Here is a 71,254-nt window from a genome sequence, read left to right on the forward strand (position 1 = left end):
TACCCCCCCCCCCGCCCACACTTGGGCACACACCTAAACCTATCATCGTTTGTTCGAATCCCGGTTCGCCCCGATTGTGTTTCTAGGTTTGTCAGAACCATACCCATGCTCGTAGGCTTCACACCAAATTGGGAAGTCAAAGACCTGCATCACTTCGAACTTTCCTCCATCATTAAGTTGACACGCTGCAACATAATTGGAATACTGTTCGAAGCGGATTTAAACCCAACTCACTCACTCACTGTACAGTACTGTACACATAACCATTAATATAGGTTAAGTGTTGTGGCCAATATTGTTCAGACATATGAACATGCACACAGAAGTGAATAAATAAAAAAGATCCAAATTAGTTTTGTTTGTTTGTTGTTTATTTGAGCTGGATTCCATCTGTATGACAACAGTCGTGGATGTTTACAAGGGACAATATAAACGCGTTGCAAGTACCAACACACTGACAGGCCACTGACCGAATTCCACACATGACGATATCGACCGAATGTCATTACGTACAACACGATTGCAAGACTAAAATTGATATATGTGCTCTTAAAGATCCCGCGCCCGACACATCCACACCCATCAACCACATCCACACCATACACCCGTCGTGGCGGTCGGGTAGCCTAGTGGTTAAAGCGTTCGCTCGTCACGCCGAAAACCCGGGTTCGATTCCCGACATGGGTACAATGTGTGAAGCCCATTTCTGGTGCCCCCCCCCCCCCCCCCCCCCCCCCGGTCGCTATGATCCACAGTTAAACTACATTTTTAGGTGTGTATAGGATTGATGACTCCCTTGCAACATACGGAGTGACCCGGATGTATTTTGCTAAAATGCTCTAGAACAGTACAAGGCATGGCCCGTTCTGACGTGACCTGTCATGGGATGTCCTCCAGATCTATTGTTCAGCTGTAGCGAGAACTAATATATGATTTTAATGAGATTGAGTAATAATAGTGTTAATTTCTCTTACAACCATGGACGGGGTTACGGGTGGCCCAGTCGTCTAAGGCGCCGCGATTCGCTGTGCAGAGTTGCGTCCCTTGGGCACGCCAGAAACCTATGATTGTGGGTTCGAATCCCGGTTCGCCCCGATTATGTTTCTAGGTTTGTCAGCACCATACCCGTGCTCGTGGGTTTCACCGAAGTGGTAAACGTCTGAGACCTGCATCACTTCGGGCTTTCCTCCCACATTAAGCTGACGCGCCGTGATATAACTGGCATTACTGTTCAAAGCTGCGTAAAACCCAACTCACTCGCTCACTCACTGAAATACTGTTCCAAGAGGCGGTAAACCACACTCACTCACTCACTCCAGCGTCAGTGCAGTGAGTGAGGCTCGGCTGCCTTGTTCACCATTTTGTGTTGCCGCTCGGCTCCACTGAATAAACTTGAATAAACGATTTATTCCCCGTACAATTTTTTTACCGTTTTTACTGTTATAAAACGCTGAATGGACAGTTAACACTCGATTATCGAGTGAAGTTAACGTTTATGGGAAAGAGAAATAGAGAAAATGCCGGTTTAAGTTCCTGAAACTTTATTTAAGAGTCTCGGGTATGTCTCATAGAGAGGACATCATGTGTTATGAGATTTGGTTTATTGTATGTTGTTTAACGCCGCACTCAGCAATATTCCAGCTATATGACGGCGGTCTGTAATTAATCAAGTCTGGACCAGACAATCCAGTGATTGACCTCATGAGCATCGATTCACGTGATTGGGGTCAATGATTGCATCAACCAAGTCAGCGAGCCTGACCACCCGATGAGTCGGGGGATGAGGGTAGGGGTTTGGTTGGTTGGGGGGTGGGGGGGGTGGGGGGGGTGGGGGGGGGGGGGGGGGGGGGGGGTGGAGGGGGGGTAGCCTTATGATTTTAAGTCGTCACGTTGGCCCGAGTTTGAATCCCCAGATCGATACAATATGTGAAGCCCATTCCTTGTTTTTTCCTCCGTGCTATTGCTGGAATTCTGGTACAAGCAGCGTAAAACCTCACTTACTCGCTCACTCAATACAAGTGTGAAAACCGACGTTCTTCAGCAGTGACAACGTTGCCTTTTTCAGTCATTTTTCATTTCTCATTTTCCGACTATCAGTGACGTTACTTCTTTTGTTTAAGAAATAAACGGCGAGTGGGAGTTGTTTATCGAACAATATAACACTGCATGGAGAATAAACCATGAGGGGCCTCGAATTTACGACGTCATCAAGTTGCGAGGTCATGTTCGAATCTTCAGAAATGACGTCATGATAGAACAATGTTTTATCGTGAAATAAACCACGCTCTTCGTTGTTCTATGCAATTTATCGCGTAGTTATCTTATATTTCATGATAGTGTAGGCTTTACAATGGCGTTGGAACTGATGAGACGGCAAAAGCACCAGGTTTTGAAGCAGGGTCACTTCAAGGTCAAGTTGGCCGTGACTCATGGCGTTATTGACTGTGGAATACATACAGGCAGTGTGATTCTGTACTGACCGAACCAAAATGGGCTGTTGAAAGAAATGTTCGATCACTTTACGTGCTGAAAGAAACCTATCCTTAACTTTAACTTTGAAATATTGCAATGTTGCGCGTGTGTGACTGAAGTCAAATGAGTCCAACTCCGTGCATGACCCTGAGCGAACCCTAAACCCTGACAGTGTAGCAGAGCAGATGCCTCAAAGCACATTTTGCACACGATACCAGGTGATAGCATGCCGCGTGAACGCTGTAACCCGAGCTCTCATTGGTCTAAGCACTCGCCAGCTTCCCTCGCTAGTACCAGGCCGTCGCTTGGTTGGTTGATTAGAATCACGACTCCATCGTAAAGCGGCCATCTGTATTCACGGGTGACAGAACATGGTGAAAACAAGAGCAACTCATGAAGTATTGACGATGTGTATAAATTACGTTTCTGTATATTTCGGAGGCTTCATGTAAACTTTTCAGCACCAATCAAACATGCTTCAACCATTATACTGCCAAATCAGGAGATACAATGGCTCTTAACTAAGTACAGTGAGCTACTTTTATAACAAACACGCTTATAACCAGTTAACGGATATAACGAACACTTTTTGTCCCTACCATTTGCTGCTTATATGCTGTATATGTGCTTATAACGAACTACAGTTATATCGAACTAATATCAGTCCCTTTGAGTTCGTTATTACCGTAGTTTACTGTATATAAACTCCAACAAAAAAGGCCTTAAAACATTTGAAAATATAGGGCATGCTATTTGTGTGGAACAGTTGATACAAAGGTGGAACAAGTGGAGAGATGAGAGAGTGAGTGAGTGAGTGAGTGAGTTGGGTTTAACGCCGCTTTGAACAGTATTCCAGTTATATCGTGTCAGCTTTGTGTGGGAGGAAAGCCCGAAGTGATGCAGGTCTCAGACGTTTACCACTCCGGTGAAACCCACAAACCTATAGATAGAAACATAATCACCGAGAATTTGGGTTTCAAATCCACGACCATAGTATTCGGGTATAGCGACAATGTAATGTTCATGGCTATGCAAGCGAAATGGAACGACAACCACGCCGATTAACTGCAGGGTCATTCGTGACCAACTCGTGTTATTCCGGGACAAGCCGAATAGCGACTCGTGCCCCTCTCGTGGCCATTTTTGCAACCGGGTTCCGTCTTAGCGCAAACGGGCATACCTAAAACAATTGTCAACTCGTTGCGCAATGGTTCACATATATTTCCCTATATTTCAGATGCAATTTAAAGCACGTCAGGACATGCGAAATTATACAGTATGATTGAACACATTTAACTGTGTCTTGGTTATATTTTTAGATGCAAGACATATGTAAAAACAGAAAGTATTTCTGAGGGATTCTTTGCCGAAGAACTTGAAATCATACGCGCATTCTGATTGGTTTGTCGTATTTTCGCACATAACATTCATCGATAGGGGGACGAGTCTTCTTGCAGGTTACGGAAAAGGGCGAGTGGTGACGAATGCTGCAGGGTGAGTGAAAGCGTGACCAAGTGCTAAAAGGAAGGTTGGGCGCGTTTATGAAAAGAATTACGGCATTGTGCCAGTTCGGTGTTGGAAAGTAGGCCCGAGAACCCGGTGACCCTGCATCCTGATACACCGTCAGTCAGGGTCAGCGTTGGGGTTTGACCTGTGCCCTCCACATCGACAGTATGTCATCAAACGAAGGCGGGCGTGTTTGATTTTGTTCTAGCTACGTGATAAATCGCAGTGAACAATGAAGAACGAAGCGTGGTTTATTTCACGATAAAACTTTGTTCTACCATGACGTCATTTATGGAGATTCGAACATGCGCTCGCAACTTGATGACGTCGTAGATTGGTCGACGTTATTTTTGAGAGGGAAGTGTCTGTCGAGTTTTTGCCCAATTGATGGTTGTTCTCAGGGATTTCTTCAATTTACAACACAAGTCCATCTGTGAGTAGGGTGTGTCTAGTGAGTTGATCCCCATAGATGTAGTTGGGCACGATGGCGTAACGATTGCATCCAAAGCGAGAGATATAAAGAATTTCACCTGAGTGTCTTTTGATATCAAATATATCAATCACATGTTGATAAAAGTGGAAAAACTACGAGGCTTGCCTGTGTTGATATATTTGATATCAAAAGACACGAGGGTGAGATTTTATTTATCATCCAACATCATTCTTCCAACTTTTTCAGTCTGTAGACAGTAACTAGCAGTGTCTTAGTGTTAAAAGTACTGCTAACAGCTTCAGTAGCAGAGCCATTAGTGATGTCATTTGATTGTGACGTCATGGTAACAATGACGTCACAATGGTCTACAAAGCATTGTGATGCAATTTCATTGCAGCAATATCTACAATTTAGACATCGCTTGATCTCACTCAAGCGATATCTACCGTGGGAGCCAGTTTTGGATGATAGTGACAATCGTTATTGGGAGAAAAGATACAGGAAGTTCACGTGAGGATTTTGCGAACCTGTGGGAAATACCCACCTGTGCATAAAATGGGCTTGTCCGACATTGCGAGGTCGGATTCTATTGAAGGAGTCATCATTATTTAATGAGGGGAAAATATTTTTATAGCTTGTACATTTGATCATCACCCTCAAAGAGGCTGTACATGATATTGACATCTCGACCGACTGCGCCCCTGATGGCATATTGTCCCTGCAGTGTTTTATTATAAGGGTAACGCTATTTTTCAGGGCATTATCATTTGCAGAAGCCCGAGGTCTTTTGTTAACTGCCTGACGAAATTATATAACCAGGCACAGTGAAAAACAATCTGCAGCGATCAGTTACTCCAGCACCTGTTCACAATATCTGTATAATCACCTGAAAGTGATCAAACAATCAAACAACACATTGATCGTGTCGGCCTTTTGACGTCTTGAAATAACTGCATCATCCCAGTTAAAGAACTATATACAACATGGCCCATACTACATATATAACGTCATGCTGTAGAGCACAAAACAAGAGGAACGCGAGAATTACATTTCTAAGTTGTCAACGAGTCAAAACACAGAGATGTCAAGAGATGCACTACTCACCTGGTATCTCGATCCACAGTTGATAGACGATTCTCCCTGCAGTGTTTTATTATAAGGGTAACGCTATTTTTCAGGGCATTATCATTTGCAGAAGCCTTCGGTCTTTTGTTAGCTGCCAGACGAAGGAGGGCTTCTGCAAATATTATTGCCCTGAAAAATAGCGTTACCGTTATCATAGCTAAAATTGATAGAATTATCAAATAAAAAATAAAAAAAGAATATCGGTTTTGAAACATTCACTGCAATCAAGACACTACGAATGTCACAGACTCACGTTTACAAATATGGAAACGTCATAGAACTAACCAAATGACGTCACTATTAAACGTCATTTGACGTCACCTAACAACCGGCGTGATAGTGGCCCGTCGTCAAGCAATATAAGGGCATTATCAAGTTACAGTTGCCGGCTCAAATCTGATAACATGCGGGCGGTTTAATCATTATTCTATCAATTTTAGCTATAATGTTTAATATCATCCAAAATTGGCTCCCATGGGAGATATGGCTTGTGGGAGATATAGAGAATACTGCATTCATTCTCGTTAGATACCATTTTACGTAACGAGTGGGCTTTCTATCGTACCGCAGAACGTTCACGAGTTTCGTAAACATGGTATTTAACGAGAATGAGTGTGGTATGTATTTGTTAGAGTGTTTGTTACCCACGTTAAATATATATTTCTGTGTTAATATATAACAACTTTCGTTCGTTGACCGACGAAACTGAAACCGGTTTCAAAATCTGGTTGTGCGTGAATATTGATATATGCCCAAATATGGACATTGTTGACATTTCTATGCATACGCATTTACAACATGCGCCTGCAGTTATATTTGCAAACATAACAGCACCGCAGAAATTAGAAGAATTTCGTAAACTTATGGTTATTCAAGCGCCATGCTGTTCGTACGCAGGACACCAATAAGAACATTTGAAAAGTCACCTTAGCGCCGCGCTTTGAATATCGGACCAACCCTCGGTCAATCGCACTACCGGTATCCCGGCTGTGCAATCAAAATGGTTCGGTTTCCTTGATCTATCAGCTGAATTTATATCATGTCCGTACCATCTTGGAAGAGGGAAATTAGAGTGTTTGCCAAGGACATTCATGTTAACTGTACACCCTATATACTGAAGACGTGAAAATCAACAAACTCAAATCTGTTTGCATGAGAGCTTCGAACGATCGAAGGGCAAGGTCACCACCGGAATAAGAAAAGACAACCGTGATCTACTCAGCGCTTTACGCTAGAGATGGGGAATGTTAATGTTCACATTTGGGATATTTTGGGCCACACAATCAGAAATCAGGCACACTTCTACGGAGTTTTCGAATGATTTGTTTCGGAATTGTTCACTTTGAGTGATCTGGTAATGCAGGAGAGTGTAGGAGAATGATGTTGGATGATAAATAGAATCTCACCCTTGTGTCTTTTGATATCAAATATATCAACACTCGTGGAAGAAAATTTTAAACTCATCGGCGTGAGTGAGTGAGTGAATGAGTGAGCTAAAATCGTATTAGTTCCGGTTGCAAGGCATAACAAAATATGTACCCCACCATTGACAATCAAATTATGATATTATTTGTTGTTGATTAGTTTCAGACCTAAATATGAATGCGGATCTGTGCAGTGATGGACGGTGGTCACGTGATACCGGATACAAAATGGTTTCCTATCATGCCGCCATCGCCATGATTGACAGCTGACAGGACGCATATTATAGTTATTATCATCATGATGTATAAATGCCAGGCAGATACAAACACAGAGACATTAATTGTTTGACATTAAGTTTCCGCCATTATCGCAGTATGACAGGACCGAGGACGTCCGTATTTAGCCAATAGCATAAATCAGTGCTGGGATTAAATTCAATTGCAAAGTCGAACTTGCAGTTACAAATGAGTTCAGCAGCTTCGGATATTTTGCCGATCCAGTGCCGTGCTGTGACGTCACTGATGGGCGTTGTTTCGCCGGTTCCGCGTTCTCGCACCATGTGCAGTATATATATATACTAGTTTCCACACGAGGCGCCCCCTCTCCTGTTCACACTGCATGCGAGGCGACAGCTGACGGCGCCGAGTCTCAACACTGGTAGGTGGACGCTTTGAAACTTCAGTGCATGTTTTAGGTAGCAGTGTTAACAGCTGAGTTTTTTTAATTTTGTTAAAAACAACTTCAGTTGAAATTTGCAATTGTTTTTCAAAACATGACATATGACATCAGTCAACGAATGTTAGAATGACGCCGAGGCCATCTGAGTGTTTTGTGTGTTTCTCATCTTCCATCGGTGCTAAATCACAATTTCGCTTAAAAAATGTTTAACAAAAATCAAAAACAAATGTTTTTTTTATTGGAACCCATTCGTCCATCTGAATATATTACAATATCATTCTGCTCTGGATGAAATGAACAATATTCCATATTCTAATCAAACAATATTATAAACTGAAAGCGATTGTCCTTTAAGCTTTGAATAACGATACAACAACCGCTGCCCCAGGCATATAACGCGATAACGATGGCACGCGATAATGAGCACTCCCTCTGATAGTAGAAAAAATACAATACAACATGTAGCGTTCAACACGATATAACTGCCGTCATATAGCTGGAATATTGGTGAGTGCGGCGTTAAACAACAATTATAAAACAATACAAAAAAGACTTGAGGCGACACGAGGTGGGTGTCATGCATCACTTGCGGTCACTCTGGATTGACCATTGGTCGTGCATCAACTGTAGAGATGCTAGGTGAGAAGTGCATCTCTTGTGGCCTTCTCCATCTTTTGACTCGTTGACAACTTAAAAATGTAATTCACGCGTTCCTTTTGTGCACAACAGCAAAATGACATTTTATATGTTGATTGGTTGGTTGGTTGGTTGGTTGGTTGGTTAGTTGGTTGTTTAACGCCGCACTCAGCAATATTCCAGCTATATGACGGCGGTCTGTAAATAACCGAGTCTGGACCAGACAATTCAGTGATTGACATCATGAGCAACTGTCGATGGATATTAGGCGCTTTACAAATCAATTATTATTATTATTATTATTATTATTATTATTATTATGAGCATCGATATATGTAGTATGGGCCATGTTGTATATAGTTCTTTAACCGGGATGATGCATTTATTTCAAGTCGTCAAATGGCCGACACGATCAATGTGTTGATTGATTGATTGATCACTTAAAGGTGATTATAAAGATATTTTGAACAGGTGCTTGAGTAAATAGATCACTGCTGATTGTTTTTTAATGTCCCTGTCAGTCAGTCGACAGTTTCAGTTCCACAAAGATTAGTCGATCACAAACTTGCAGTCAAACAATTTTCGTTTCCATTGTGTGCAAAATTTTATGATTACTTTCTCTGAATGATCAGAAACAACTGTTCTGTATTTAGTCATGCTAGAGACTTTCCAGGGGTTTCCCTAGGAATATGGAAGTCCTCCGTCAGTGTTTAGCTCAATGTAAAATACAATCTCGTGAAAAACGTATGGACGTACAAATGTGTCCTTCATGAACGTCGCTTTCGAGTTTACGACTTCTCTTCCGAAAAAGGGGAGGTCGGGTAGCCTAGTGGTTAAAGCTTTCGCTCGTCACGCCGAAGACCCGGGTTCGATTCCCGACATGGGTACAATGTGTGAAGCCCATTTCTGGTGTCCCCCGCCGTGATATTGCTGGACTTGCTTAAAGCGGCGTAAAACCGTACTCACTCACTCACTCACTCTTCCGAAAAAAACACCGTAAATCGTTCAGCAACATTTTTTAACTAATTAGCTTGCAGAACACACCTACATTCATTTATGTATTAAATCACTATGTATTTCCAGATTTTGAAAAACAGCAACGATGCCGATGTACACAATCCTTGCACATCTCGCCGTGACGCTGCTGTTGACGCAACTCCTTACAGCGACCCCGACCTCACGTGAGCTGGTCGCAGGTACGTTGGTGTCGGATGGGGAAGGGAAAAAAATGCATCGTCATATATTACACCAACTGCAATGGTTGGTTGGTTGGTTTGTTGTTTAACGCCGCACTCAGCAATATTCCAGCTACATGACGGCGGTCTGTAAATAATCGAGTCTGGACCAGATAACCCAGTGATTGATATCATGAGCATCGATCCACGCAACTGGGATACGATGACATGCATCAACCAAGTCAGCAAGTTTGACCACCCGTTAGTCGCCTCTTACGACATGGTATTCCAACCCGTATCACGATCGGTGTTACAGATAACCAACATCAGACATTGTAGACAGCCGATCCCATTCAGTATTCTACCCAGGATTCATCACGGGGAAGTACCGCTCAGAACATCTCTGACCTCGTGACCTCTGCGGTTACGGAAAGGGGCGAGGTTTACCGATTGGGAGACGTACTTCCTGTGTGTCCTCCCCGTGTTGGTAGGATCAAATGCATTATTCAATAAGAACTATTTCATTAACGATACACAACTAATTTCATATAATTAATTTTCAGACAATGGACAGCTTGATCCGGCTCAAAACATTCCAAAGTTAAAGTTGTTTCAAAATGGCGGCGCATGGATCCGGAAACGACGTTCATATCGGCATCACAACAACTACCGCCATTACTACTGCAGAAAATGCAAGTGTTGTGGATTAAAAGAAGTCATTTCTCGGTTCTAGACTTGGAGGTTATGGAACTATGCACCGGCACTATCCATTTCTTCAGTCTGGTGCCATCAGCACACCTGGAGCGGATGACTATGCTTATATCTACTTTTTGGAAGAATCTATCCCGTGGAATGTATATGAACCCCACGTCAATAAGTATATAAAATCAAATATTTGTTTAATTTCGGATAGGTACACGCGCGTGAGTGTTCGTTTGTCACCACCAGGGACAGTTTGACTTGACACCGTCGTTGTTTGTCGTGCATGATGTCGTCACGATTACGTCGACCATGATGGCGTCGTACTTGGTCAGGTCTTAGACACACAGTGGCTTTATCGATGTCGTTGTAGACTTGGTTTTCGAAATATATTTAAAATGTTTGTTTTTTATTGTTTGTTTAATGAGGGACTTACAATATTATTTCCATGAACCCATGGGACTTCCGGTGAGAATAAAGGTCCTCAACCCTTGATTCTCGTAAGAGGTGACTAAATGGATAATTGATCAGCTTCTGGAACTTGGCTGATGCATGTCATCGTATCCCAACTGCGGGGATTGACGCAATCACTGGACTGTCTGGTCCCGACTTAATTATTTACAGAGTGTCCTTATGTAGATGGAATATTGGTGAGTGCGACGTTTCAAAACAAACATATATAATTATGCAGCCATGGAGCAGGGTACCCGGTAGTACTGGAACAGCCACATCAAAATTCAGCTGGTTTAAAAAGCATTGATATCATGGTCAATTGTTGGGAATGAATGGCCGTGTCGTGTCAGGCGCCGCGATTCGCTGTGCAGAGTTGCGTCCCATGGGCACACCAGAAACCTATGATTGTGGGTTCGAACCGCGGTTCGCCCCTATTATGTTTCTAGGTTTGTCAGCACCATACCCGTGCTCGTGGGTTTCAACGAAGAAGTAAACGTCTGAGACTTGCATCACTTCGGGCTTTCCTCCCACATGAAGCTGACACGCCGTGATATAACTGGAATACTGTTAAAAGCGTTCAAAACAACTCACAAACACATGGTCAGTTTAGCACGGTAATGCATATACGTCCAAAGTCCCTTTGGTGGCGGGGAAATCCTGTGGACCAACTGGTTGCCGAGTGTTAAGACGTGACATCGACTCATATTGCTGCCGAGGATCAGGGTACCCGGTAGTATTGGAACATGTACATCAGAATTCAGCTGGTGTGAAAGGCATTCATATTTGCCACGGTTGACATCAAGTTGGGTTGGGGTGTGTGTGTGTGTGTGTGTGTGTGTGTGTGTGTGTGTGTGTGTGTGTGTGGTCCAAGGATCCACAATTCGCTGTGCAGAGTTGCGTCCCTTGGGAGTTCTAGAATCCTATGTTCATGAGTCTTGATTTGTGAGCACCATATCCATGCTCATAGTTTAATCGAAATGGTAAGCGTCTGCGGGCTGGAATTTATCTTAACGTGACGTAATACCATTGTCACCAAATGTTAAAATTCGAACAATAGCAACATGACTTAACCAGCTGGGTCGAATTCGGTCAGCATTAAAGGAAAGTTCACTGAAGTACTCGAAACTATTCATAACATGCACCCACTTCGTGCAGGAAGCTGAGGTGATGACCCTAGCTAGTCATCCTGTCAGTCACACCAGCGCCATGTGTGAAACTCACGGTCACGTGAGAGCTTCAGTATTGATTAATCTTGACAATTATACCCCGGCAGAGGGATGTAAAGGGATATATTTAGGTTGAAATTATCAGCATGTCGGGCCGTGAAGATCCGGGTTAGAATAGATCTTGAGCAACCCATGCTTGTCGAAAAAGGCAACTAACGGGATCAGGTGGTCAGGCTCGCTGACTTGGTTGATGCATGTCATCGATCCCAATTCCGTAGATCGATGATGTGATGTTTATCACTGAATTGTCTGGTCCAGACTCGATTATTTACAGACCGCCGTCCTATAGTTGGAATATTGCTGAGTGCAGCGTTAAACAACAAACAAAGATATCTGTACATGTTTCATCTATCCTTCCGTTTCTATTCCGGAGCTGAAATATAAAAGTCTTCACCGTCCTTTCGTGAAACTTTGCACATATACTCAGCGTCATAATTGAAGGGTCACTCAGATATGTAGAGTGTCAATAGGTCTCAGTGTGTTGACAATATGATTTAAAATTTAACATTTGAAGAACATGTTAACAACTAAGGTGAAGCTACCCAAAACACACGCCTGAACGCAACCAGTGGTTCAGTCCCAAGCACGGGCAATACATGACAATTAATACTCGGTGGGGTTCGTTCCAAATGCACTTGACCGCCTCCGTGGTCTAATAGTAGAGCGTCCGCCCCGAGAGCGGAAGGTCCGGGGTTCGATCCCCTGCCGCGTCATACCAAAAGACGTTTAAAGATGGTACTTGTTGTTACCCTGTCTGGCGCTCGGCATTAAGGGGCTAAAACAAGGACTGGTCGGCTCGGAGTCAGTATACTGTGTCTGAGTGGGGTATTCATGTTAAACTGCGGCATGGTATCTCAGTGTGCTAGCACTATAAATCGGCATCAGTCCGGACTAGTACAAGCAGCCACACACACACACACACACACACATACACGTGCATGCACGTCGCTATATAAGTGCAATAATCTTGGACGCGACGTTAAACCCCATTTCACCTCACCTCCAAATGCACCTGAGCTGCACTCTTGGAAGTTGAAAATGCCACGGTTTCCTAAATAATTTTTTATCGTGTTATCTGCACGACCCTCAATAATGGCGATGAGAATATATCAATCAGGTGCACTTTGTTACTGGTGCAGAATTATTTGTTTTAAATTTTGATATTTCATGAAGAAAATTGGTATCCAACATTCAAGAATATGGCCACTGACACATTGTACTATAATCCACAAGTGTTGAAATGCAGCCTTTCGCTAGGTCATGGTATAGAATGTGCCGTTCCACCCCATAAGGGGAAATTGCGTCGAAACATTTCTTATCGAATGATTCATACTTTTATAAAATCTATTGAGGATGTAACACATATTGTAAACTTTATTCTTCAAAACTATTCGGCCTTCAGCTTTATTGTAACTGGCTAAACCTCACCTACAGTGTTATTAAAGATAAGTCATGTGCTGAAAAAGAATCATTTTGAGAAAAAAAAACACTAGATAATGGTTCAGTGTAGCCACACGTCGCAATTATTAATTACTAATTGCACATGAGTTCATTTAGTGAGTGAGTAAGTTTGGTTTTACGCCGCTTTTCGCAATGTTCAAACAATATCACGACGGGGGACGCCAGAAATGGATTCCCACATTGTACGCTTTGAGGGAATCGAACCAGGGCTTTCGGCGTGACGAACGCTTTATCCACTTGGCTAACCCAACCGCCTTTCACGTAGCTACTGGTAGTTATGTAACCACATATTGCAATAATGTCATCGACAATACTGTAACCACAAATGTCATCGTATCCCAAATGCGTAGATCCATGCTCATGATGTCAATCACTGGATTGTGTGGTCAAGACTCGATTGCCGTCATTTGGCTTGAATATTACCGCGTGACACACGCACACACACACGCACACACACACAGAAACACACACACACACACACACGCACGCACACGCACATGCGTGCGCGCGCACACACACACCATTATCGTAACCAGATAAAAGGCGACTGTGCTTGTCGTAAGAGGCGACTAACTGGATCGGGTGGTCAGGCTTGCTGACTTGGTTTATGCATGTTATCGTATCCCAGTTGCGTGGATCGATGCTCATGATGTCAATCACTGGATTGTCTGGTCCAGACTCGATTGTTTACAGACCGCCGTCATAAAGCTGGAACATTGCTGGGTGCGGCGTTAAACAACATTCATTCACTCGTAACCAGATACAAACTAAAGAGTAATTTTGTCAAGGTTTATTTCTGATGTATAGCTAGCTCTGTAGCAAGCCTGCACAGACACAGTCTGCATCACACAGTGATGAGTCAGCATCACACCACCGCCATAAGTTAATTTGAATATCACGTGACCTGATTCTTTCTTGTTTGTAAATAAACGTGCGTATTCCGAAATCATAGCAGTCCGTGGCATTCGTCACCACTCGCCCCTTTCCGTAACCTGCAAGAACACGCGTCCCCTTATCGATGAATGTTATGTGCGAAAATACGACAGACCAATCAGAATGCGCGTATGATTTCAAGTTCTTCGTCAAAGAATCCCTCAGAAATACTTTCTGTTTTTACATATGTCTTGCATCTAAAAATACACCCAAGACACAGATAAATGTGTCCAATCATACTGTATAATTCTGCATGTCCTGACGTGCTTTAAATTGCATCTGAAATATAAATAATATATAGGGAAATATATGTGAACCATTGCGCAACGAGTTGACAATTGTTTTAGGTATGCCCGTTTGCGCTAAGACGGAACCCGGTTGCAAAAATGGCCACGAGAGGGGCACGAGTCGCTATTCGTCTTGTCCCGGAATAACACGAGTTGGTCACGAATGAGTCCGTGGAAGCCTTTCAATGCCATTTACAACTTGTTTTGCATAAATACGCGACTACAACTGCGACAGTGGGGTGGATGACAACATATCAATACACAGTGACCCTATCGCTAGCTCTCCTTAGGGCTTCAATGTCTGCACGTGGAATCGTACAAATATTGTAAACAAAGGATAAATACGCAAATTGAAATAGTTTTTCACATTTTAGGAACTTTTCTCAGCGAAATTGACGATTTCATGACATATCTACATTCAAATGTGTCGAATATTCAAAAATGGAATAGATGAACATCACATGTATTTTTTTGAATGGACTGTGTAAAATGTAACGATTCGTCACATATCTCTGGTCTGTAGCAGAGGTACTAGGTTGACCGCAAGGAAGTCTGGGTTTGAGGGCGACCCTGTGCACAGAATAGCTCTAAGTATTGCCCCCTCACATGCTAAGCTTGAGCTCCGTGACGTCACTAGTCGCGCGGACAACGCTCTTGCGACCCTCTGGAGAGAACGAGTTGTTGTTTAACATAAGACCCCTCAAAGATTTCACAGTTTTGATGACGTCAATCACATCTTTCGTGACGTCATCTGTTATGAGGTTCCCGCTGAGGTCAACCACCTTCAGACACACGCTCTGCAACACTGCTCCTATAATAACACCAGCTTTGACGTCATCAAGTCCCGCGTGGCAGACCGTGACTTCTTCGAGAAGTGGGCTTGAGACTATCAGCTCATGCAGGAGGGAGCACGCCCTAGCGTCGATGGCGGGGAGGAAGGTTCCCCTATGGGTATCCATAACAGAAAAGCTTTTTTTAGCGGACAGGAGATTGAGGCTCACTACTTGCAATTTCTTGCACATTTGTGCGCACTTCAGGACATCGTGTAACTTTGCGCTCGGAATGTAACAGTTTTCTAATCGGAGATGATAAAAATCACCTTGACCTTTTAATTTGATGATAACCTCTGACCCAGCCGCTTCAAGGTTACACCTCCTGACCTCGAGTCTGTGGAAGATGTTGGGCCAGCAGCCAATCACATAGGCGATCCGGTGCATGTGGCTGCAATTTTCTATTGTCAGCGTTTTAAGCGCTATGGCTGTTGTGAACGTCGACGCTACCCGTCTGTGTAACGCGTGGGAGAGATTCTCGGCCGAGTTGAAAGGTCCTCCTAAAGTGAAGTTTTTCACATGGGTGTTACCTTGGAATGTCTCACAGAGGAAATGTACCAAAAACGTTGTGTCGGCGACAAACGTCGCCCGCAGCATCAACGTTGTTAAAGACGTCATACAATTCAGAGCACGTGCCAAACTGATACCGAGGCTGGACTGTGTGAACATTTTGTCCATGTGAATGACGATTCCATGTGTTGAGAGCTCGTAACGCGCCATCATGTGGATCATGTCTTGAAGAACCGAACAGACGCTGTCCTCCAAAGAAAATTCTAATATCGTTGGAAAATTTTGGGCTGCGAGTTTGCACACATCCTCTTGAAAATCTGTTTGTCTGAGACACACTAGAACCCTGCTGACGTCACAGAGGGTACCGCGTGTCACGAGCTGATCGTGACCTAGCATCGTCACGTACTGCAGCTTGGACCTCTCCATCATTGTTTCAACAAGCGTCTTGAGGACCGCGATGTGACCCGACACGCTGAGCTGTCTGCAGCAGTACCCGCACAGACTCTCGAACACTCTGTCCTGGAGGAGATTTGGTAGGAGACTTTCCGAGATGGTTGGATTTACCAACAGATGGCAGACATGCGCAGAGGCCAGGAAGTCGCGGAAACCTCTGGAGCTGTAAGCAAACATATCACTGGTTGAAGCCGACTCGTTCTGATCTCCAGTTTCGTGAATGTCTCGGATTATTCTCAAGTCACAGAGGTGGAGAGGTTGGACGGACTCCGCGAGCACTGACTTGTTGAAATAGTGTGTCCCTCTGTACAAGCCTTCGTATGCTTGTTGACGCAAGCACACGATAATCCGTTCTAAATCACCCCCTGTTCCCTTCTCTTGTAAAACGCCATCTAGTGACCGGAAGCTGTGGTGAAGGAGACACTGGATCAAGTCCGTCTTGTTGTTAGGGATGACGTCATATCCGGTTTTACAAAAGTCAGCAAGTAGCGAACTTATTAGGGGGTTTCGGAAGAATTCCCCTTGAAGATCCACCATCTTGATTTGGTCAACACTGGACACCTTGTGCTCGGGAAAGTCACACATCTTCTGCAAACGCCTCGTGAGAATTCGTGAGCCATAATCCGGGTTTATTCCGTAACAGTAGAACAGGTTATCGAACCGATGTTTGTGAATCACGCTCGGGCCAGTGAACACCATAACGCGGGCGAACGCCGTCTTGTGGGAATCTAGAGTGGCCTCAATGACCTTGATCAGCCCTGAACACACGGTCACGTTGTCAAAGTATATCTCAACGTCTCCCGAGCAACTTGTCAACCAGTCACTCATGTCATTGGTCTGAAACTCACCACCTTGATCCCCCAGCATGGCTTTCACGGTCTTGACAATGAATCTGATGTGGCTCTTGCTGTCCATCACGGATGAAAACGAACCCTCCGTGACGTTGGAACAGTCAAGGTACAGCGGGGTCTTTAAGTTCGGCAGATGGACGTCCTTGACAGTGGAACTGCTCGTGGCCTTCATACACTGCGTCTGTTGACACGCGACCTTGACCTCCCAAAGCTGCAGAAGACGTTGACAGATGGTTGTCTTGCCAACACCGATATCCCCCTCCACCAGAATACTGACGCTCCGGGAAGGACGAGGATACACCAGGTCATCAATCGACGCTGTTTCAAGTCTGTGGGAAAAAGAGAGAGAAAAAAATGATATATTCCTATTGCTCTTAGAGTGAGTGAGTGAGTGAGTGAGTGACTATGGTTTTACGCCGCTTTTTGCAATATTCCAGCAATATCACGGTGGAGGACATCAGAAATGGGTTTCACACATTGTACCCATGTCGGGAATCGAACCCGGGTCTTCGGCGTGACGAGTGAACGCTTTAACCACTAGGCTACCCGACCGCCCTATTGCTCTTAGAGACTGGTCTAGTCAAGGTAGACAGCCATTAGCGATTGGTCACATAATGGAGGACATACAGAGATATTTAATTCGGTGTTGGAGACCCCTGGCCCAGATTACAATCTTACACACATTGCCAATGCTGTGTTGCATAAACATTTAAAATGTACATTAATCATGCATTCTTTGAAGTCACTTTACATTAATCATGCATTCTTTGAAGTCACTTTACATTAACCATGCATTCTTTGAAGTCACCTTACATTAATCATGCATTCTTTGAAGTCACCTTACATTAATCATGCATTCTTTGAAGTCACCTTACATTAATCATGCATTCTTTGAAGTCACTTTACATTAATCATGCATTCTTTGAAGTCACTTTACATTAATCATGAAATTTTCAACCGAATCGCCTTGGTGACACTGGTGGATATCGCTAAGAATTTATCATAAGTGGACATCAAGCTGCAAATCCACGTGATTCTGCCCTGATGAAAATCTATGATAAAGGCGGAAAGCCCTTAGAGACTGGTGGTGTAAAACAATAACCCTCTTTACGATCGTGGTTACAGAGGCTGTTTACGTTAATTATCTAAGTCTTCCTAAAACAGATGATCCTCCTCTATTTTAAGTATGTACTTTGTTTTTCGATTCAAGTGGTGGTGGTGGTGGTGGTGTGGGGGGGGGGGGGGAAGTCGGGCAACCAACAAACACTTACATTTCATGCTGTTTTCCTTTGTTTGTTGTTAAACGCCTCACTCGGCAATATTCCAACTATATGACGGCGGACTGTAAATAATCGAGTCCAAGTGATTGACACCATGAGCATCGATCCACGAAATCGGGATACGATGACATGCATCAACCAAGTCAGCGAGCCTGACCACCCGATCCCGTTAGTCGCCTCTTACGACAAGCATGGGTTGCTGTAGACCATTTATGCCAAAAAATCTAAATGACACTTAAAGACATTGTTGAAGTACATGTCAGTCAACTCATTCACAACCATGCTCAGATCTTCGACTGTAAATTGTTATCTCTTCAGGCAAAGCTGACATTATTTTCTGATCGGTAACTACCGAGTTCGAGCCCCCTAATGCCAGGCTTGTGTTAATTCTTGAAAGGCAGACACTGTGTATACAGATTGTATATCGTATCTCGCGCCACCCACACTCTGTTTTCCTGTGTATTATATTTCCATTCTATATTGATAAAAACCTTCGACCGATCCTCTACCAGGCTTGAAGGGAGGTATAGGTACAAAGAAACAGTTTATATTGATGTAGTGTCGTGTTGAGTATTAATGCCCTCTACAAAGTAAGTCAAAGAATGTTATGTTGGTATGTGGGTGTGTTTGACACATTGCAATCCCGTGCTCGTGGGTTTTACCAAAGTTTTAAACGTCTAAGACCTGCATCACTTCTGGCTTACCTCTCACGTCAAGCTGATATATAAATGAATACTGTTCCACGCGCCGTTAAACCAAACTCACTCTCTTTCGCCGACTAATCTAGGGGTTTCTTTGAGGAGAACATGACAATGAACTCGTTCTCTTTTTTCTTTCCCTCAGTATAGCCCGGCATGGGCTGACGCGCACCTGGCTTGTGTCTGACCACGGCTTGTCATAACACTGTCAGGGAAATGTACACTGGGACGTGGTGGAGGGCATTGCGTGCTGGTCAGACACCGGGTTCGTTTCAACGGTTACGTACCCACTCCCCGACCAATCTATAGCCGAATAAAGTACCTCTTGACACACGTGAAACAAATTGTGAAATACATGTGAAACACACTGGGAAATACAAAGTGAAACACATGGTGATACACACTGGGAAATACATGTGAAACACATGGTGAAATACATGTGAAACATGGTGAAATACATGTAAAACACATGGTGCAATACATGAGAAACACACAGTGAAATACATGTGAAACATGGTGAAATACATGTAAAACACACAGTGAAATACATGTGAAACACACAGTGAAATACATGTGAAACATGGTGAAATACATGTGAAACACACAGTGAAATACATGTGAAACATGGTGAAATACATGTAAAACACACAGTGAAATACATGTGAAACATGGTGAAATACATGTAAAACACACAGTGAAATACATGTGAAACACACTGGAAAATACATGTGAAACACACAGTGAAATACATTTAAAACACACAGTGAAATACATGTAAAACACACAGTGAAATACATGTGAAACACACTGGAAAATGCATGTGAAACATGGTGAAATACATGTAAAACACATGGTGAAATACATGTGAAACACACTGGAAAATACATGTGAAACACACATTGAAATACATGTAAAACACACAGCGAAATACATGTGAAACACACTGGAAAATACATGTGAAACAGATGGTGAAATACATGTAAAACACATGGTGAAATACATGTGAAACACAGTGAAATACATGTGAAACATGGTGAAATAAATGTGAAACATGGTGAAATACATGTGAAACTTGATGAAATACATGTAAAACACACAGTGAAATACAAGGTGAAACACACTGGGAAATACATGTGAAACACTGGGAAATAGAGGGTGAAACACGTTGTGAAACATAGTGAAACATGCAGTAAAACACATAGTAAAACACGTTGTAAAAGACGTAGTGAAACCAGTGAAACAGTAAAACACGCAGGAAAACGCGCAGAAAAAGGCAGTGAAACACGTTGTAAAACACGTAGTGAAACACGCTGTAAAACGTAGTGAAACAGTGGAAAATAGTGAAACACGTAGTGAAACACATACAAAAAGGCGGGATAAGGTGGTACGATCTTGTTACCCAGCCTGGCGTTCAGCATTAATCAGAACAAGGACTGATCTACTCTAAGTTGCGTTTGAGTGGGGTATTCATGTTAAACTGCAGCAGGCATCTCAGTGGGCTAGCACTGTAAAATTAGTCCGGACAAGAACAAGCAGCCACGCACGTGCTTGCATGTCGCAATAAAAGCGCAATAATCTTGATCGCGACGTGAAACTCATGGCCAATGTGGCCAGGTTTTATCGAGGCAGGCTTTCAAACAAGTATCGCTGTGTGTATCACAGGATAGTGTTTTCGGGAATCAACTAACGTAAAGCCTTGAATAAACATATGTTTAAATAAGCTCTTGGACATGGCGTATATTTGAGGCAGGCTTTATTTCCATTTTCATCAAATGTCTCTTTTTCCATCAAGCACTTGGCCAGGCACCCTTCAAGGCAGGTTTAGTCATTGCCCGGGCGTTAATAATGAGTGAGTGAGTGAGTATGCTTTTACGACGCTTTTAGCAATATTCCAGCAATATCATGGCGGGGGACACCAGAAATGAGCTTCACGCATTCTATCCATTTTGGGAATAGAACCCGGATCTTCGACGTGACGAGCGAACGCTTTAACCACTAGGCTACCCGGCCGCCCCTCCTGGCGTTAACAATAGATGCAGGCGATTATTCATAGAATAAATAAATGATATAAAATTCGAGGATTTACGGTAATGTAAACATAAAGGCACACACCTCTATGATAAAGTCAGAGTTGGCACCGAGTCCAAGGTTCGAGATAACAATATGTGTTTGTATCCCGAATTCGCGGTAAGAAGCCAAGTCTACATGCATTTATATAGCGGCGGTCGGGACCAGAGAATAGGTTCTATATAGCGGTACATTCGAGATGTCCGGATTCGACTGTACATATGAATTAATAAAACGTACAATCCAAACCAAATGTATCGCCTTCTTCATGCCAAGTTCTAATACTACCAAAGTATGGCATGGTTTCCTTGCTTAACAGTGCCTAGATTGACACAAGAAAAGGGATATATGATGATGGTCGTCATGGATACGTTCCTAGCTGTATGGTCGCGTCGTTTTCTGCAAATGGCTGAAGTTTTAAAATGAGACGTTAACTGATAGTTTTACACAGTTTGATGAAGCGCAGGATGTACATGAGCAACTTGGCAACTTATCAATGGAGCTACACTTAAAATTGCTGGCATTTCGTGTACTGAGATATTCTGCAGATATGATGTTATCTGATAACCAACAGTTTCAAGCTTGTTGATTTCGGTGTGCACACGTGGCGGATTTACGTGACGTGTGCACACACCAAGAGCCAGCTGAAGGTAATGAGTGACATCGACCGGAGCAATTGCAAGCCCCGCCTACTTTTATCAGCCAATCAGAAAACAGTATTCCGCTAGAGGGCGTGGCCTTTGTTTTTACATGAACGAAAGAAGCATGCTTTGTAAGTCAATCAAATGCCATGGACTCACTTGCAAATTATTTGCAGTATTATTACGCGATTTTTTAAATTATTATTATTTTGTAGATTACACACGGTAATATAGTAAATTATTTGTGTCGCCAGTGCCACATAGAATAACCCTACACCTGTGTATTTGTCGTAAATCGCCTGAATTTCAGTTGCGTGAGGTTGGCCCATAATCGGTGTCAATCGAGTGTCAAGTGGAAAAACGGACTTATATCACACCCAATCACAGGTAATAACTACAATGATGTTCAACGAAACTCCGCCCACTTATTGACCTGACGTCATGGGGCAAGGTCGGGGTGATTCGAATACACTCAGTTAATCCTACCCCGCACTTGATAATGGGCAGAATAGGTCGTGGTAGTCCGTCATGAAGACCCTGATACAAATATATCCAATACAGCCCATGCAAGCCTATAATGTTTGGTAAGTCTAGAAAATGAAGAAAGTCTCTTGTCTCTTTTTTATTATATAACTATAATATAACAAGTGTTTTTTTTCTGTAAAATCTGTTCATTTCTGACACTAGATGTCAGTCTACATAACTGGTAACAGTGGGTTTTGGGGGTTCTTCCAATGCCAATTCAAAGTTTCAAAATCAATGACGTAGGCGGTAAAATGACGTAAAATGATACCTTTTCGCGTATTATCTTGCCCAATCACGTCAAGTCAATAAGTGGGCGGAGTTTCATTATACATCATTGGAGTTATTACCAGTGATTGGGTGTCGTACAAGTTCATAATACCACTTGACACTCGACCGATTATGGGCCAACTCGGCTATGGCCCATACTCGGCCACGTGACATGGCATAACTATTACTTAATACTCAAAGAATACTTCTACTTATTTATTTAAAAAAAAAAATTAATAATTTAAAACTTTTACAAATTTATTCAAGATTTAAATGCTGATGGGTATCTTAGACATCTTATATTTGAAAATCAAAATCTGCATAAATTTACAATTTAAACATGGTAGGGGTCACGTGGTTGCAAATTCATTTCTTACCCTGTCTACATTTGACCAATTTATTTTACACAAAATTACTCAGCCACAGACTACCTTATATAAACTGTTGCAGGAATGAGTGATGGTTAAATAGACAAAATGAAATCTAACAACAGTTCTTTCAGTTACATAAATAACAAACGCGGCATACTTTCTTTTTTAGTTTATGTCGTAATATAAAAGCATATTGACGGATACATTCACCGAACAAGGCCTTTGCTTTGTGTTATACACATAACATTTATCGGTTGTAATTACGACATTTGACATTTGTATTTTGTTTCCATGCTCTTGTTATAGCGTTCAACAGAATCCTTTGGGAATGTTGTTTGTTTGTTTGTTTGTTTGTTGCTTCACGCCGCGATCAGCGATTTTCCACCTATATGATGGCGGTCTGTATATAATCGAGTCTGGACCAGACAATCCAATGATTGACATCACGAACATAGATCTACGCAATTGGGATATGATGACATGCATCAACAAAGTCAGCGAGCCTGACCACCCGATCCCGTTAGACGCCGTTAGTTACAAGCATGTGTTACTGAAGACCAATTCTACACTGGGTCTTCTATTCGAGACATACAACACTGTCATTGTTTCAGAAGCCTTTTCGCTTGTCGGTGTGAACACGATTAGCAAAGCTTAGGAAATCATTAGTTTGTGTTTCAAGTCAAAACAGTGTAAACGAAAATGGCAGAATGCCCAGGAAATGGCTTATCAATTGTTTATCGATAGGACCCCGCGAAGATGTCTACATGTCGTAATTAATTCCAAGACAGAGTTTATAGCACTTTTGTTGATAAATGCTCCCAAATTACTTCGCCAATAATTGCTCGCCCCGGCATGGCGTGAAAATAAACATAGGCAGTCGCGAGCGGTCATGCTGTATCGTGTTATAACACTGCGCTCCGCACATAGAACATGTAGCCAACGTACTGCTGAAGTCCTCATCAAAAGTAAACAAACGGAACAGCCAGTCCACCCTGAAGGTTTGAGTCTAGTGATTCTCTACCACTACAGACGTAGGAGGCGCCAGAGTGAGTGAGTGAGTTGGGTTTAATGCCGCTTTTAACAGTATTCCAGTTATATCACGGCGTGTCAGCTTAATGTGGGAGGAAAGCCCGAAGTGATGCGGGTCTCAGACGTTTACCACTTCGGTGAAATCCACGAGCACGGGTATGGTGCTGACAAACCTAGAAACATAATCGGGGCGAACCAGGATTCGAACCCACAATCTTAGGTTTCTGGCGTGCCCAAGGGACGCAACTCTACACAGCGAATCGCGTCGCCTTAGACGACTGGGCCACCCGTGCCCCCGCGCCAGAAGCATTCAGAAGACTTGCCCTCCTCAACACGTATCCGTTGTGTTTCAGTGTGCTCCACCTTTCTCAATGCGGTCTTTAGACACCCGTGAGGGTGACAACCCCCTTCCCTTTAATCTCGAAAAGCATCTTATTTTTCAAACATTTGCTCACCATGATTCCCGATTACAGTAACCTGCTTATAACGAACTACGGTTATAACGAACTCAACGGGACCACTAATTTTAGTTCGTTATAACCGTAGTTCGTTATAAACATATGTACAGCATATATACAGCAAATTGACGGATCAAAACACATTTCGTTATATCCGTCAGTTCGTTTTAAGCGTGTTCGTTATAAACGTAGTTTTCTGTACTTCTTACTCAAAAGCACGTCAGAATTCCCTCTATATGGCAGAATGTCGATCACAGACGAAAACCTAAAGAACATGTTCCCAGGTTATAAAGGGGTGCAATTTGAAGTCAAACAAGTAAAGAATCGATGGTAAAAAATTTAACGAGAAGGTGTCACAAGTTTGATAACTTGTTCCTTATCCTTTTCCATTTGTGAATATAATATGTTTAAACTAAACCGAACAAGTAAATAATTATCGAAAAATATATGTTTTTTTCGATATTTCTTTACTTTAGTTTAGTTTAACCATGTTTTATTCACAAATATTATAAGCATACATACATACGACTTCATTTACGTCATTCGCGTACAACACTACAGTCAACTACGTTTATAACGAACACGCTTACAACGAACTGACGGATATAACGGACTTACCTTTTTGTCCCTAACATTTGCTGTAGTTATGCTGTATACATGCTTGTAACGAACAACGGTTACAACGAGCTAAAATTAGTGGTCCCTTAGAGTTCGTTATAACCGTAGTTTACTGTACATAGTCCAAAATACCCCCTAAACAGACCCCCGAATCCCGCGCACAAAAAGGGGATTGGCAGGCTCAACCGTGGGTATCCTTAATCAGTTTTAGTTCCAGGCTCGGGATGGAGATTGTTAGAGATCAGGGGATACCTATCTTTGTTTGCATGCTATTTTACGCCGCACGTATTATTCCAGCGAGTGAGGACCTGACAATCCAGTGATTTATAATATGAGCCACGATCTCATTCGTGACCAACTCGTGTTATTCCGGGACAAGCCGAATAACAGGTTACGGAAAGGGGCGAGTGGTGACGAATGCCACGATCTACGCCATCGGGTTACGAAAACACGCAATCAACCAAGTCACCAAGTCACCAAGTCACCCAGTCACCGAGTCTGACACGGTAGAAGACCGCCTCCGTGGTCTAGTGGTAGAGCGTCCGCCCGGAGAGCGGAAGGTCCGGGGTTCGATCTCCGCCCGCGTCATACCAAGAGACGTTAAAAGATGGTACTTGTTGTTACCCTGTATGGCGCTCGGCATTAAGGGGTTAAAGCAAGGACTGGCCGGCTCGGAGCCAGTATACTGTGTCTGAGTGGGGTATTCATGTTAAACTGCGGCATGGTATCTCAATGGGCTAGCACTATAAATCGGCATGATTCCGGTCTAGTACAAGAAGCATCACACACACACACGTGCATGCACGTCGCTATATAAGTGCAATAATCTTGGACGCGACGTTAAACCCCATTTCACCTCACCTCACCTGACACGGTGGAGATTCTGCGATTCAAACCCAGGAATAGCTGATCCTGGCACAGAGAAGGGAAACAACTTTGCACAACGTGTTGCTGCATCTCAATGTAACAAGCTTCAAAGACATGTGTTAGGACAAAAGCAGTGTGCACACACATGGCGATGCGGAGTTATACACCATGCAACTACCTGGCAAACTACAGCACTAGACGAGCACTCCGCTACACGAAAACAGTTCTGTGGGTGATATCACCTTGTCAGCGGATAGTACGCAGGCCAGAGTGACGTGTGCAGATCATTCCGCACTTTAAACCTGGGAACTCTTTTTATTTGGAAAAAGGGTTCCCGAAGTGGCAATTGTCTTTCCAGGTCACATGACCTCCCATCACGTGACTCCCGATGGCGCTTGTAGGTTGCCAGGAGACATGACCTCAGTCGGTCACCAAACTGAGATGCTGAAAGATAATTGAGAAACTTAAAAACAATACATTAGAATAAGACATTAGTTTGATTGTTTGTTTGTTGTTTAACGCCGCACTCAGCAATATGATTTTAGTAAAAGGCGACTAACGCGATCGGGTGGTCAGACTCGCTGACGTGCTTGATGCATGTCATCGATCCAAATTGCGTGGATCGATGCTCATGTTGTAAATCACTGGATTATCTAGTCCAGACTCGATTACTTACAGACCGCGGTCATATACCTGGAATATTGCTGAGTGCGGCGTTAAACATCAAACAAACAAACAAAACAAAACTTCGTCTCATACAGAGACTCCTTTCGCTGAGATGTCAGGGACCTTAATCAAATCAAGGTCGTATCAAAAATCAACTGATCTTAATTCAGCAATGCTTTAAAATAAGTGTACTCTATTTTACTCGGACCGAAGGCCGAAAGAACAAAATAAACATGATTTGATTTCGCGCTTGATATTTCAACAACCATCAACAGTGGGGAGGGGGCAGGGGTTCATCGCGAAGTTTCACGCGGCAATGGAGAACGAACAATCTGGAATGGTGACTGCAACGAGCATGAATTGAGGAATACCCATGGATGTTATCACAGTTATTTAAGTGAAAATATGTATAATGTCCTGTAACATCAGCGAGACTTGATTCTCGATTGACGATGTCCGTCGGAGCTCACCAGGACGTTTTCAAACTTGAAAACACCGTGGGTGAGTTAGTGAGTTTGGTTTTACGCCGCTTTTAGCAATATTCCAGCAATATCAAGGCGGGGGGACACCAGAAAAGGGCTTCACACATTGTACCCATGTGGGGAATCGAACCCGGGTCTTCGGCGTGACGAGCGAACGCTTTAACCACTAGGCTATCCCACCGACCCTGTAAACACAGTAAATTTCTCTGTTCCATGAACAGTAGAGTTAAATTAGTCATTCGTTCTATTTTGACGCTTGTTGCTCCAAATGCTAATTATCATCAAAGGCGAATGTATTTAGAAATTATATTACCGTAATGTCGATGATAAAACTTTACCGACTTAAAAGCAAACGAAAATGGCGGACAACATTTTTTGGCAGCTAGTGTGTTCAACACGAAAAAAAGTCGAGTTCGTCTACTAAGCCTACGCATGTACCTGCTATTTCAAAGAAACATTTCTTTTCCTGTAAATCTATATCGTAGACCGCGCTCTAACCGTCATTCTCCCACATTTACACGAACGAGCTGATCGAGTTTAGACCGAGCAACGAAACAGACATTCTCATTAAAGTCAGATCTTAGTTCTTGCTTACACTAAACAAACGCTATGTTTAGCGGTAGCGAGAACATGGGAGTTGATTTTAATGAGATTGCAAAACAGAACGGAAGATATCATAACTGAAAAGAAAACATGTACTGTATGGTTCTATGAGCTCTTTCCGCAATAAACTGTTCTCCTTTAAATGTATTCATTGATAGTCCATTACAAGGGCCCTAGCGAGTAATTTTTTTTAATGCGTCCGCCCGGAGAGCGGAAGGTCCGGGGTTCGATCCCAAAAGACGTTAAAAGATGGTACTTGTTGTTACCCTGCCTGGCGCTCGGCAAAAAGGGGCTAAAACAAGGACTGGTCGGCTCGGAGTCAGTACACTGTATCTGAGTGGGGTATTCATGTTAAACTGCGGCATGGTATCTCAGTGGGCTAGCGCTATAAATCGGCATCAGCCACACGCACACGTACATGGACGTCGCTATGTAAGTGCAATAATCTTAGACGCGACGTTTAACCCCATTTCACCTCACCTCGTAATTCTTTACATTGGAGTTCCCGATACTATTTTTAGACATTGTTTCAAAAGTTGGTGCACTGACGGGAGGTCACGGGGATTCCCTTTTGAGAAAGTAGTTCCCGATCGCAGTACCGATAATTACACTTAATCTTAAGTCAGCCAATCCGAAAAGAGGATTACACACACACTCCGTCGCAGTGGTGACTCAGCATAACACCACTGCCACAGGCTAATTTGCATATCACGTGACCGGACTTTTCTCTTGTTTGTAAACAAACGCGCTTTTTCAGAAATCAGTATAGAACAGACTAATGCAAGTATTTGGGGGCGCTTCACATATTGTTTTGCATAACTATATAGATATGCTACAACAACTGCGACAGTGAGTTGCATGACAATATATATTTATGCATCAAAGTGACCGTGTCGCTAGCTCTCCGTTGGGCTTCGATGACAGCACGTGGAGCCGTACAACCAATGTAAACATAGGATAACTACGCAAAAACAAGTAGATTTTTACGTATTTGCATACTTTCTCAATGAAAGTTAACCATTCTTTGACATTTGTTTATGAAAATGTGTAGACTTGTCAAACATGAAACGGATGAAAAGCATATGCAATATCTTGAATGGACTGTGAAAGATGTGACGAATCGTCACATGGCGCTGGCCTGTGGCAGAGGTACTATGCTAGCTGGCTGCCGGCCGCAAGGAACACTGGGTAGGAGAGTGGATAACATCCTCACTTAGTTGAGAATAACCTGCAACCAACCGGAATAACGGATGCCCCGAATGAATTAATTTTGGTAAGCATTGGCTGATTATGTTACGAGGGACACGGATGCTCCGTACCTCAGGGTTGTGGGAGGTTCTTGTGATATATCCTTCATCTTACTAATCAGTACGTGACGTTGCACCAACAGGGTGTCTGAGCTCATGCGATCAGGAAGCCGACATTTTTCTATAATTTCTCAAATATCTTTGTTTGTTTGTTTGTTGTTTAACGCAGCACTCACCAATATTCCAGCTATATGACGGCGGTCTTTAAACTAACCAAGTCTGGACCAGACGATCTAGTGATTGACATCATGAGCATCGATCCTTTTTAATTGAGATCGATGACATGCATCAACCAAGTCAGCGAGCCTGACCACCCGATCACGTTAGTCGTCTCTTAAGACAAGCATAGTCGCATTTTACGGCAAGCATGGGTTGTTGAAGACCCGGATCTTCACGGGTCTAGATATCTACAATCGAGTTGAAGTTCAGCTCACGAGACCAATGTTACACATAGAACTCACATTTTGCAAGTTTACACGTTACTAATAACAGAGCTCCAGATAACGTGTTTTTACTCGAAGGTTTCTATTTTAATTTGGTTATTACATTTTTCATTGGGTAACCAATATCTTTTCACTCATCAGTTTATCACTCTATTGGGTTTTCCCCAAAATTAGTAAATATTTTGAGATTTAAAAAAAGAAAAAATGTTTTAGATGTATATAACAGTTCTAAATATAGGCTTGACTCGTAAAGTAAATTAGCTTGTAATTGTGTTTCAGAAATTAGCTCCGTTGTACGCATGCTGAAAAAGCTTCATTGGGTATTTACGCATGCTATTTTCAAACAATTGAGTTATTCATTTCATGCATGTGTTTCTGTACGCAAGTTAATTGAAAGTAATTGGGTTTTGAATAGTTGCGTGGGGTATTTTACGCATATGCAGCTTATCTGTAGCTCTGACTAACAGCTTTACGTTAACAGCGAGAATGGCCCGTTATAACCCGAAGGGGGAAGAATGCACCGAGTTTGCTTTTTATGTAATTGAAAATTGAAAGAACCCTTGTTAAATTAATTTTTAAAAAATCGAGGTTGCCTGATTGGAAAACACATTCCGACTGTAGTTTTCGAAATCTGGTAAGCGACGCTCTGATTGGTCGGATCAAAGGTCGATCTGACGTGACCCCTAACTGGATGTCCTCAGATTCCCCTTTAGCCGTAGCGAGAACTAAGATCTGATTTCAGTGAGATTGGTTGTTAAATTTGATTATGTGTTCTAAACCATCCCTCATTCCTGCAACAGTTTGTAAAAAGTACCTGCGTATGGGTAATTTTGTGTTAAATTAAATTGGTTTAATGAAGACTGGGGTAAGGAATGAATATGCAACCAATTACACCCCACACCCCACCCCCAATAAAAAAAAATAAAAATAAAAAAATAAATAAAAAAATAAAAAATAAACAAAAAAAGAACACACACCATGTTTGAAATGTTGTAACTTCGCGCCGAAAAAAGCAAATTTAGTGATTTTCAAAGATAAGATAATTAAGATACCCATCAGTAGTTTTGTATCGTGCGATTTTGTTTAATCTTTAAAAAATATAAATCAAATGATATTTAAAAAAATAAAAACATGTAGAGGTATTCTTTGAGTTCTAAGCGCCGGTACAGTTCATTTTTTAAACATAATATCACTAATTTAAAGATTTTATCAATTGAAAATCAAACATTAGATATAAGCTACTAAGAGGTATAGTTTCTTTTGCTGCTCAAAATGTCTTTTATTAAGGTTGAAAAACGACAAGGATGGTAATGATTATTTTTTGGTAAACGCACTGGGATTCTGGTTATCGCGAATTGAGTTGAAATGGGGTTTAACGTCGCGTCCAAGATTATTGCACTTATATAGCGACGTGCATGCACGTGTGTGTGTGGCTGCTCGTACAAGTCCGGACAGATGCCGATTTATAGTCCTAGCTCACTGAGATAGCATGCCGCAGTTTAACATGAATACCCCACTCAGACACAGTATACTGACTCCGAGCCGACCAGTCCTTGTTTTAGCCCCTTCATGCCGAGCGCCAGACAGGGTAACAACAAGTTCCATCTTTTAACGTCTTTTGGTATGACGCTGGCAGGCATCGAACCTTCCGCTCTCCGGCGGACGCTCTACCACTTGACCACGGAGACGGTCTCTGGTGATCGTAAGGCCAAAATGGCCACTGCGTGTGGTCCCAATTTAAGCTGTTCTTGATGTAGGAACACTGTATCTTCTACGCAGTCACTTTCTCATGTTGTTTGTCATTGATGAGGCAACCATCTTGCTTAACATCTGTATCTCGTTCAAAGAATAACATGTTTTTTTCGAGTTGGTAACAAAGATTATATTGCCATACTTTCGTTATTTGGATCTACCAATAAAAGCAGAGTGTCCCCTTTCCAAACACACTCGTTATAACGAAACCTAATACCTTCATGTACCTTGAAGTGCGCGTGTTTAACCCAGGTTTACTGTTATGATGTGTTTACCTTGAACCGCGTCCATTCCGTGTGAAATGAGAGTTTCAGTGCTTCATACCGCTCTTGGTAGCTGCTACCGCCGGCAAGCCAAATATATCACAAGAGTGTCTGAAAATACAACAAAGGTTGAAGGTAAGTGAGGTGGTAACGGGAACACTGGCATGCTAGGGTACTTATGTAGATGTACGTACGACGTCAGAGAGACGCAAATATACATTGTACGACACGGTACGGTAATTAACAAGGTATCATGTAAAGAGAGAGTGAGAGAGAGAGAGAGAGAGAGAGAGAGAGAGAGAGAGAGAGAGAGAGAGGCGCGTTCGTCATTCAACTTTTGCATTCACTTTTCTGTATATAGGGTTTGAACGACGTCCAGCGTCTTAGTATATACATCACATATATACTTAGTATAAGGGTTACTTTCTGATATATAGATGCAACTTACTTTTAGATATACATCTTCGCTTCATCTTGCCAAGGCGCAATATGAAACTTTAAGAATGTTCTCGTCTCCTGCAGAAGAACCCGGATGAATGGGGTAGCCACTTCCCCGGAACTGCTCAGCGCAGCTCTCAGGTTATAGAAACAACAGCCTCACTCTAATGATCCCGACATCTATCTGTAGCACTGTGGGTGACGTATTTCACATTCTGGAGATATTTCTCTGATAAACGCGTGAATTTCCTGGCTACCTGTGCGGCGCGTTATCGCCGGACAGAAGTCTTCCCCCAGACAGGTACGCCACCTCTCGAGCAATGGCGGCAGCAGAAAGGGATTTCTCTGGTATCCGATTTCATGAAGCACCGGGAAGAAGATGGTACCGGAATAGATCAGCTTGGGGGGGGGGGGGATGTTCTAGGAGGGGTAGAGGTAACGTATGTGCTGATAGCGGCGCCAGGCTGGGCTAGCGTTACATCCAGAGGATCTGGAACACTGCTGCAAGTTGCGCACTGATGAAGAGCGAGTGCAGACTTCGGGAGGTTATCAACAACTAGGATGTATTAGGATACTCAGGAATGTTATTTTTTAAATGTACGTGTTTCAGGTGTGAAATGTTCAATGTAAAAATATGACGTAATTGTTTAATTGATCCCTTGATTAATGATGTAACGTGATTACATACATGCTCGACCCGTGAAGATCCGGGATAGAGGAGGTCTTCCGTTAAAGGCGACTTTGCTTGTCGTAAGAGGCGACTAACGGGATCGGGTGGTCAGGCTCGCTGACTTGGTTGATGCATGTCATCGTATCCCTATTGCGTGGATCAATGCTCAGGATGTCAATCACGGGATTGTCTGGTCCAGACTCGATTATTTCTCAGACCGCCGTCATATAGCTGGAATATTGGTGAGTGCGGCGTTAAACAACAAACAAACAAACAAACAAACAAAACATCTATACTCAGTCTGTGTAACAATTGAACGAGTGAATATGAAAACATGCTGTTTCCAATGTTAGTGAGTGTGTATGATTTTCCGCCGCTTTGAGTGAAAAATTGGCATTTTATAGTAACCCACGTGTCTCAATCTAAAATACATGCGGTAATCGGCAACGCGTGAACATCGTTATGCACATCATCGTATCCCAATTGCGTAGATCGATGTTCATGATGATAATCACTGGATTGTCTGGTCCAAAATCGATTATTTACAGACCGGCGTCATATAGCTGGAATATTGCTGAGTGCGGCTGAATGCAGCGTGCCTGACCACCCGATCCCGTTAGTCGCCTCTTACGACAAGTACAGACGCCTCTGACGGCAAGCATGGGTTGCTGAAGACCTATTCCACCCATGATCTTCACGGATCGATAATTTGTATTGAAGAAATCAAATCTAGAATTAATTCATATTTTGTATCTGTGTAAACAATATATTGGCATGTCTAAAGAAGATAGATCTATGTTTAAACTACATATCGACATTTTAACTTTTATTTATTTTATAATTTATTTATAATATATATTTATTTAATTTAAGGTCGCTTTTACAATTACTAGAACTGTAGTGTTTATACTTTTGGCGCATAAATGTGAAAAAATATAAGCAAACTGTTATCTGGTTTTAGTAGCCGGATCTAGATTTATTTAATTTTGAATTCACTTGTCAAAAGTTGTTGGGTCCGTCGTTTGTAAAATACGGCTCGCAGATTGCTTCGTGCGGATATGACAATGCAAGTCAAAATAGCTTCTATTCTGAGATTTTTCAACGGAAAATTCTTTACAACGTTAACATACCTGCATAAAACAATCGTATACTGTATATGGGTGTGTGTTCATTGCGGTATTTAAACGTAACGTCTTTGTAATAACATGTATTTTCGGTATACCCGAAGAAGGTGTGCATTTTGCGAGCCCGCCACGTGGTATGCTATAATTAGATACGCTCGCGCAGATGTCAGCTGACGAAGGCTAACTCCTCCCACTTCTGTCGGTGTTTCACAGACGACTGGATTTTTTACGAAAAAACCATCAGATCTAATGTAATGATTTTACATATCGTTTGACTTTTGTTACATAGACTGGTGTAGGGCAAATTTGTCTGCCAAGGTTTAGATGTAAATGTTGTCTCGCTCTTCAGTTATTCAAGATTTTCGGCCACCGATAACGCGCTGACAGATCATCGCAACATAGTTTATATATATATATATATATATATGGTTTTGTACAGAGAAAGTTCGGCATCAAAGGATCCACTGTGAATAGTATTTTAGTTTATTCAGATAGTGTGAGTGAGTGAGTTGGGTTTAACGCCGCTTTTAACAGTATTCCAGTTATATCAAGGCGTGTCAGCTTAATGTGGGAGGAAAGCCCGAAGTGATGCAGGTCTTAGACGTAAACCACTTCGGTGAAGCCCACGACAAACTAGAAACATAATCGGGGCGAACCGGGATCCAAATCATAGGTTTCTGACCAAAGGGACGCAACTCTGCACGGCCAACTGCGGCGCTTCAGAAGACCGTCCCAATCGTACCCCAGACAGTTACATAAATCCATCATTAAATACCCATATACATTCAGATACTGCCAATTAACTATTTTATACTGAGGTCAGGAATGAAAAGCGGAAGTTATGGAGTGACAAATATAATTATTTTCTTGTGGTCTATAGTAGTATAGAAAACCAGAGTACACACTGAAAATCTGCGTACACAAAGTGTGTTCACCGGTTGATTCGTTTATACCTCCATAAACGCAAAACATGACCAAGTCAATAATAAATAACTGAGTCAACAATTTTACTTACATTCATAAACGTAGTTAATAATTTACACACACAACAAAATGCAGACAACGATACGAAATCAATGACATCAGTTCAGCGCAATAATACAACACTCCTTCCCGCTCTATTCACTAGCCAATCAGAAAACAGAAGTCCGCCGGAGGACGTCGCCTAGCTCTTTCAGGCTTCTTGAAACATAAACAAAAATAAACGATTGGTCAAATGCCATGGAATCACTTGCAATTTATTGCAAGGATAAAAAAAAGGAGTTATGGCCTTGAAACTATAAAATATTAAATTTACAATCGGAGATGTTCATAGGGTCACAACTGGGTTTTTGTGACACTTGCAAGTTCTGGGGCCGTATTCTTAAAGATTCTAAGAAGATATTTACACATATTCAGTACCACTTTTGTTCAACCTTTGTCTTATTTGCTGTTGATCAGAATATGAATTTATTTGAAGCACCGCTCGTCTAGTTGTGATTTGTAGGTTACTTAAGTTAGCTGATGAGATATTGAGCAAAAACCATTACGAAGCTATGTGAATGTGACATCAGAAAGTACTTCAAAGCCAAGTTGGTTGCTTGAGAAAATAGGATTTCTTTGTGGATACCGCCCTTGACCTCTGACATGAACAAAACATACAGCCAAAATGAGTTAAAAAGATGATATTTCAAGTGTCGCCGTCATATAGCTGGAATATTGCCGAGTGCGGCGTTAAACAACAAACAAACATTAAAAAAACAAATGATTTCATATGCGTACTTTTAGTTGTGATGAACGTTTCAAAGCTAATATTATAAAAATGCTAATTGTTGTAACTGTTTTTCTCCAAAGATTATTTACAGACAGCCGCCATATACCTGGAATATTGCTGAGTGCGGCGTTAAACAACAAACAAACTTAGAAAGTGTTATCCCAACTATAACATTTGTTACGCCAGTGGTTCTGGGTCAAATATGGCCCCGTCACCTTACAGGCAGGCAGCGGGCAAGATATGGGTCATCTGGCTGGTGCATGATATGCGCTTTTCGCTATTATCGTGGTGGCAAAAAAAGCCGTACATTCATCAGGACAGAGACACAGTGTTTTGAGTGAGAATAGACATTGCTGGTAGGCATTTCTGAATACTTATTTGTACAAATGCAGGCTACTACAATATATTCGCCATCCTATTACGAAGGATAATCCCCTACTTAAAACACATCCCAACTTTTACACTTTGACAAAATATTCTCTTGTGGAAAATATTGAAAAATACACCAGAACTCTTTGTCGCCTGTATTTATACTGTGTAGGTCGTCCTTGCGTGATGCACGAAGAATGCGTTCTCTGCCGCTGTTGCACGTGCACCAAGCTCCGTCGCGAGCTGATATTTACAGTGCGTGGTGTATAGCTCTTAAAGTTTCGCCGGGCCCTAAACTAGTATTGTATCAATCGTTTGCGGTTGCAAATACATGCTGACGGGGATTTTAGCAAATGTAGAGCCCTGAACAAGGATATATATAAGTAGTATAGGTAATGGTGATTCTGCCGCAACCCCACTCACTGGAGCCAGATTTATATACCTATACTGCTACTACAGGGGGGATTTTTTTTATGTCAAAATGATGGTGCGTTTCAACAATCATCATGAGATTAAACTTAATTGTATTGAAAATGGCTCTAGCTCACCACCACTTGGAGCCATTTTCGAACCTATCAATGCTTCTATGATATAAATTTTTATAGGTAATAGGGGTTCTGCCGCAACCCCACTGGAGCCAGATTTATATACCTATACTGCTACTACAGGGGGGATTTTTTTAATGTCAAAATGATGATGCGTTTCAACAATCATCATGAGATTAAACTAAATTGTAATGAACATATTCTCTATTATTTTTACTCATACGCATACCATTATTTTGAACAAAGTGATATTCAACATTTTTACTTTGTTCTACGTTCATTTTACGAGACCAGACTATATACTCTTTTTCGAAATTGGAAAGAAACAATTGATGACTGTATTTGGTTGGTTTGACATCACTGATATAATATAAACCCTGTGGTTATTCTCGACATTTGATTGGCTTGTAATTCTCCATTATCATTGACGCGCTTGTTGTCTCCCCTGTTCTATGAACTTTTTTCTCTCGTCTTCGCTAATACCACTGGTCTTACGATAATTGAACGAATCTTCATTCTTCCTCGGGATATAACGCGGTGCCGGTAAGCATATTTGCCACATCGCTTGTTTCTTTAGCCAATCCTTGGCCACGTCTTTAGCTACCTTAGCCACAGTGGCTAATCTTTGTATTGCTCCTATACCTTTCCAATATCCTCGTGGTCTATAGTAAATTTTATCCATTATTAATTAATATTGATGATACTTTTAATACGAATCATGACGATCGTTGAATCGCATCATCATTTTTGCATCTGTAGCAGCAGTATAGGTATATAAATCTGGCTCCAGTGGGGTTGCGGCAGAATCACCATTACCTATAAAAATTTATATCATAGAAGCAGGTTCGAAAATGGCTCCAGGTGATAGTTGCGGCAGAATCACCATTACCTATACTACTATATAATATGTTTAACTGAATATTTTTCTCGTCAAAGGTTCACCGAAGTGCTATAACATTGTTATAGGTACCCTGCTGTGATATAGTATGTACATGTAGATAATCTCACCGAATGTCTTATGATATCAAATATATCAACACAAGTTGTTAAAAGTGAAAAAACTCCGAGGCTTGCCAAGGAGTTTTTTTACTTTTATCAACGAGTGTTGATATATTTGATATCAAAAGACATGAGGTGAGTTTTTACTCATGATTTATCATCCAAAATCATTCTTCCAACTTTTTCAATTTGTAAACAGTAATAGGCAGTGTCTTTAGTGTAAACAGTACTGCTAACAGCTTCAGTGGCAGAGCCATTAGTGATGTCATTTGATTGTGACGTCATGGTAACAATGACGTCACAATGGTCTGCAAAGCATTGTGATGCAATTTCATTGCAGCGATATCTACAGTGTAGATATCGCTTGATCTCACCCAAGTGATATCTCCTGTGGGAGCCAGTTTTGGATGATAAATTTGTTTCAGTGTTTAATGATTATGCAAATATTTGAAAATAATTACTAGTTAATTTCACACTTTACTGTCATGTGCTGCCGTAGCTGAGGTCGACAATTAGACGTCCTAAAATCAAACGATGCGGGTTCGAAACCCGTTGGCGTAACATATTTTCCGCCAAAATTTGATATCACTCACATGTCCCAAAAAAGTTCCGTCTATTACAAGTGTAAATTAAAATGTTATTGAAATGTTGGTTCGAGATAATATATACTTGACAAACAACTATCCATTCCTGAAAAGTAATGGAGCGTTTAAACAATAGATGTGTTATAACGAGGTTTCACTGTTGTAAACATTTTTGCAAGTCACTGAACATTTTCTGGAAGCTTTTGATGATGCAGTGCTCGGCAGTGCTCGGCAGTGCTCGGCAGTGCACGGTCAAAGGGAGGTAACTGGATTGGTTCTTTATCGTGACGCAGCACTTTGATCAACTATCAACAACCCTCCCTACACAACTGACCCAGTTTCTTGGCTGACACAGTGTTTTAAATTCCCTACACCCCTGACAAAATACCAGGCTTACAGTGTTGTGGTGCTACTTCATCACAGAATGGCAGGTCGGGCGCTGATAAAAGTGGACGTCGTGAGCGATGTCGTCTGACCATGGTGTTGGGTCGGCAAGAGGAAGTTGGAGACGGCAATGACGGCGCTCGCTGACAAGTTTGAGTTCCGCGTTCGCTGGGAGCCCTTCCTCCTCCGGCCCAACACCCCCCTTGAGGGAACGCCCAAATCCGCCAACTTCGCGGACCCCCAGAATCCAGGGTAAGTACACAGAGTGTTCGTGCGTGCGTGAGTGAGTGAGTGAGTGAGGGGGAAACACTAGACTTGCGCAAGTCTCAAAGGCATTAATATTAGTTTAAGTCTTAAGTACTAGATCATGGAAATAATAAGAAAAAGTTGTCCCTATAAGAGACTTGACTGTCCACATATCTAGAGTGAGTGAGTTGGGTTTAACGCCGCTTTTAACAGTATTACAGTTATATCACGGCGTGTCAGCTTAATGTGGGAGGAAAGCCCGAAGTGATGCAGGTCTCAGACGTTTACCACTTTCATAAAACCCACGAGTACGGGTATGGTGCTGACAAACCTAGAAACATAACCGGGAACCGGGATTCGAACCCACAATCATAGGTTTCTGGCGTGTCCAGGGGACGCAACTCTGCACAGCGAATCGCGGCGCAATAGACGAATTGGCCACCCATGCCCCCTCTACATATCTAGACTTGCCTATTCGGAGGATAGAATTACGACTCATCTATGGACCTTTCTATCAGTACAGCCTTGGAGCAAGGCTAGAGAAACGCCAAAACATAACAACCAATGCATCCCTAGTTATCTGAACGCTTTCAAACCATGACATGTACGATATAAACATTTTGAAACGTCATCGTGACAAAACAGAAAAAGGCAATGAAACACATTGGTAGTTGTTAGGGACTAATAAGTTATTATAGGTGTGTGTGGTGGGGGTGCTGATGGTGTGTGTGTGTGTGTGTGTGTGTGTGTGGGGGGGGGGGGGGGGGGGGGGGGTCTGTTGGTTGGAGGGTATGTTTGTTTGTTTGTTGTTTATCGTCGCGCTCAGCAATATTCCAGCTATATGGCGGCGATCTGTAAAAAACAAAACAACACGAGCATCGATCCAAGCAAGTGAGCGAGCCTGACCACCCGATCCCGTTAGTCACCTCTTACGACAAGCATAGTCGCCTTTTACGGTAGGCATGGGTTGCTGAAGACCTATTCTACCCCGGATCTTCACGGGTGGCGGGCCGATGAAATTAGGACTGTATTATTTTTTGCTGAATTATGACCGTTATAGTCTTACTGTGAATGTTCACATTGTTACGAATCAGCTTCATGTAAATATAATTGCTGTAACCGTCAGAGATCGGGCTTTCAGCATTAGCGGGAGTTGTTTAAAAACAACATAATGGTGACGCTTTTAGGTCACGTATGACTTTACGTCTTCCAGCCTTTGAGTATCGTTCGATAGCTTTCTTTAATATTGAAATTACTGAAGTTACATGAATGAAAGTTTGCCTGCTTATCTGAAAAATACTTATCAAGACTGGGTTCGAAAGTTGGTCCCGTCATTTATTTTTGAGAGAGTTACGGCCCTTGCTCTGTGCTTTTCCACTTAGTGCATACGGTGTACAATGAGGACCAGTTTTCTCAGAACTACTGAAGTTACTTGAATGAAGTTTGCATGCTTATCTAAGAGAAACTTGTCAAGACTGAACTCGAAAATTGATCTTGTCTATTATTATTTTTACAGAGTTACGGCCCTTGACCCTTTTTATTTTGCTTGGTGCATAGTCATTCGTCACCACTCGCCCCTTTCCGTAACCTATTCGGCTTGTCCCGGAATAACACGAGTTGGTCACGAATGGCGTTACATCGGCAGCCATGTTGGAAGTAGCCCCACAAGTTGACAATTCTTTCAACTATGCCCGTTTGCGCAAAGACGGAACACGGTCGCAAAAATGTCCACGAGAGGGACACGAGTCGCTATTCGGCTTGTCCCGGAATAACACGAGTTGGTCACGCATGGGTGCATAGTGTCTGAAATGGGGACAAGTTTTCTCGGCTTATCAAAGAGATACTTATCAAGACTGAGTTACGGTTCCAGAGAAGGGCCCTTTTATGTGTATTAATTTCACATGTAATCAATTTTTCTGATATCATAAAGCGGCCCAAGTGTCTATCTCTTTTTAAGGATTTATAAGACTCTAAGAGTTTATATTCACTTCTATATGATCAAACAACATTCTAATGTGCCCCATTACGGGGGACAGTAATCACGCTGTTTTCTGTCCGCGGGACTCAAAACCTATGTGTAGGGGTTCCATGGTAATCTACAACATTGGGAGGGGGCACGGGTGACCCAGTGGTCTAAGGCGCTGCGATTCGCTGTGCAGAGTTGCGTCCCTTGGGCACGCCAGAAACCTTTGATTGTGGTTTCGAATCCCGGTTCGCCCTGATTGTGTTTCTAGGTTTGTCAGCACCATACCCGTGCTCGTGGGTTTCACCGAAGTGGTAAACGTCTTAGACCTGCATCACTTATGGCTTTCCTCCCACATTAAGCTGACACGCCGTGATATAACTGTAGGACTGTTAAAAGCAGCGTTAAACCCAACTCACTCACTCACTCACTTACAACATGGGGGTTGCAGACGTACAACAGTGCTTAACCACACGTGACATAACATTGCCAATTCCCAGATGCCGCTTGTTAAACATGAAACGGATACACAGTGTCTAAATGATCGTGAAGCATTCGACTGTGGGTGCAATTTTTATCACGATTACGTACAGAAATTCATTTTTAATGGTACCAAATTATGTCATAGTACGGCATTCATTCCTAAACATGCATATGGAATTTCTGGTTGTTTGTTTGTTGTTGTTTAACGCCGCATTCAGCAATATCCCAGCTCTATGGCAGCGGTCTATAAATAATCGATTCTGGACCAGACAATCCAGTGATTAATATCATGAGCATCGATCCACGCAATTGGGATCGATGACATGCACCAACCAAGTGAGCGAGCCTGGGGAATTTCTGCGTCCCAGGGGATTCACATATTGTTTTGTGTCCGTTTTTAATTTTTAGGCTATTCGATGCAGAGTTTTGCGTCTCGTAAATTCTTGATGTGGTTTTAATATTGAAACGGTACTGACATAGGGTCAGCAAAAGCGCTGTTTATTCCTGTTTTCCCATTACAGGGTTCGGTATCTGAAACAAGCCGGACAGGAAGTGGGTATCGACTTTACCTATAAGGCCCCAGTGGTACCCAATACACTCAAAGCGCATGCGCTGTTGGAACTTGCCAGAAACAAGGGCCAGGAAAGTCTACAGAATGACGTCGCAGAACGTCTCTTCGACGTAAGTCCAACGTTTCTAACACGTTAGAACACGACAGGTTATTTGTTTGTCTGCTGTTTTTGTACCAAGCCATATTTTTTCAATTTCTCCATAGACATGAGACCCGTGAAGACCCGGGGTAGAATAGGTCTTCAGCAACCCATGCTTGACGTAAAAGGCGACTATGCTTGTCCTAAAAGGCGACAAACGGATCGGGTGGTCAGGCTCGCTGACTTGGTTGATGCATGTCATCGTATCCCAATTGCGTGGATCGATGCTCATGATATTAATCTCTTGATTGTCTGTTCCAGACTCGATTATTTACAGACCGCCGCCATATAGCTGGAATATTGCTGAGTACAGCGTTAAACAACAAACAAACAATACGATGCTCATGATATTAATCACTGGATTGTCTGATCCATAGGTATTATTTATAGACCGCCGTCATATAGCTGGAATTGCGGCGTTAAACATCAAACCAACCAAATCATAGACATGAAGTAAAAATGTGATTCTATGTCTATATATATATGTATTGTGTGCATCTTTGGTTTTACGCGTTCGCTCGTCACGCCGAAGACCCGGGTTCGATTCCCGACATGGGTACAATGTGTGAAGCCCATTTCTGGTGTCCCCCGCCGTTATATTGCTGGAATATTGCTAAAAGCGGCGTAAAACCATACTCGCTCACTCTTTGGTTTTACACCCATGTGGTTAATCGAAAGACTTTGTTTCGGGGCGTAGTTTTGTATTTTGTTTTGGTCATAAATGTCATTTTGATGTGCTGATGTAATGAAAAGTGTGACCCTGAAAACGGATAATTCCTGTTTATATTAGGCGTACTTTACGAAAGGGAAGTTCTTAGACGATGACGTCCTGATGGGAGTGGGAAAGGAGGCTGGACTTGACCCTGGAGAGGTCAAGGCCTATATCAACACCGACAAGGTCATCCAAGACATCCGCACAAAAGCGTTGTCATGGGCAATGAAAGGTGTTTCCGGTAGGTCATTGAATCTCTCTCTCTCTCTCTCTCTCTCTCTCTCTCTCTCTCTCTCTCTCTCTCTCTCTCAGTGTGACATGCCTTGTCTTCTGTTTCCTCGACACCGATGACAACTGCAGTAACTACTTTGCCTACAGGTGTCCCCTACTTCTACATGAACGGCCGTCGCATGTTCTCCGGCGCACAGGATGTGGAGACCTTCAAGAAGATGATGGAGATGGTGGCTGAAGAGTCCCCGCAAGAAGCCACCTAAAATCATAATGGTGCGTTTTTGGTGTGTGCGTCTTTGTGTGTGCGTTTTTGTGTGTGCGTCTTTGCATGTGCGTCTTTGTGTGTGCGTTTTTGTGTGTGCGTTTTTGTGTGTGCGTCTTTGTGTGTGCGTTTTTGTGTATGCGTCTTTGTGTGTGCGTCTTTGCATGTGCGTCTTTGTGTGTGCGTCTTTGTGTGTGCGTCTTTGAATGTGCGTCTTTGAATGTGCGTCTTTGTGTTTGCGTTTTTGTGTGTGCGTTTTTGTGTGTGCGTCTTTGTATGTGCGTCTTTGTGTGTGCGTCTTTGTATGTGCGTCTTTGTATGTGCGTCTTTGTGTGTGCGTTTTTGTGTGTGCGTCTTTGTGCGTTTTTGTGTGTGCGTCTTTGTATGTGCGTCTTTGTGTGTGCGTCTTTGTGTGTGCGTCTTTGTATGTGCGTCTTTGTGTGTGCGTCTTTGTATGTGCGTCTTTGTATGTGCGTCTTTGTGTGTGCGTCTTTGTGTGTGCGTCTTTGTATGTGCGTTTTTGTATGTGCGTCTTTGTGTGTGCGTCTTTGTAGGTGCGTTTTTGTATGTGCCTCTTTGTGTGTGCGTTTTTGTATGTGCGTCTTTGTAGGTGCGTCTTTGTAGGTGCGTTTTTGTATGTGCGTTTTTTTGTGTGCGTCTTTGTGTGTGCGTTTTTGTATGTGCGTCTTTGTGTGTGCGTCTTTGTTTGTGCGTCTTTGTATGTGCGTCTTTGTGTGTGCGTTTTTGTGTGTGCGTTTTTGTATGTGCGTCTTTGTGTGTGCGTCTTTGTAGGTGCGTCGTGTGTGAGGATGAGATAACACACACCTTCGTGAGACACGTTTTGCAATCTGTCAACCATTGCGTCTGCATCTGAACGTCTGTGCGTGTGCATCTGCTTGTATGTGAGGATGTGCGAATGGGCTTATGTTTGTTTGTTTGTTGTTTAACGCCGCACTCAGCAACATTCTAGCTATATGACGGCGGTCTGTAAATAATCGTGTCTAGACCAGACAATCCAGTGATTGAAATCATGAGCATCGATTCACACACTAGGTATACGATGGCATGCATCAACCAAGTCAGCAAGCCTGACCACCCGATCCCGTTAGTCGCCTCTTACGACAAGCATAGTCGCCTTTTACGGCAAACATGGGTTGCTGAAGACCTATTCTACCCCGGATCTTCACGGGGCTGATTGAGATTAACTGTTGATGTGTGTGTGTATGTATGCACGTCCGTGTATGTGTGTACATGTGTGTGTATGTGTGTACATGTGTGTGTGTGTGTGTGTACATGTGTGTGTGTGTGTGTACTCATGTCGTAGCCTTAAACGACGCGTTGTTTGTTGAAAGTATAAGATTGCAACAAAACTCTTTTTATCATCTAATGTTATTTCTCACACTTGAGTGCATTGACATATGGAAGTGTATTGTTTATTATCCATATGGCCCAACATATCATTGTTGACGGGTAGGTGAAGTACCCTAGTGGTTAAAGCATTCGCTTGTCACGCTGTAGGATTCCCGACATGGGTACAAAATGTAAAGCCCATTTCTGGTGTTCCCCGTCGTGACATTGCTGGAATATTGCTAAAAGTGGCGTTAAATCTAACTCATTCACTCACTCGTCGTTAAAGTGAGTGAGTGAGTGAGTATGGTTTTACGCCGCTTTTAGCAATATTCCAGCAATATCACGGCGGGGGACACCAGAAATGGGCTTCACGAATTGTACCCATGTCGGGAATCGAACCCGGGTCTTCGGCGTGACGAGCGAACGCTTTAACCACTAGGCTACCGGCCTGCCCCGAGAGAAGAGGAAATTAGTGTACACGTGTGTATATCCATCCAATGGTTGTTTACAGTTATATAACAGGTAAAGAACACGTGACACAGTTAAAGTTCAGCTTTCCTTTTTTTCAGATTCAGTGACCTAATGAGTAACGATCTTGCAACGAGTGGAAAAGCCTTAACGACCAATCACCAAAAACCTCCTATTTATTCCACACTCTGATAGTATACCCTGCTACTCTGCACGTGAAGCCTATGCTAAAATACCCAGTGACCATTTAATTAATTGGTTAGTGTTGATGTTGCCCTTTTGAAAAAGTGACCCGATGACGACAGCCATTTAACTGACCAGTGGCTGAGCAGATGTTAGTCACGTGACGTGAAGAGTAACATCAACATTACAATTGATTGGCTGGAGACAAGCGACGCTGTTTGATTGGTGCGATACCATTGTATCAAAGTAGAAGCTGACAGAGTTACGATTAAAACATATTTACAATTGTTAATTCATATTAAAAGAAGTTGCAACATCATGAAAACATAATATATTAGTTTTGTCTTTTGTACGGACGGAACCAAACTGGTCACCTGAAGGTTGTGTCCTTCACCACACATAGCTTGTTGTGTATCGCCGCTGTGTGACGACAGCTGATATATAATCGAGTCTGGTCCTGACAATTCACTAACGATATAAGGAATTGGGGTACGCTGACAAGTAACGGGGAGACAAGCGTAGGGTGCTTCGACCTATTCCAGCCTGGAATCCCTACGGGGAGACAAGCATAGGTTGCTGGGGACTATTCTAACACGGAATCTTCACAGGGAGACAAGCGTAGGGTGCTGGGAACTATTCTAACACTGAGTGGGGGCACGGGTGGCCCAGTCGTCTAAGGCGCCGCGATTCGCTGTGCAGAGTTGCGTCCCTTTGGAACGCCAGAAACCTATGATTGTGGGTTCGAATCCCGGTTCGCCCCGATTATGTTTCTAGGTTTGTCAGCACCATACCCGTGCTCGTGTGTTTCTCCGAAGTGCTCAACGTCTGAGACCTGCACCACTTCGGGCTTTCCTCCCACATTAAGCTGACACGCCGTGATATAACTGGAGCGGCGTTAAACCCAACTCACTCACTCTAACCACGGCTAGACAAGCATAGGTTGCTGGGGACTATTCTAACCCGGAATATGGGTACAATGTGTGAAGCCCATTACTGGTGTCCCCCGCCGTGATATTGCTGGAATAATGCTAAAACCATACTCTCTCACTTAGTCTAACCCGGAATCTTTACAGGAGACAAGCATAGGCTCCTGCAGACTTATTCTAATCTTGCTAAGGACCTGTTCTAACCCGGAATATGCACAGGGTGAATGTCAACACTTAGATAATTGCACAGTCATAGCGCAAGATAGTCCTGCACCATGACTGTGGAATATATTTATTTTACGAAAAACATAATAATCTAGAAACGCATACAAAAGCAAGTCTAGCCAGCTCTTTCTAGCTCTATTCCGCATGAAATTTCTATGAAATCAGCATAGGGAGATATTTTTGTTTGTTTTAGAGTCAAGAAGCTTAGTGTGCAATATAAGATTTTATAGACTAAATGCATAGGGAGATTTAATTTTTTTTAGAGTCAAGAAGGATATTGTGTAATATAAGATTTCAGAGACTAAATGTTAGTCTAGGCGCAAGACTAACTCAGCATGAAGATACACTTACTAATGTCAAAAAATATAACGGTAGTTTCCGAATTCACTGATGATCAGTGAATCTGGGAAGTGTCATTTAAATTTAAGTACTGTAATCTTAGGAGAGCGGGGATCCGAATTCATTGTATCATTTAATTTGTCCCAGCAGACGGTACTAAACATGCATTCGTCCGTAAATAAACTCATCGAAATAACATTATCCACGCAGCGGCTGCCAAATTAGGACGCTGTGGAATGTGACCGCCACCCGTGTTATCTTTGGGCTGTATTTACCAGGCTCCTCACAGCGATAGCCCGGTCGCGGAGCTCTCCCTACATGATAATAAGGTCATGCGCTGAGAAGCTGTGTTTGTTGATCTTGGAAGGGAGGTAACTCCAGTGTTTTGTGCGAGTGTTTCGAGGAAGACGTGACGACCGTTCAGGTAAAATACACATCAACGAGTTGACATAGTTCGTGGTCAACATGGCATCTCGGCAGCTGATCAATGTGGACGTCGTCAGCGACGTCATCTGACCATGGTGTTGGGTCGGCAAGAGGAAGTTGGAGGTCGCTTTAGCTGATCTCGCGGAAAACTTCGAGGTCCGCGTTCGATGGGAACCCTTCCTCCTCCGACCCAATACCCCCCTCGAGGGGATGCCCAAACCCGCCATGTATACAGACCCCGCGAATCCCAGGTGAGATCTGATTTGTTGATGTCGAGGAGAATAACAGTTTCATTGTTTGAGATTTGACAGGTCACTACTAGGTCAAAGTCCGCACCCAGGGGTAGTATTAACTACAGTGCAGTCAATACTATGTTAGGATTCTTGGCAGTTAGTGCGAGGTTTAGCAAATGTCTATATATTGTCTGTTGTCAGTTTTGTGTATACTGTATTCAGGAAATGTATACAGAATGTTTGGTCAGACATGACGTGTTTGAAATTGTTCCTACGAAGCGTTCATAAAATACAGCTAGGTCATCTGAGGTCATCGATATTATTTCAGGTCGAGTTGGTAAAATGCTGGTTTTTTTATGTTTTATTAATTTTGATGGGTTTTTGAACGTGTGGTTTGTATGAGGGAAAATATATGTACATATATAGTATATACGTGGCCATTGAATCAGTTAAAGCATTCATAAAATCATCAATGAATGGTTGGTTTGTTGTTTAACGACGCACTCAGCAATATTCCAACTATATGACGGCGGTCTGTAAATAATCGAGTCTGGATCCAGTGATTGACATCATGAGCATCGATCCACGCAATTGGGATCGATGACATGCATCAACCAAGTCAGCGAGCCTGACCACCCGATCCCGTTAGTCGCCTCTTACGACAAGCAGAGTCGACTTTTACGGCAAGCATGGGTTGCTGAAGACCTATTCTACCACGGATATCTTCTTCCAAGATGCCGAATTTAAGACTAACCTTGTGTTTTATTGGAGATTTGTTTTAAATCAAATCTCTAATACCATTGATCCGGGGTAGAATAGGTCTTCAGCAACAATGCTTGCCGTAAAAGGCGACTCTGCTTGTCTAAGAGGCGACTAACGGGATCGGGTGGTCAGACTCGCTGACATGGTTGATGCATGTCATCGTTCCCAATTGCGTGGATCGATGCGCATGTTTTCAATCACTGGATTGTCTGGTCCAGGTTCGATTATTTAAAAAAATATTCATAAAATACAGCTAGGTCATCTGAGGTCATCGATATTATTTCAGGTCGAGTTGGTAAAATGCTGGTTTTTTTATGTTTTATTAATTTTGATGGGTTTTTGAACGTGTGGTTTGTATGAGGGAAAATATATGTACATATATAGTATATACGTGGCCATTGAATCAGTTAAAGCATTCATAAAATCATCAATGAATGGTTGGTTTGTTGTTTAACGACGCACTCAGCAATATTCCAACTATATGACGGCGGTCTGTAAATAATCGAGTCTGGATCCAGTGATTGACATCATGAGCATCGATCCACGCAATTGGGATCGATGACATGCATCAACCAAGTCAGCGAGCCTGACCACCCGATCCCGTTAGTCGCCTCTTACGACAAGCAGAGTCGACTTTTACGGCAAGCATGGGTTGCTGAAGACCTATTCTACCACGGATATCTTCTTCCAAGATGCCGAATTTAAGACTAACCTTGTGTTTTATTGGAGATTTGTTTTAAATCAAATCTCTAATACCATTGATCCGGGGTAGAATAGGTCTTCAGCAACAATGCTTGCCGTAAAAGGCGACTCTGCTTGTCTAAGAGGCGACTAACGGGATCGGGTGGTCAGACTCGCTGACATGGTTGATGCATGTCATCGTTCCCAATTGCGTGGATCGATGCGCATGTTTTCAATCACTGGATTGTCTGGTCCAGGTTCGATTATTTACAGACCGCCGTCATATAGCTGGAATATTGCTGAGTGAGGCGTTAAATAACAAACAAACAAACAAACATAGTTACGTCAAAATCGACTGGCGTCATGACGCTGATCATGTATTTTAATATTCAAACGGTACTGACACTGGGTAAACATTATTTATACATGTTCTTCCTTCACAGGGTCCAGTACCTGAAACAAGCCGGACAGGAAGTGGGTATCGACTTTACCAATAAGGCCACAGTAGTCCCCAATACACTCAAAGCGCATGCGCTGATGGAACTTTCCAAACACAAGGGAGGAGAAAGCCTACAGAATGACGTCGCCGAACGACTCTTCGACGTAAGCCCAATGTCCCCAACACATGTTAGAAAACAACAGATTATTTTACTGTCTTCTGTTTTCATCCCAAACGATTTTTTCACAAAGTCTTCATTGTTATGACATGTCCCTGTCATATGTGCATCTTTGATTTTTATCCATGGAATTTGTAGAACGATTGTTTGAGTAGTTTTTTGTTTAGATAGGACCAGGGTATGAAACTCCCAAAGCTTTCAGCCAGTCCACAGGACTGGCTACCTGAAATACTTGCCAGCCCTGACCAAAACCCGCCTGCCCACTATAATCATATGTTTCTCAGGATAAGTTTACGGGGTTTCTTTTTGGTTACATTTTATCATTCATCTTTACATGTGAATTAATGCTTATCATCGGGAAATATTTAGAATGTTTTCACATATGAAATATAACCCGACCGTCGGGCAGGGGAATTTGAAAATCTGGCAGCCCGAGTTGAAATCAACCCGTCTCGGACGGTCGGGCAGGCAGGTTAGGACAGTTAAGGAATATATTTTTTATGTGTTTGTAGTAATGTCAAATGTGAACATAAAAACGGATAATTCCTGTTTATGTTCAGACGTACTTTACGAAAGGGAAGTTCTTAGGCGATGACGTCCTGATGGGAGTGGGAAAGGAGGCTGGCCTTGACCCGGGAGAAGTCAAGGCTTATATCAACAACCAGGCAGTGATCCAGGACATCCGCACGAGAGCGTTGTCATGGAGTCAGAAAGGTGTTTCCGGTAAGTCACTGATGATTCTATCTGTTGATTCTCTCTTTGTTGGACCCGTGAAGATCCGGGGTAGAATAGGTCTTCAGCAACCCATGCTTGTCGTAAAAGGCGACTGTGCTTGTCGTAAAAGGCGACTAACGGGATCGGGTGGTCAGGCTCGCTGACTTGGTTGATGCATGTCAATTATCCCAATTGCTACGATCGATCGATACTCATGATGTCACACTGGATTGTCTGGTCTGATTATTTACAGACCGTCGTCATATAGCTGGAATATTGCTGAATGCGGCGTTAAATAGCAAACAAACAAACAAACAAACAAAACAGTCGCTGTTGATTAAGTATCTGATGATTCGGAACAAGTAGGATCTCTTGGCAAAGCTCTTCATATTCGGGAACAGATTGAAATAATTCCGCAAGGCATTCTAAAATTCACAAAAGTATTGAATCAACCAATTTCACTCGAAATAAGGGAACTTACACCTTCCATAGACACAAGGCACCACAACGGAACAAATTTTCCATTTCCGTTGTCGGAATTGAATTTTATACCTTGAAATATGTATTTCACCCATTACTTGTAATGGATAACTTTTGAATCCTTAAGGATCACTGTTTGTTTTGCAAGTCCACTATAAACGAATCAATTTGGACTGAAACATTATCGGCGAACCGAGATGCGAACCCACAATCATAGGTTTCTGGCGTGCCCAAGGGACGCAACTCCGCTAAGCGAATTGCGGCGCCTTACACGACTGGGCCACGGTGACCCCTGGTATCTTAAGGCATATTTACGAATGTGACACGTTTCTTTGCACTAACTGTAAATATCAAATATTAATAAATAATTAAAATACAATCATGGAAGTTGTTTATGTGTGCCTCTCAGTATACTTTGTGCGTGGGAAGACATCTTTGCTGAGGAAATGTCATGCTTAACATGCTTGGCCTTCTGTTGACGGAGACGATGACTGCTGCAGCTACTACTTTGCTTACAGGGGGCACGGGTGGCCCAGTCATCTAAGGGGCAGCGATTCGCTGTACAGAGTTGCGTCCCTTGGGCACGCCAGAAACCTATGATTGTGGGTTCGAGTCCCGGTTCGCCCCGATTATGTTTCTAGGTTTGTCAGCGCCATACCCGTGCTCGTGGGTTTCACCAAAGTGGTAAACTTCTGAGACCTGCATCACTTCGGGCTTTCCTCCCACATTAAGCTGACACGCCTGATATAACTTGAATACTGTTAAAAACGGCGTTAAACCCAACTCACTCACTCACTTTGCCTACAGGTGTCCCCTTCTTCTACATGAACGGCCATCGCATGTTCTCCGGTGCACAGGATGTGGAGACTTTCAAGAAGATGATGCAGATGGCGGCTGAGAAGTTCCCGCAAGAAGCCAGCAGTCGCACTTGAAATCAAAATGGTGCGTGCGTGCGTATTTGTGTGAGCGTATATTTGTGTGTGCGTCTTTGTGCGCGCGTATATTTGTGCGTGCGCCTTTGTGCGCGCGTATATTTGTGTGTGCGTCTATGTGCACGCGTATATTTGTGTGTGCGTCTTTGTGCGCGCGTATATTTGTGTTTGCGTCTTCGTTTGCACATAGTATGTGATAATGAGAAAATGAACACTTCTTTAAGATAACTTGTTACAGCCTTTTGACAGGCTCGACTGCAGCTGAACGCCTGTGCGAGCGTATGTGTGTATGTGTGTACGCCCCTGTATGTGTGTACGTGCGTGTGTAATTGTACGCATGTGTATGTGTGTACGTGCGTTGTTGTGAGTAAGTGCGTGTATATGTACGTGTATATGTGCGTTTACGTCCGTGTGTGTACGCGTATGTATGTGTATTCGCGTTTGTATTTGTGTACGTGTGTGTCTGTATGCGCGTTAGTGTGTGTACGTGCGTTTATGTGTGTACGCATGTGTATGTGTTTACGCCTATGTATGTAGGTGCATGTGTGTGTGTATACGCGCATGTATGTGTGTTTGCGTTTGTATGTGTGTACGTGCGTGTGTGTGTATGTGAATGGGAAGGTTTCTTTGAAGACGCTGTATTCATGACGGAGTCATTAACGACACGTTGTATGTTATGATATGATGATATAGTGTAACAAACACCTTTAATTCTTATTTATCATACCCGAGCGGATCGCCACATCGTTGTGTCATATGCAGAACGGCAATTATTGATCATCCACTTGGTCCAACATACACTTCATCATTGACGAAATACATACACTGTTGTTGACGTGATACATAATACTTCGTCGGTGACGACATTTGGACACTACTATTGGCGTAATACCTTCTTCATCGTTGACGACAGGCGGTGGGCTAGGCTAGCCTATGCGATTCCCCGCATATGGACATAAACACCCACCCTCCTATACCCCCAACCATCAGGGGCAGTGGGGTAGCCTAGTGGTTAAAGCGTTCGCTCGTCACGCTGAAGACTCGGGTTCGATTCCCGACATGGGTACAATGTGTGAAGCCCATTTCTGGTGTCTCCCGCCGTGATACTGCTGGAATATTGCTTAAAGCGGCGTAAAACCACACTCACTCACTCACTTACCCAACCACCAAGCCCACCACCCCTCTCCGGATAATACTGGAGAAATTTGAGAAGAGAAAGTTTACACAACTCCGTCAATCACGTGTTCACGTGTGTTTACCCAACTGTTGTTTACCGTTATATAACAGGTCATGTACACGAAGTTAAAGTTGACATTTGTTTTGTTTTTTCAGATTTGACGTGACCAAATGTGTAGCGATCTAGCACCGAGTGGAAAAGCCTTAACGACCAATCACTAGGGACCTCGTCTTTATCCCGCTCTCTGAGTGCGTGTCTTGCTATAATCTATGTGTGTTTGTGCAACAATACCCAGTGACCAATTATGCAGTAGTCTGTGCTGATGATTTGTTTGTCCCGCTACTACGTGTGTGAAGCTTATGCTTAAATATCCAGTGACCATTTAATTAATTTGTTAGTGTTAATGTTGCCCTTTTGAAAAGTGACCCTATGACGACAGCCATTAAACTGACCAGTGGCTGAGCTGATGTTAGTCACGTGACGTGAAGAGTAACATCACCACTACGGCGACTTCCTTTGATTGGCTAGAGACAGGTGACACTGTGTTTGATTGGTGCGATACCCCATGTCCATTTTATCCAAGAAGCTTGACAGTGTTTAGATATATGGTGTCTGGTTGAGATTAAAACGTGTATTTACAATTGTTAATTTAAGTCGAAAGAAGTTGTAAAAAAACATGAAAACACAATGTATTAGTTTTGTTTTTTGACGGACGGAACCGAAATGATATCATCCCCTAAAGGTTGTGTTCTTCACACATTGCTTGTTTGTTGTGTATCACCGAACTATGACGACAGCTGGTACATAATCATCTATATGGAGCCACCAAAAACATCCATCTGTACGGAACAGACATTATCCAGCGGATGGAGCCACTAAACACTATCCAGCTGTATGGAGCACTACGCACTATCCAGCTGTATGGGGCACTACGCACTATCCAGCTGTATGGGGCCACTACACACTATCCAGCTGTATGGGGCACTACGCACTATCCAGCTGTATGGGGCACTACGCACTATCCAGCTGTATGGGGCCACTACACACTATCCAGCTGTATGGGGCACTACGCACTATCCAGCTGTATGGGGCACTATGCACTATCCAGCTGTATGGGGCACTACGCACTATCCAGCTGTATGGGGCACTACGCACTATCCAGCTGTATGGGGCCACTACACACTATCCAGCTGTATGGGGCACTATGCACTATCCAGCTGTATGGGGCACTACGCACTATCCAGCTGTATGGGGCACTACGCACTATCCAGCTGTATGGGGCACTACGCACTATCCAGCTGTATGGGGCCACTACACACTATCCAGCTGTATGGGGCACTACGCACTATCCAGCTGTATGGGGCACTACGCACTATCCAGCTGTATGGGGCACTACGCACTATCCAGCTGTATGGGGCCACTACACACTATCCAGCTATATGGAACCACTACACTATCCATCTATATGAACCCACTGCACACTATCCATCTCTATGGAGCCACTACACACTATCCATCTCTATGGAGCCACTACACACTATCCATCTCTATGGAGCCACTACACACTGTCCATCTCTATGGAGCCACTACACACTGTCCTTCTATATGGAGCCACTACACACTATCCATCTCTATGGAGCCACTACACACTATCCATCTATATGGAGCCACTACACACTGTCCATCTCTATGGAGCCACTACACACTGTCCATCTCTATGGAGCCACTACACATTATCCATCTCTATGGAGCCACTACACACTGTCCATCTCTATGGAGCCACTACACACTGTCCATCTCTATGGAGCCACTACACACTGTCCTTCTATATGGAGCCACTACATACTATCCATCTCTATGGAGCCACTACACACTAACCATCTCTATGGAACCACTACACAATATCCATCTATATGGAGCCACTACACACTATCCATCTATATGGAGCCACTACACACTATCCATCTCTATGGGGCCACTACTCACTACCCATCTCTATGGAGCCACTTCTCACTATCCATCTATATGGAGCAACTACAAACTATCCATCTCTATGGAGCCACTACTCACTATCCATCTATATGGGGCCACTACTCACTACCCATCTCTATTGAGCCACTACTCACTATCCATCTATATGGAGCACTACTCACTATCCATCTATATGGAGCACTACACACTATCCATCTCTATGGAGCCACTACACACTATCCATCTATATGGAACCACTACACACTAACCATCTATATGGAACCACTACACAATATCCATCTATATGGAGCACTACTCACTATCCATCTATATGGAGCACTACACACTATCCATCTCTATGGAGCCACTACACACTATCCATCTATATGGAGCCACTACACACTATCCATCTCTATGGAGCCACTACACACTATCCATCTCTATGGAGCCACTACTCACTATCCATCTCTATGGAGCCACTACACACTATCCATCTATATGGAACCACTACACACTGTCCTTCTATATGGAGCCATTACACACTACACACTGTCCATCTCTATGGAGCCACTACACACTGTCCTATATGGAGCCACTACACACTATCCATCTATATGGAACCACTACACACTAACCATCTATATGGAACCACTACTCACTATCCATCTATATGGAGCACTACACACTATCCATCTCTATGGAGCCACTACTCACTATCCATCTATATGGAACCACTACACACTAACCATCTATATGGAACCACTACACACTGTCCTTCTATATGGAGCCATTACACACTACACACTGTCCATCTCTATGGAGCCACTACACACTGTTCTATATGGAGCCATTACACACTACACACTGTCCATCTCTATGGAGCCACTACACACTGTCCTATATGGAGCCACTACTCACTCTCCATCTCTATGGAGCCACTACACACTGTCCATCTCTATGGAGCCACTACACACTGTCCATCTATATGGAGCCACTACACACTGTCCTATATGGAGCCACTACACACTGTCCTATATGGAGCCACTACTCACTCTCCATCTCTATGGAGCCACTACACACTGTCCATCTCTATGGAGCCACTACACACTGTCCATCTATATGGAGCCACTACACACTGTCCTATATGGAGCCACTACACACTGTCCTATATGGAGCCACTACTCACTCTCCATCTCTATGGAGCCACTACACACTGTCCATCTCTATGGAGCCACTACACACTATCCATCTATATGGAGCCACTACACACTATCCATCTCTATGGAGCCACTACACACTATCCATCTCTATGGAGCCACTACTCACTATCCATCTCTATGGAGCCACTACACACTATCCATCTATATGGAACCACTACACACTGTCCTTCTATATGGAGCCATTACACACTACACACTGTCCATCTCTATGGAGCCACTACACACTGTCCTATATGGAGCCACTACACACTACCCATCTCTATGGAGCCACTACACACTATCCATCTCTATGGAGCCACTACACACTATCCATCTATATGGAACCACTACTCACTATCCATCTATATGGAGCACTACACACTATCCATCTCTATGGAGCCACTACTCACTATCCATCTATATGGAACCACTACACACTAACCATCTATATGGAACCACTACACACTGTCCTTCTATATGGAGCCATTACACACTACACACTGTCCATCTCTATGGAGCCACTACACACTGTTCTATATGGAGCCATTACACACTACACACTGTCCATCTCTATGGAGCCACTACACACTGTCCTATATGGAGCCACTACTCACTGTCTATCTCTATGGAGCCACTACACACTGTCCTACATGGAGCCACTACTCACTGTCTATCTCTATGGAGCCACTACACACTGTCCTATATGGAGCCACTACTCACTGTCCATCTCTATGGAGCCACTACACACTGTCCTATATAGAGCCACTACTCACTGTCCATCTCTATGGAGCCACTACACACTGTCCATCTCTATGGAGCCACTACTCACTGTCCATCTCTATGGAGCCACTACTCACTGTCCATCTCTATGGAGCCACTACACACTGTCCTATATGGAGCCACTACTCACTGTCCATCTCTATGGAGCCACTACACACTGTCCATCTCTATGGAGCCACTACACACTGTCCATCTATATGGAGCCACTACTCACTCTCCATCTCTATGGAGCCACTACACACTGTCCTATATGGAGCCACTACTCACTGTCCATCTCTATGGAGCCACTACACACTGTCCTATATAGAGCCACTACTCACTGTCCATCTCTATGGAGCCACTACACACTGTCCATCTCTATGGAGCCACTACTCACTGTCCATCTCTATGGAGCCACTACACACTGTCCTACATGGAGCCACTACTCACTGTCTATCTCTATGGAGCCACTACACACTGTCCTATATGGAGCCACTACTCACTGTCCATCTCTATGGAGCCACTACACACTGTCCTATATGGAGCCACTACTCACTGTCCATCTCTATGGAGCCACTACACACTGTCCATCTCTATGGAGCCACTACTCACTGTCCATCTCTATGGAGCCACTACACACTATCCATCTCTATGGAGCCACTACATACTATCCTATATGGAGCCACTACATACTATCCTATATGGAGCCACTACTCACTGTCCATCTATATGGAGCCACTACACACTGTCCATCTATATAGGACCACTACACACTATCCATCTCTATGGAGCCACTACACACTATCCATCTCTATGGAGCCACTACACACTATCCATCTCTATGGAGCCACTACACACTATCCATCTCTATGGAGCCACTACACACTATCCATCTCTATGGAGCCACTACACACTATCCATCTATATGGAGCCACTACACACTAACCATCTATATGGAACCACTACACACTGTCCTTCTATATGGAGCCACTACACACTGTCCTTCTATATGGAGCCACTACACACTGTCCTTCTATATGGAGCCACTACACACTGTCCATCTCTATGGAGCCACTACACACTGTCCATCTGTATAGGACCACTACACATTGTCCATCTCTATGGAGCCACTACACACTGTCCATCTCTATGGAGCCACTACACACTGTCCATCTCTATGGAGCCACTACACACTATCCATCTATATGGAGCCACTACACACTATCCATCTCTATGGAACCACTACACACTGTCCATCTATATGGAACCACTACACACTGTCCATCTATATGGAACCACTACACACTGTCCATCTATATGGAACCACTACACACTGTCCATCTATATAGGACCACTACACATTGTCCATCTATATGGAGCCACTACACACTGTCCATCTCTATGGAGCCACTACACACTATCCATCTCTATGGAGCCACTACACACTATCCATCTATATGGAGCCACTACACACTATCCATCTCTATGGAACCACTACACACTGTCCATCTCTATGGAACCACTACACACTGTCCATCTATATGGAGCCACTACACACTGTCCATCTATATGGAACCACTACACACTGTCCATCTATATGGAGCCACTACACACTGTCCATCTCTATGGAGCCACTACACACTATCCATCTATATGGAGCCACTACACACTGTCCATCTACATGGAGCCACTACACACTATCCATCTATATGGAGCCACTACACATTATCCATCTATATGGAGCCACTACAAATTATCCATCTATATGGAGCCACTACTCACTATCCATCTCTATGGAGCCACTAAACACTATCCATCTATATGGAGCCACTACACACTATCCATCTATATGGAGCCACTACACATTATCCATCTCTATGGAGCCACTACACACTATCCATCTATATGGAGCCACTACACACTATCCATCTCTATGGAGCCACTACACATTATCCATCTATATGGAGCCACTACACACTATCCATCTGTATGGAGCCACTACACACTATCCATCTATATGGAGCCACTACACACTATCCATCTCTATGGAGCCACTACACATTATCCATCTATATGGAGCCACTACACATTATCAATCTATATGGAGCCACTACACATTATCCATCTATATGGAGCCACTACACACTATACATCTATATGGAGCCACTACACACTATCCATCTATATGGGGCCACTACTCACTACCCATCTCTATGGAGCCACTACTCACTATCCATCTATATGGAGCAACTACTCACTATCCATCTCTATGGAGCCACTACTCACTATCCATCTCTATGGGGCCACTACTCACTACCCATCTCTATGGAGCCACTACTCACTATCCATCTATATGGAGCACTACACACTATCCATCTCTATGGAGCCACTACACACTATCCATCTCTATGGAGCCACTACACACTATCCATCTATATGGAACCACTACACACTGTCCATCTCTATGGAACCACTACACACTGTCCTTCTATATGGAGCCACTACACACTACACACTGTCCTTCTATATGGAGCCACTACACACTGTCCATCTCGATGGAGCCACTACACACTGTCCATCTCGATGGAGCCACTACACACTATCCATCTCTATGGAGCCACTACACACTGCCCATCTATATGGAGCCACTACACATTATCCATCTCTATGGAGCCACTACACACTATCCATCTCTATGGAGCCACTACTCACTTTCCATCTCTATGGAGCCACTACACACTATCCATCTATATGGAACCACTACACACTGTCCTTCTATATGGAGCCACTACACACTACACACTGTCCATCTCTATGGAGCCACTACACACTGTCCTATATGGAGCCACTACTCACTGTCTATCTCTATGGAGCCACTACACACTGTCCTATATGGAGCCACTACTCACTGTCCATCTCTATGGAGCCACTACACACTGTCCTATATGGAGCCACTACACACTGTCCATCTATATAGGACCACTACACACTATCCATCTCTATGGAGCCACTACAAACTATCCATCTCTATGGAGCCACTACACACTATCCATCTCTATGGAGCCACTACACACTATCCATCTATATGGAGCCACTACACACTATCCATCTATATGGAGCCACTACACACTGTCCTTCTATATGGAGCGACTACACACTGTCCTTCTATATGGAGCCACTACACACTGTCCATCTCTATGGAGCCACTACACACTGTCCATCTCTATGGAGCCACTACACACTGTCCATCTCTATGGAGCCACTACACACTGTCCATCTCTATGGAGCCACTACACACTATCCATCTATATGGAGCCACTACACACTGTCCTTCTATATGGAGCCACTACACACTGTCCTTCTATATGGAGCCACTACACACTGTCCATCTCTATGGAGCCACTACACACTGTCCTTCTATATGGAGCCACTACACACTGTCCATCTCTATGGAGCCACTACACACTGTCCATCTCTATGGAGCCACTACACACTACCCAGCTTGTTGTGTATCGCCGCAGTATGACAACTGCATATACGAGTCTGGGCTTGAAAATCCACTGATTGATTTTATTACCAACGATCAAAACATTTGGGTTCGAAGACACGTAGAAGTACAACAAAGCCTTCCTCACTTTCGCGAGACATTTCTCCTGTTGAAGCACCACCATGAATCAACAAAACATTATACAAATAATGAATGGAATTGCAGAGGTCTTAAGAAGAATTTTAATGAAATACACTACAACAAATACTAGATTTTAAACCGTCAGTTTTTTGTCTCCAAGAAACATATCTAAAAAACACAGATCTATTTGATATCCGACAGTGCAGTTCTTACCACTCGTTTCCCCCTCCTGGTGATAAAGCTACAGGAGGTTCTTCTATCCTGGTGAAGCAGGGCATTATCCATAGCCCTGTTCCACTCAATACTACTCTCCAAGCTGTTGCTGTCCGTGTTACCTTTTAAAATAGTGTTTACACTGTGTTCACTGTATCATCCACCTTCCTCAACTATCCGTCAATCAGATCTTCAGACTTTGTACGATCAGCTGTATCACCATGAGCGATTTAAACGGCCATAATCCCCTTTGGGGGAGAACTGATACAAATAATAAGGGAAAGGTCCTTGAAAATTGGATGTCAAATAATGATTTATGCATCTTCAATGATGATAATAACACATATCTTCATCCTGCCGCTGGCACATACTCTGCCCTAGATCTTTCACTGACAGATTCAAATATTTTAAATGAATTCGAATGGTCGGTCCATGATGACCTTTGTGTAAGTGACTATTTTCCAACAATACTTACAACTATCAATCCCTCTGATGAACCACCTTCAACTAGTTGGAACTTTACAAAGGCCAAATGGTCTTCTTTCCAAACATTATGTACAGAAAACCTTTTCAGATATATTAAAGGCTCCGTCCTCTACAAATCATCATCTATTCCACAACTTGAAAAATGTTAAAATCACGAGTCGTACCTTTAAACAATAAACGTCAATCATGGAGGACACCCATGTCCAAGGTGTGGAACATGATTCAAAAGATTAAGGGCACAGGATCAAAATCTGGAGTTCACCATCTCAAAAATGGTAATACATAATTAACCACTAAATCTGAAATTGCCAACAAGCTTGGTGAAACTTTGCCAAACTATTCCTCATCTTCGAACTATAACCCAAAATATCAAAGGTTTGAAAAACAACTTGAACAGAAAAAAGTCAATTTTAACTCTGATAATGGTGAGGACTATAACGAAACATTTTCCCTCCATGAATTATATACTGCCCTTGGGCAATCTCATGACACTGCAGCAGGAGCCGACAACATCCACTATCAGCTCCTGAAACACTTGCTCGATTCATGTTTACCTGAAACTTTACTTAATATATTTGATGAAATATGGACAACCGGACATTTCCCTCTTTCGTGACACAATGCTATTATCATTCCTATACCAAAGCCTGGACGGGATCACACATATCCATTCAATTATCGTCCAATATCATTAACTAGCTGTGTTTGTAAAACCATGGAGCGCATGGTCCAATCTCATTAAAATCAGATCTTAGTTTTCGCTACCGCTAAAGAAAGATCTGAGGACATCCCATTACAGGTCACGTCAGAACGACGTTTCGCGAATTTTGACCGACCGATGAAATGACCGACAAGAAATTGACATTAGCCAATCAGAAGGCAGCTTTCTCGAGCTTTACGACACTAGTTTCAAACTGGCGTGTGCGCTTCAAAATATATTTTGACGTATTCTCGATTAAAAAAAATTAAAACTGATAAGAAGAACATTCTTGAATGGCTTATAGATGGCCTAGATTGTATGGATACAATCATTAAACCCGTAACTTAAAATGGCTTCAAGTTTTCTAAATCCAAAACAAACTATTCACTTTTGTCGTAAATAGAAACCTCACAAGGATCCAGATTTATCTTTAGATGATACTCCTATCAAGGTAGTAGAGGAGGCCAAATTCCTGGGCCTCATATTTGACCTTCATCTCACATTCTTACCACACATCAAATATCTCAGGGCAAAGTGCCTGAAGGCTCTCGACTTGTAAAAAGTCGTTTCAAATTCCGAGTGGGGAGGGGATCAGACCACCATTCTTCACTTGTACAGATCATTAATACCTTCCAAACTAGACTATGGTTCCATTGTCTATGGTGGAGCCTGCAAAAGCAATTTAGAAAAATTAGATACAATACACCATCAAGGCCTAAGACTCTGTCTCGGAGCTTTAAGGACCTCTCCCGTGAACAGTTTATATGTGGAGGCCGATGAACCTTCCCTTGAACAGCGCCGCATTAAACTTTCACTGCAATATATTACTAAATTGCATTCAAATAAATCAAATCCAGCATACAATTGCGTTTTCCACCCCCAATATGAAAAAGTAACTGAAATATGTCCACCACTTGGAATCAGAATTCAACCATACATCTAAAATAGATCTAAATATTATGTCATTCTCCGGACTTCTGTCTTCTCCTCCCTGGCAGATGGTGAAGCCAGAAGTAGACCTCACTCTAACCCAGCTGAAAAAGTCTGAAACGAATCCTTTCGTATATCAACAAGCATATAACCAATTACAGGTTCAAAATATAATTCTCACAGATCCATTTTTACAGACGGGTCCAATGATGGTGGGTTCTCCTCAAGAATCCCAAATAATAGTTCAATCTTCAGTGCTGATCTAAAAATTTCATCATCTTCTCTGGTTCGTTGTCTTGCCTTCATGCACTTTAAAGTGTCTCATCATATCACCCTATTATCCTAGACATTTTAGAACTATATAATGCGACATCATCTTTTGCTGGTTACCAAGTCATGTAGGCATAGCAGGTAACTCAAAAGCCGATGCTGCAGCTAAAGCCGCTCTTGACAAACCCGTACAGAGATTTCAAACCAACCATCAAGATTTATACTCGGGATCTAATCCAAAAAGTGGGACAGCCAGGTAAGAATCAATAACTTTCACGAATTTAAACCAACAAAACGGTCAAACCTTCTTGAGGTGGTCAGTGAAGACATAATGAGGTCGTTTTACGACGATGTCGTATTGGCCACAGTCGGTTTACCCACGAATACTGCTTAAGTGTATCCCTTGTGATGAAAGGTTCACCGTCAAGCATATATTGCTTGACTGTGTGGACTTTGCAATCGCAAGGGATTCACATTATCAAAGCTTAAAACTGAAAGATCTCTTTTCCTGTGTAAGCGAGCGTTAAATTTTCAGATATGTCAAAGAAATTGGTCTGTATAAAAATAAAAATAAATATGTATTGGGTTATTTAATTGCTTGTTTTCAAATTTGGTGTGGTGGTTTTATCAACAAAGATTATCGAAGGCTCTGTCCAGGAGGTTAAAGTACCCTAAAATAATTGTTCCCCTGTGTGACACGTAATCCTATCATAATCGATGTAACTAACATCAACCACTATTTTAAGCCAACTCATTGCTGAATATATTCTAAGATTGTCTAAGATTGTGCACAGCCACCAGTGGCTAAAGTGATGACGTAATTCCTGCTGGGGTATCATGCAGGAAGCTGAGGTACTGTAAGTCCCCATGATCCCCAGCGAGGTGGCCTAGCTTTGGTTACTGGTGGCCTATAGCCCGTGTTTTAAAGCTATATAAATGATATGGTTATGCCTTAATATGTTTTATAAATTGTTTTTAAATATAACTTTGTATTCATGAATGAATTGTGTATTTATTACATAAAAGATCATAAAATGTTACTTTTTAATGTGTGACGTGGATAATCTTTTGTCACGCCACAGCTGAGGGAAGACCTTGCCCCCTCGACTGAACATCAATTGATATTGATTACATTTATATCTTTTACAGATAATAAATGCTTTTAAACCATCTTCATCGCCTCAGTCCTCTAAATTACATCGTTGGCAAGGACCCGCGACAAGTTTGACACAGGATGCTTAGATATATGAGTCAAATACAGTTATAACTACGGTTATAACGAACTCAAATGGGCCACAAATTTTAGTTCGTTATAACCGTTGTTCGTTATAAGCATATATACAACATCTATACAGCAAATGGCCGGGACCAAAAATTAAGTTCGTAATATGCGTCAGTTCGTAATAAGCGTGTTCGTTATAAACGAGAGTCAGAGTCAACTATGCCACGACTTGACTCTGCAACACGCAATATCTCCATAGGCCGACTTCAAACTGGAGAGTCACAGAGGTCAGTTGACCCCCGTCAAAATGTCAGCCAGAGGACAGTTTCACGTCTCGTTGTATGATTTAAACATACCGTCCACGTACCGGCCGCCCACGAGTCACTACACCCGCCCAAGATCAGCATTTACATGATCTGACTGTCACGGCCGAACACACAGCTGCCAACGTGCCAGGACTGTGAAGGATATCCGCCCAGACTGTACGGAATCGTCTTCGCAAGGTTGGATTGAGAACCAGAAGACCTTACTTTGGCTAAGTCTTACGACGTCATCAGCGCCTCCAACGCGTTCGTGGCCAAGTAGTCTAAGGCACCGCAATTCGTGGGTTCGAATCCCGTTTCGCCCCGATTATGTTTCTAGGTCAGCACCATACCCGTGCTCGTTGGTTACACCGAAGTGGTAAACGTCTGAGATCTGCATCACTTCGGGCTTTCCTCCCACATCAAGCAGACACGCCGTGATATAACTGGAATACTGTTAAAAACTACGGTGTCATATTAGGTTAGACACCGGGCAACTAAAGACACCATAAGGATTTTATCAAGCCGAAAAGTTTACACTCTCTGGTATCCATATCACACGTGTCATGCCAAAATGAAAACTTGACAAATTACAACCGTACGTTGACGTTAAGGGTCAAAGGGAGCCTACTCTTCAAACCTTAGAGGCCAAACTTTGTTGAAAATTTAAACGATAATCTTTAACAATAAAGTCACGAACGTGATCTACAAAACAGATTAATGTCCTTGCACATCACAATTAATGATAGTAAAACACAAAAAAGTGTCAAATAACGAATTTCGGTACCAGAATTTCCATATGAAATATGAGAGGTGGGTGTTTGAAAATCCAAAATGGCTGTTACTGACGGTAAACGGTCTCATATTAGGTCAGTATCAACCATCTTGGATGAAATATGTTTCAAATGGAACTAATAGGGCATTAAAGCAACATCATATGCCACACCAAACCAGGATGTTGATTCAGGTGTCGTGGACATAAAAGAGCACATCATGGCCAACAAACACATTAGATCTGACAAACTGAATATCACAACAGCAGAAAGTATTTTCCTAAAAAACCCATCTAAAGCATTGGATAAGAATGACAAGAAGTAACATTAACGTTTTATTATGTTTTCTTTGGTATCTAGGCTATTTTCGCCGGAAAAGGTTTAAAAATCGGTTTCCAGCAATTTTGATTCCCTTTCTATATCTACTAAGTGTGGAAACATCTTCCTTCAGGAGACTCTCTCTTTCCTCATCTCTAACATTCTGCGCTCTCACCTCCAGATGGGTTAAATACCGGTCCTCCGCTACTGTTTCTTCAACCTTTTTTCTTTCAGTCAGTACATGTGCGAGTTCTTCCTCAGCATCTTTGATTTGCTGAAAAAGTGAATCCCTCTCCGGACCATGGCTATTGCGTAACTGTGAAGCCATTTTGTACTTCTTTGACTTGATCTCCATTCCCCTCCGCACCGTCGCTTCCAACTCTTTCTCGTTGTCTCTCCTGGATACATGATGGTCGGCCGGGTTATCGTGTATGTCCTTCGGCTGCCGCTTCAGATCTTCCATCTCTAGCTTCTGATGTTCTATCTGTTTCAAGTTTTCTTTTAGTTGATCCCTATAAGACTCCTTTTCTTCTCTGATCTTGTTTTCCATTTCTTCTCTCAGTTTTATCTTAATTTTCTTCCTCATCTTTTCTTCCTTCGTTTTCATCACAGCAACTGCGCTTTGAATCCGACGTTGCATAATTTCTTCAGCTTGCAAAAACATAGAGGAAGAAAAAGAAACTTTCCCCGTTCTTCTGTACCATTTCCTGAATACGCTGAAGGAGGAAAGTAACATCCTTTTCCCGAGCCTCTTCTCCACCTTTGTTCAATGGACACATAGCCGCCACCAACACTCTGCAGTATGTGCTTCAGTGTATCGGGAGCAGTTTCAAGATACTCCTTGACAGATTCTCCCTCACCAAGGTCATCTTTTCTCGGGAAGACGATTATCAAATATTTGTGCATTTGATCTCCTAATATATCATCAATTTCATCGAAGACTTTTTTATCTTCTTCTGTGAATCGCTGCGTTAAGGAAATCACTAATAAAAATGCGTGTGGCCCAGGAGCGGAGATGGCAATACATTTCTTTATTTCCTTATCAACGACGTCTCTTTCCATGTTGGTGTCAAACATCCCTGGTGTGTCGACAACTTTTCAGCATATACGGTGTCTAACCTAATATGACACCGTATACAGCAACTAAAGACACCATAACGAATTTATTATGCCAAAAAGTTTACACTATCTGGTATCCATATTACATGTGTCATGTCAAAATGAAAACTTGACACTAACCGTACGTTGACGTTAAGGGTCAAAGGGAGCCTACTCTTCAAACCTTAGAGGCCAAACCTTGTAGAAAATTTTAACGATAATCTTGATCAATAAAGTCACGAACGTGATCTAAAAAACAGATAAATGTCCTTGCACATCACAATTAATGATAGTAAAACACAAAACAGTGTCAAATAACGAATTTCAGAACCAGAATTTCCACGTGAAATATGAGAGGTGGGTGTTTAAAAATCCAAGATGGCTGTTACTGACGGTAAACGGTCTCATATTAGGTCAGTATCAAACATCTTCGATTTTTACTGACGGTATACGGGCTCATGTGGGGTCAGTAGTTCTGCTCTCTGATTGGTCAATCTCACTTTGAGGCATAATAATACGAAATATGTTACAAATGGAACTAATAGGGCATTAAAGCAACATCATATGCCACACCAAACCAGGATGTTGATTCAGGTGTCGTGGACATAAAAGAGCACATCATGGCCAACAAACACATTAGATCTGACAAACTGAATATCACAACAGCAGAAAGTATTTTCCTAAAAAAACATCTTCCAATCTTTTACCTCAAAGCTAAAGCATTGGATAAGAATGACAAGAAGTAAATTTAACGTTTTCATAATGTTTTCATTGGTATCTAGGCTATTTTCGCCGGAAAAGGTTTAAAAATCGGTTTCCAGCAGTTTTGATTCCATTTCTATATCTACTAAGTGTGGAAACATCTTCCTTCAGTAGACTCTCTCTTTCCTCCTCTCTTACAATCTGCGCTCTCACCTCCAGCTGGGTTAAATACCGGTCCTCCGCAACTGTTTCTTCAGCCTTTTTTCTTTCAGTCAGTACATGTGCGAGTTCTTCCTCAGCATCTTTGATTTGCTGAAGAAGTGAATCCCTCTCCCGACCACAGCTGTTCGGTAACTGTGAAGCCATTTTGTTCTTCATTGACTTAATGTCCATTTCCCTCTGCACCAACGCTTCCAACACTTTCTCGTTGTCTCTCCTGGATACATGATGGTCGGCCGGGTTATCGTGTATGTCCTTCGGCTGCCGCTTCAGATCTTCCATCTCTAGCTTCTGATGTTCTATCTGTTTCAAGTTTTCTTTTAGTTGATCCCTATAAGACTCCCTTTCTTCTCTGATCTTGTTTTCCATTTCTTCTCTCAGTTTTATCCTAATTTCCTTTCTCATCTCTCCTTCCTTCGTTTTCATCACAGCAACTGCGCTTTGAATCCAACATTGCATAATTTCTTCAGCTTGCAAAAACATAGAGGAGGAAAAGAAACTCTCCCTGTTCTTCTGTACCATTTCCTGAATACGCTGAAGGAGGAAAGTAACATCCTTTTCCCGAGCCTCTTCTCCACCTTTGTTATTGAAGGACACATAGCCGCCACCAACACTCCCCAGTATGTGCTTCAGTGTATCGGGAGCAGTTTCAAGATACTCCTTGACAGATTCTCCCTCGCCAAGGTCATCTTTTCTCGTGAAGACGATTATCAAATATTTGTGCATTTGATCTCCAAATATATCATCAATTTCATTGAAGACTTTTTTATCTTCTTCTGTGAATCGCTGCGTTAAGGAAATCACTAATAAGAATGCGTGTGGCCCGGGAGCGGAGATGGCAATACATTTCTTTATTTCCTTATCAACGACGTCTCTTTCCATGTTGGTGTCAAACATCCCTGGTGTGTCGACAACTTGGATGACGAGGCCGAAGGTCTCCCGGTTGGCATATTGGCTTACTTCTGTCACAGACTGGAACGATGAACTCGACTTGAAAACATTTTCATTCAAAATTGTGTTTGCTGTTGCACTTTTTCCCGATCCTGTTTTGCCCAAAAGTACAAGTCTCAAGACGTTTTGGCTTGTAAAATAAGATAAATAATACCTAGTATCCTAAAAGTATTTACCTTCAAAAACTGGAATGGAAATTCTCAGCATTTACTAAGAAATACACAACCTACTTTATAATCTTTAAGACCGCCTCCGTGGTCTAATGGTAGAGCGTCCGCCCGGAGAGCGGAAGGCCCGGGGTTCAATCCCCAGCCGCGTCATACCAAAAGACGTTAAAAGATGGTACTTGTTGTTACCTTGCCTGTCGCTCGACATTAAGGGGCTAAAACAAGGACTGGTCGGCTCGGAGTCAGTATACTGTGTCTGAGTGGGGTATCAATGTTAAACTGCTGTATGGTATCTCAGTGAGCTAGCACTATAAATCGGCATCAGTCCGGACTAGTACAAGCAGCCACACACAAACATACACGTGAAAGCACGTCACTATATAAGTGCAATAATCTTGGACGCGACGTTTCACCTCACCACCTTATAATCTTCAATGATAGAATGTGTTTGTTTGTTGTTTATCGCCGTACTCAGCAATATTCCAGCTATATGACGGCGGTCTGGAAATAATCGAGTCTGGACAAGACAATCAAGTGATTGGCAATGAGTATTGATCTGTGCATTTGGGAAACGATGACATGCATTACCCAAGTCAGCGAGCCTGACCACCAGTCAGTCGCCTCTTATGACAATCATAGTCACCTCTTACGGCAATCATGGGCTGAAGACCTATTTTAATCCGGATCTTCACGGGTCTATTTCAAGTGGCGAGGACTATCGATAGTATCTGTTTATTACGAAACTTTGTTTCTGTTTTAGCAAAGTAAGACGGTGACGTTTCACTATTACAATATCCTCTTATTGAATAGGGCGGTCGGGTAGCCTAGTGGTTAAAGCGTTCGCTCGTCACGCCAAAGATCCGGGTTCGATTCCCGACATGGGTACAATGTGTGAAGCCCATTTCTGGTATCACCGGCCGTGATATTGCTGGAATATTGCCAACAGCGGCGTAAAACCATACTCACTATTAATGAATATACCCAAAGCACAAGTCGTCCGGGTTTAATTTTGTCTGTTATCTTTCGAGGAGTAAATGACATAAGGTGTTGTGTTGTCTGTAGTGTTTTATCTAACTAGGCCTGGCTTAACGATAAGAGACCGCCATATTACAGACAAACAACTCATACGTAATGGTGATATTATTAATTTTACATTTAAAAGGAAACAATCAAACTGTACCTTTGGGTTTTTTTTCTGTTTAACGCCGCATTCAGCAATATTCCAGCCATATAATGATCTGTAAATAATCAATTCTGGACCAGACAATCTAGTGACTGACATGCATCAACCAAGTCAGCGAGCCTGACCACCTGATCCCGTTAGTTGCACTTTAGGACAAGCATGGGTTCCCGAAGACCAATTCTAACCTGGATTTTCACTGGTATCAAATTGTACCTAATCTGCGCTGTGATTGAACTGCTGCTGAGATATTTACCTGGTAATGGTGGCTGTCTGCGTGGTTTAGGTACAGGGTTGACTAACGCTGCCATGCTGTCTGTGTCTCCGCTGTTCACCCTCAAGCCAACAGCAACGTCAGATTACGATCAAACTTAGTATCTAATCTACACAACTGCCATAGAATCATTCGTGACCAACTCGTGTTATTCCGAGACAAGCCAAATATTCTTGCAGGTTACGGAAAGGGCCTAGTGGTGACGAATGGATGCATTCGTGACCAACTCGTGTTATTCCGGGACAAGCCGAATCTTCTTGCAGGTAACGGAAAGGGGCGAGTGGTGACGAATGGTCATGATGATTGGTCAATCTCACTTTGAGGCATAATAATATGAAATATGTTACAAATGGAACTAATAGGGCATTAAAAGTGAAACAGAGTTAGTTTTTACACAAAAACTGATCAAAACCTAGAATGACGTTCGGGGAATTAGCCACGGGATCAACACACCTTCAAAGACAAACAGAGAGAGGTTCTCAGGCAAAGCAGGAATTCTTTATTAAATGTTTTCATCATCATCAAGCATATAGACATAATCAGACAATCTTCATCATCACCAAACACAAAGACATAATCAGACAAATAATTAAGCAGTAATACAAAAACTGTTAAGATATTCGTTGTTATATAATAGTAGGCATGAGTTAATAAACAATTGCTTGTTATGTGATTTCACTTTGAGAACAATGCATTAACTTCAGAGACGTCTCAGTACCTATTCAAGTTACAGCCTAATATAACATTGATAAGATTACGTAACACATTTATAATTAAAAATACCATTTGTAAAATAATAACAAAGTGTAAAGTGTAAGCTCTACTCATTGGATATTTATTTATATCATAGCAGTAAACATTTGATATAATGCAGACATTATAATCAACTCACATTAAATTACTCATTGATAATTACTCATAATGTTTGATATATATTTAAGGTACTCATAAATTACATCTGAACAAAGTTCACAAAAAGCATTCATATGAAAGATTATAACAACACCTTTCTTGAACAATGACATGTCTAATAACTTATTCTACGTTAAATACGGTACATGTGACGTCATGAACTATAGCTGATTCAGATGTACACTTCAGAGTTAAATAGTGAATACAAGATTTAATACGGTAAATAATAATGGGACCCGCATTCAATGACTGAATACACTATACTAAATTCTGAAAACAGCTATGCGCAAAATGGTTAAATACGGTACGTGCCGTCACTGCCGAGCGCTGGTGATTGCGCCGTTATGTAACAATGAGAGGTGCCGCCTGTGCATGCCGCGCTATGCGGGCCGAGCTTATACAAATCACACAGACTGAATACCTTGTTTGAAACTTGAAATATATATGAATTAAAACTGATTATTAGTGAACATATATTCTATTGTGAATGTTTATGGACCTTAT

The 71,254-nt window shown here is 42.6% G+C and overlaps 3 protein-coding genes, 1 long non-coding RNA gene and 1 pseudogene across 5 annotated transcripts; 3 read left to right on the forward strand and 2 right to left on the reverse strand.

Moving 5' to 3' along the window:
- The first annotated feature begins 7,464 nt into the window (after positions 1-7,464).
- Positions 7,465-10,552, forward strand: LOC124110886. The gene is made up of 3 exons (XR_006857341.2): positions 7,465-7,618; positions 9,359-9,471; positions 10,014-10,552. It is a non-coding gene; the product is annotated as an uncharacterized LOC124110886 (long non-coding RNA).
- Positions 10,553-14,064: 3,512 nt separating this feature from the next.
- On the reverse strand, positions 14,065-32,248 carry LOC124110897. 2 transcript variants are annotated; one of them, XM_046470360.2, is made up of 4 exons: positions 31,939-32,248; positions 31,503-31,601; positions 26,217-26,418; positions 14,065-17,482 (listed from the first exon to the last, which is right to left on the reverse strand). In XM_046470360.2, exons 2-4 carry the CDS (start codon positions 31,516-31,518, stop codon positions 15,112-15,114), a joined length of 2,589 nt encoding a protein of 862 aa, XP_046326316.2. In that variant the 5' UTR covers positions 31,519-31,601; positions 31,939-32,248; the 3' UTR covers positions 14,065-15,111. The 2 variants fall into 2 exon arrangements, with proteins under 2 accessions (XP_046326316.2, XP_046326317.2); XM_046470361.2 differs by lacking the exons at positions 31,503-31,601; positions 31,939-32,248 and having other exon boundaries at positions 26,153-26,281.
- A 5,996-nt stretch (positions 32,249-38,244) lies between these two features.
- LOC124110896 lies at positions 38,245-45,244 on the forward strand (annotated as a pseudogene).
- A 1,560-nt stretch (positions 45,245-46,804) lies between these two features.
- LOC124110895 (uncharacterized protein YwbO-like) lies at positions 46,805-53,164 on the forward strand. The gene is made up of 5 exons (XM_046470359.2): positions 46,805-47,131; positions 49,000-49,159; positions 49,734-49,896; positions 51,175-51,309; positions 52,632-53,164. The coding sequence occupies exons 1-4, from the start codon at positions 46,920-46,922 to the stop codon at positions 51,297-51,299; spliced, it is 660 nt and encodes a 219-aa protein (XP_046326315.2). The 5' UTR covers positions 46,805-46,919; the 3' UTR covers positions 51,300-51,309; positions 52,632-53,164.
- Positions 53,165-66,263: 13,099 nt separating this feature from the next.
- On the reverse strand, positions 66,264-69,938 carry LOC124110869 (GTPase IMAP family member 7-like). Its single transcript, XM_046470335.2, has 2 exons — positions 69,821-69,938; positions 66,264-68,348 (listed from the first exon to the last, which is right to left on the reverse strand). Exons 1-2 carry the CDS (start codon positions 69,873-69,875, stop codon positions 67,129-67,131), a joined length of 1,275 nt encoding a protein of 424 aa, XP_046326291.2. The 5' UTR covers positions 69,876-69,938; the 3' UTR covers positions 66,264-67,128.
- Between the last annotated feature and the right edge of the window lie 1,316 nt (positions 69,939-71,254).

This window comes from Haliotis rufescens, unplaced genomic scaffold (assembly GCF_023055435.1).
Source record: "Haliotis rufescens isolate VD_foot unplaced genomic scaffold, xgHalRufe1.0.p SCAF_47, whole genome shotgun sequence".
In the NCBI taxonomy this organism is placed as follows: Eukaryota; Metazoa; Mollusca; class Gastropoda; order Lepetellida; family Haliotidae; genus Haliotis; species Haliotis rufescens.

Bases quoted from the DNA above. Each gene is read 5' to 3' on its own strand.
- LOC124110897 (XM_046470360.2), bottom strand. The intron at 17,483-26,216 runs GTGATATCACCC...TTTTTCCCACAG, and splicing joins GCGTACTATCCGCTGACAAG to ACTTGAAACAGCGTCGATTG.
- LOC124110869 (XM_046470335.2), bottom strand. From the start codon at position 69,875: ATGGCAGCGTTAGTCAACCCTGTACCTAAACCACGCAGACAGCCACCA. The intron at 68,349-69,820 runs GTAAATATCTCA...CTTATTTTACAA, and splicing joins CAGACAGCCACCATTACCAG to GCCAAAACGTCTTGAGACTT.